Below are 70217 nucleotides of genomic sequence, written 5' to 3' on the forward strand. Positions count from 1 at the left end.
CTGAAAAGATCTAATTCAGAAATGAGTGGAGCCTTTTAGGGACATTTTTGTACCCGTGGGCGGTTAGAGAAGGAAAAGTTCATTTTGGTTAATGTATGGATCAGTATAAGGTAATTTTATTATGAATACAGAAGTTCATGATTAAAAAAAAACCTGGGAAATTGTTGCACAGGAAGTTAAAGCCTTGCAAATTTGTAAGACACCTGCTAATTGAATTCTGATACTTCCCATTCATTTGCCTTTGAATAGAATTCTATATAATTAATAACCAATAAGAAGCCACAAATGTTTTCTAACCAAAGTAACTGAAGGTAAAGGTTTTGTACCATAGACAGTACATGTGTATTTTTGTTTTCTTTGGGTGCAATAAAAGAAAATGCAAGAATATTTTTGGTCCTGTTTTGGGAATAGTCCAAAAACTTGAATGTAAGTGGGCATGTGCAAAGGTCCTCATACTGTCTTTCTTTGATGAGGAAAGCAAAATTCTTTCTTGGTTTTAATTAAAAGATAGATGATGTTAAATGGTTTTCAAAAGCATTTTTCTTTTTACTTTTGTCTTAAATTGTAAAATAACTTATTTCAGACTATAACAAATATAGACAAATAAGTAATTAGTCCTATGACTTTCTGGACATCTTCCTCTTCTAGATAAACCATGCTTTAATAATCAGTGATATTCCCTGTAACTTTAGTAGTTGGAAAGATAATAAATGCATCCAATTTATTAGTTACAAAGATCAAGTAAATACTGATTGTTTTCACCTTATGGCGTCGGTGAATTTTCATGGATTTGGGTGAAATTTTTGTATCAGGTGGTCTAAGAAGATGGTCTGAATGATTCTATTCATATGAAGATAACTCAGGAGTGACTTATTAATAGTAAGTCAAAACGATAAAGCAGTTCCGAGTCTTCTTCATCCTAGGCACTGATCTAACACATAGACCATTGTACACATTCCTGTGATAAACCCTGCAAACATAAAGTGAAAACCATGACCTTGTCCTTGAAGGGCACAGCCTGTTAACGTATCAGCACGTCAGTAAGCTCCGAGCTATTATCCTTTTGGGAATTCAGTAGACTATCATGGGCAATGTTTTGAGATTTCTGACAAGTTGCATTGATCAGTTTTCTTTCAGTCATTGCTTTAAGACATCATTGCCTCCACGAATTCTTTTGGCATCGTCCAGAAGTACAATTGTGACAAGCGGAGAGAGAATTCACATTTTCTGAGTGTCCTTCATTTGTTAACAATGTACATGCCAGTATTCTTTCATTCTCAGGATAAGCCTGAGAGAAGGAAAATCACACGCTTTTCAATATCCTCAGGAGGAAAAAGAGCCTCAAGGCAATTATTTTGGCTTCAAAATTTGGAGAGCATAAGGAAACAAAATCCAGCTCTAACTACGGAGCTCATTTATTTCTGCTCTGCCAAATTGTGAGGCTAGTAATGGAAATATGAGTCATAATGTTAGAGGCCAGGCAGCCTGGGAGCAAATCAGAGTATGCTGCAAATAGTCTGAAATGAGGCCCGCCTTTCAAAGGGTGGGGCAGCCTGAGTCCTGCTGTGGCAGCTACAAGGGTCTGGGGGGAATTCCTCTTCTGCATTCCAATTGTTCTCTCGCGTAGTTGTTTGGATCCATTTTCTCAAAGAAGCAGCCCTTTCCTCCCTCTTTTACTTTATTGATTTTCAGCTTTCAATTGCGTCGATTTCTGTTCTTTATTAGTTCGTTCCTTCGGATCCTTTGCATTTCTTTTCTTTTCCATGTGTTTTTACAAATGTCAATTACCTATTTGAGACCCTTACTCTCGTGTGTGTGTGTGTGTGTGTGTGTGTGTGTGTGTGTGTGTGTGTGTGTGTGTGGCAGGGCCTTTCTAGAAGACAACTTCAGGTGACCATCCGTGCTTTCTACCTTGTTGAGAAAGGTTTCTTTGTTGTTAGCTGTGATGCAAGCCAAGCTAGAGGAAAGCTTTATCAGAGTATTTTTGGTTTGTGCCCATTGGTGTTTCGGGATTATCAACCTCTCTCAAACCTAGTCCAAGATAGCAAAGTAAAAGGAAATACAGGGAACTTGTCACATCATTCCCTGTACCCAAATGTCTATAAACTGTGAAAAGTATAAAGTTTCTGGTGCTGTACTAAGCCATGTGCTTATTCGCTTCATTTCCTCAATGCTTGACAGGATTATTAGGGCTCCCTACAATCTAGCCAATCTTCTTGAAAAGGAGTGTAGGAAGTGGAGAAAGCCCTTGGCGAATGTGTTATATGTTAAGATGAATAGGCCATGTCAGAGATCCCAGAGCCTCAGATCCATGAAAGTATGGTAAAGCCTTCACCCTGGGGTGAGCTTCAGAGGCATGGCAAATCTTTGAACCATTTGGAGACTGGATGCAAGTGTTGACAGTGTGTCCACAAAATGCCAATTACAGCTTTCACTTCCCTGAATGTTTACAGCCTGAAGCCTGCTCCCCTACAGAGACTGCTTCTACCAAGATTAGTGAATCCTGTGTCCTTGCTCCAGTTGTATACTGTAAATCCTGCCTCTTTACTCATCTGTATGCTGTAACCCCACCTCTGTGCTCAAGTCTATATAATAAACATGCTGAGCTTCCAGGCTGCTGTGGTTTCTCCAGCTGAGAGCCCAGACACTTTCTGTTTGTGTATGTATGTACTTCTTTCATTCCCTCTTTAGCCCAGTCAGAGCCTAGATGTCAGTAGTTTGGTTTTCTGGTCACTGTGTTCTGTAAGTCACTTTGCATTCACACAGTTATAATACATTTCACAGCGCAGGGTTTGGAATTCTCCAGCTCCTACTGTAAAACTGCTTCTGGCTCCCTCATTTCTTTCAGCCTTTGCTTTACGTTTTCTAGTGCTGTTATTGCAATATATGTTTTTTTCTATTCATTTTCTATTTTAAAAAGTAATTCTATATTACAAATTGATTTTCTTTTCTTTTCTTTTCTTTTCTTTTTTTCTTATTAACTTGAGTATTTCTTATTTACATTTCGAGTGTTATTCCCTTTCCCAGTTTCCGGGCAAACATCCCCTTCCCTCCCCCCCTTCCTTATGGGTGTTCCCCTCCCCACCCTCCCCCCATTGCTGCCCTCCCCTCAACAATCTAGTTCACTGGGGTTCAGTCTTAGCAGGACCCAGGGCTTCCCTTCCACTGGTGCTCTTATTTAGGATATTCATTGCTACCTCATGAGGTCAGAGCCCAGGGTCAGTCCATGTATAGTCTTTGGGTAGTGGCTTAGTCCCTGGAAGCTCTGGTTGGTTGGCATTGTTGTTCATATGGGGTCTGGAACCCCTTCAAGCTTTTCCAGTCCTTTCTCTGATTCCTTCAACGGGGGGGGGGGGTCCAGTTCTCAGTTCAGTGGTTTACTGCTGGCATTTGCCTATGTATTTGCTGTATTCTGGCTGTGTCTCTCAGGATCGATCTACATCCGGTTCCTGTCGGTCTGCACTTCTTTGCTTCATCCATCTTGTCTAATTGGGTGGCTGTATATGTATGGGCCACATGTGGGGCAGGCTCTGAATGGGTGTTCCTTCAGTCTCTGTTTTAATCTTTTGCCTCTCTATTCCCTGCCAAGGGTATTCTTGTTCCCCTTTTAAAGAAGGGGAAGTATTCACATTTTGATCATCCATCTTGAGTTTCATGTGTTCTATGCATCTAGGTAATTCAAGCATTTGTAATATATGTTAATAACAGCTTGGTCCTTTTATAATTGTAAAATATTCCCCACAATTTCTAACATTTTATGCTTATTGTATACAATAATGGGTTTCATTATGAAATTTTAAGATATGTACATACTGCACTTTGATCATATTTACCCATCACCTTCTCTTCTGTCCTTCCTCCCCAAAGTTCCCATTCTCTTCCCAAATTGTCTTTTACTTTGACATCTTTTTCCAATCTGGATCCCACATATGAAGAAAACGTGATATTTGTCTTTCTGAGCCTGACTTAGCTCATTTCACATGGTGATCTCTAATTTCCTTCACTGCCTTACAAATAATGTAACTTTTCTCTTTAAGCACGTATCCAACCGTATTTTCTTTATCTACTCATTCATTGGTGGGCACCTATGCTGGTTCCATAACTTGTGTCTTATGAATAGTTTTGAGATAAAAATGGATATGCTGGCATCTCTGTATGCTGATTTTGATTCGTTGAAGTATGCACCCATCTAGTAATGACTTTTTAAATATATTTTGTTTGACATTAGTGTAACCAAAGCTTCCTGGTGTTGCTCTCACAGTATGTATCCATTCCTTCACTTTCAAGCTATTTGTATCTTTGAACCTAAAGTATATATTTTGTTTTTGTTTTTGTTGACAACACATAGTTGGACCATGGTTCTTGCTTTTTTTTAAAGACTTTTTAAAATTTATTTATGTATATGAGCACACTGTAGCTGACTTCAGATACACCAGAATAGGGCATCGGATCCCATTACAAATGGCTGTGAGCTACCATGTGGTTTCTGGGAATTGAACTCAGGACCTCTAGAGCAGTCAGTGCTATTAACCGCTGAGCCATCTCTCCAGTCCCGACCATGGTTCTTCCTAGTCTTAACAGTGCTGCCTTTCGATTGGATTCTTGAATTGACTCACATTTCCTGTTGTTATAGATATACTTGGGTTTATGCCTGCCACATTTCTTTGTTTATCAGCACTCATGTCTTCTGCTTTCTTTCTTTACTGCTATCCTTAACTTCAAATGAATAATTTTAATGTAGTATATTAGTTTTACTAATAATTGTACAATATTTTTCTATTTTTAGTGGTTGCTCTAGGGATTGTAATATAGACATGCACATTAACATATCACATTCAAGCTCAGATTTGCTTAATTCCACCAATAGATATCTTAGTAATTCTATTCCTCTTTTCCTTGCCTTACAGTACTATTGTGCTATAGTTTTGACTTGGACTATAACCCAACGTCTCATACCATGAAGGCTAGATCTGTAGTAGTTTGATACTTTGGGGAGGGGATAGAACTTTTATGAGCTAGTAGGAAGTCCTTTGGCCATTTGGAACATGTCTAAAGGAAGTTTGTATTCTGGTATCCTCCTCTAACTTTCTTCTTCATTTTTTATCCACGAGATGGGTAGTTTTGTGCTGCCACAAACTCAAAGCCCAAACTCAGGGCTGATTGATGGTAGACTGAAATCTATAAACCTGAAGTCCCAAATAAGCCTTTTAATTTGTATTAGTTAATTAACTTCAGTTCCTGGTCTACTAACAGAAAGCTAATATATATTGTTATTCACACTACAAACTCAACAACATATTGCTGTTATTGACATTTTACCATTTGCTATAATTTTCTTATCCTTTTATTATTTTTCTCCTTTTTGCTGGTATTGAAAGTCAATGCACGTGTGTGTGTGTGTGTGTGTGTGTGTGTGTGTGTGTGTGTGTAAACATTGCTATATAATATAGGTTCAGCAATAAATACTGATTTTTATTATTTTACCATAGTCTTTTAAGTTCATTAAAAGAAGAAAGTAGAAAAATCCATCAATAATGAGTGCATTATGCTTAATTACCTATGTGTACTATGGATACTCCTTTTTTGTTCTTATGGATTTGAGATATTGTCAGAAGTTTTTGTTTTAAGCTACATGATTTTCATAAGTTTTTCTTATATAATGGTTATAATAGAAATAAATTACTTCAAGTTTTGTTTTTCTGGGAAAGCCTATGTTTTAGCTACTTTTCTCTTACAATGATAACATATTATGACCAATGTAAGTTATAGAAAAATAGTTTTGGTTGTGAGTCTAGCCTTTTTAAGGGCTGAGCCATCTCTCCAGCCCTTAAATGTGTAGTCCAGGCTGGCCTTGAACTTGTGATCCTTCTACCTGTTCCTCCTTGAGCAAGTCCCACTGGCATGTATCACCACAACTGGCTAAGTGGATATTACTCCCAAAGCTCAGAATACCCAAGAAAAAATTCACAGACCATATGAAACTCAAGAAGAAGGAAGACCAAAATGTGGATGCTTCAGTCCTTCTTAGAAAGGGGAACAAAATAATTACAGGAGTTAATACAGGGACAAAGAATGGAGCAGGGACTGAAGAAAAGGTCATCCAGAGACTACCCCACCTGGGGATCCATCCCATATGCAGCCACCAAACCCAGTTACTATTGCTGATGCCACAAAGTGCTTGCTGACAGAAGCCTGATATGGGTGTCTCCTGAGAGGCTCTGCCAGAGCCCTACTGATACAGATGAGGATGCTTGCAGCTAACCATCAGACTGAGCACGGGGACCCCAATGGAGGAGTTAGAGAAAAGGACTGAAGGAGTTGAAGGGGTTTGCAACCCCATAAGAACAGCAGTACCAACCAACCAGATCCCCAGAGCTCCCAGGGACTAAACTACCATCTCAAGAGTACACATGGAGGGAACCCATGGCTCCAGGCACATATGTCATAGAGGATGGCCTAGTCTGGCATCAATAGGAGGAGAAGCCTTTGTTCCTGTGAAAGCTCATTTTTCCAATGTAGGGAATGCCCGGATGTTGAGGTTAGAATGGGTGGGTGGGAGGGCGGGAGGCAGGGGGAGGGGGAGGGTGTAAGGGAGAGGGGACAAAGGGGATAACATTTGAAATGTAAATACATCAAATATCCAATTGTTTATAAAAGAAAAAATAGTTTTGGGGGGATTACAGTTTCAGAGGATGAGTCCATAACAATAACGGCGGGGAGCATGGAAGCAGATAGGCAGGCCTGGTGCTGGATAATTGAGAGCTCATATCTTGAGATATAACCATGAGGTAGAAAGAGGTGAGAACAGTGTGAGCTTTTGAAACCTCAAAAGCCCCAGTAACGCACCTCCTCCAACAAAGCCACACCTCCTAATCCTTCCCAAACAGTTCCACTAACTTAGGACCTAATATTCAAATATATGAGCCTATGGGGACCATTCTCATCCAAGCCACCACAGTATATTAAAATGAATTTGTAAAATCTCAATAGTACTTCAAAAATTCTTTTGATACTTTTTATAATTTATTTTAAAATTATGTGTATAGGTCTTTTGCCTGAATGTTTGTCTGTGTATCACATGTGTGTAGTACCTATGGAGACCATAGGAGAGTGTTAGATCCCTTGGAGTTAAATATGGCTGTGAGCCACCATGTGGGTGCTAGGAATTGAACCCATGTCCTCTGAAATACTGACCTTCTCTCCAGCTTCTAAATCTTAATTTTGAAAACAACATGTATTTAATGTACTTTGAACCTTCCACTTTCCTATCTTGTCTCCATTTTTGCTTTCATTGGTACCCCTTCTTTTTCCAAAATAAGCCTCCTTGTATTTTCAGGTCTTCTATTTTTTTTTAAAGTATAAGTTTCTTTGGATGAGAGTGCACATATTTAATAGTTGTATCTCCAAGTCTGGCTTATTTTGTTTAACATGTTTTCTCCAGTTTCTCATTATCCTTCAAATAATATTCTCTTCAATATGGCTAAATAAAACTCCATTATGTGTGTATGCATGTCATATTTTTATTATTTGTTCTTCTGTTGGTAGGCCCTTAGACTGACTTCAAACTTGGATATTCTGAATAGAGCCACAGTAAAAATGAGTACTCAGGTACGATGATTATTTACTAACAATAGCTTTGTTAAACATAGGGTGATTGGTTGACAGTTTGTTCATAGACAACTATGAATATGGTATTCTTCTATCTTCTGACCTTCATTGTTTCTGCTATAAAGATCTTACAAGTGATATAGATTTTTCTCTTGTCATTTTCATGTTTTCTCCTGGTCTTTGACTTTCATCATTTTTACTGTACTGTAACTGTTTATGGATTATTGGCATTTATCTTACTTGTGTTTTATTGTGCCTCCTGAATGTGCAGGATTTTGTTAATAAAGTTAGGGAATTTTAGCCATAATTTATCTAAATATTTTTCTTGCCCTGTTTCTGTTTTTTATAGCTATTAGATACATTGTGTAATTCATAATTCCCCACATTTCCTTGTGGCTTTGTTTATTTCTTATTTGTTTTTTTCATTCTTTGCTGATCTACAACTCTCGACTCTATCACTTCTATTCCTAAGTACTGGGATTACATACAAATGTTACCAAATTTGAGTTTAATTTCTCTCTCTCTCTCTCTCTCTCTCTCTCTCTCTCTCTCTCTCTCTCTCTCTCCTCTTTCCTTCCTTCCTTCCTTTTTTTTTTTTTAAATTTTGAGACAGTGTTTCTCTGTGTAGCCCTGGCTGTCCTAGAACTCACTCTGTAGACCAGGCTGGCCTCAAACTCAGAGATCTGCCTGCCTCTGCCTCCTGAATGCTGGGGTTAAAGTTGTATGCCATAATTACTAATTTTTCAAGCCCCAAACTTCCTTTATTTCTTTTAAGTAAGTTGTGTTTCTTGAAAGCTTCCATTTGATGCCACAATGACATTTTATCCTTGTTTAATTCTTGAATCAAGCTTTTCTTTAGTTCCATAGATATATTAGATAATAATATTATTATCATGTTAAATACTGTACCTGGTCACTCTTGCAGGCTGATCTGTTTCCAGTCATGCTTTGTTGTTGTTGTTGTTGTTGTTGTTGCTGCTGCTGCTGTTGTTACTGGTAGATACTGGACATTAGTTGATATAGTGCAGCAGCTCAGGGTATTACTTCCCAAATTACACTTATTTGCTTCTAGAGTGGCTGAATTATCGCAATGAAGTTTATCTGTTCTTTCTCTTCATGGTAAGCCACAGTGGTTAGCATCTCATGGTGCTCCTCCCACACATATAGCTTTGGGCATGCCAGATACTTAGGCACAATAGTGCACTGGTACTGTCATTCTCTTTTACTCATTCCCTAACCACATCTAACCATTGAGATCCTATGCTTCCATGATGAGTTTTGGGGCATACGTTCCACTTCAAAGTTGTCTTCCCCTATCTGTAGTCAAGTGCTCAATGGTTTCAGTATTCGGCAATCAGAAAATATCAAATAGAAAGTTCCAGAAACAAAGAATTCTTAATTTAAATTGTATATGTTCTGAGCAGTATGTTGAAATCTCTCTTCAGCTTTCTCAGGACATTAAACATCATTTTGTCTAACATTTCCACACTTTCCACTTGTTAGTAGACATTTTGAAATTGTGAAAAAAATCAGATTAATTGTTGGGTGTTACAGTACTGACTTCCAAGTAGTAGCCCAATACTGTATCACCATTGCCTATATCATGTAGCTCACTTTATTTAATCATATAGGTAGTGTTATCACATCACATCAAGTAAAGAAGAATAGGGTGAATATAGTACAATATCTTGCAAGAAAGAGAAAGACTAAGCACAGCATTTTTTAAATTTAATTTTTTACTTTATATGTATGGGTTTTTTGCCTATCTGTATGTCTGTGTACCTTTTGTCTTTCTGATGCCAATGGAAACTAAAAGAGGGTATTAGATCCTCTGGGCTATAGTTACATATAGTTGTAAAATACCATATGACCATATGGGTGCTGGGAATCCAGTCTGGTCTTCTAGAAGACAGCCAATGAATGCTTTTAACCATTGAACCATCTCTCCAATCCCCCTAACTCAACTTTTTTACCAGTATATTATTATACTTGTTCTGGGTTTTGCTGTTGTTGTTGCTTTTTTATCAATCTATTACTGTTTCTAATTTATAAATTAAGCTTTATCAGAGGGTGAGACAGAACAAAAAGAAAATTAAGGGATACAGTTTGCCTTTCTTCTGGAAGAATCAAGAGACTCCATACTATTGATAAAAACAAAATTACTTGCAGAAAAAAAAAGCATGTTTTCCAAAGGATATTCCAAACAAGGATATAAAGGATAATAGGAGACCCAAGTCTGCTTTGGTTTGGAATGCTTATAACCTTAAGTTTTTACCATCAGTACTCTTCCATTATCCACAAATCTAAACAACACACCACCTAAAACCAACTTACAATTTTGTTTACAAGATGAAATTCTGTAGAAGAAATAAACAAACAAGTCCATATATTCTATTTCGTTTTTTTTTTTTGGTTCTTTTTTCAGAGCTGGGGACTAACCCAGGGCCTTGCGCTTCCTAGGCAAGCGCTCTACCACTGAGCTAAACCCCAACCCTCTATTTCGCTTTTTTAAATTTTACTTTAAAATTTAAGCTTGCCTAACCTTTTTAACCTTGTAAACTATATACAGAGCAATGTTAAAAAAAAAAAAAACACAAGCTCTTTCTGCCTGTCTGTGTCTCTACCTCTGTCTATCTGTCTGCCCCCACACCCCCCAAACACACGGTCACTGTAAGGAAAATGAGATATGACTCTACTTTGAGAAGTATATACCTATGCTGTCAGCCATTCCTTCTTCTTTCCCAGAAAACTTCTCTTTGTCTTGACCCCCTTCTTAAGCTCTTATGTTAAAAGTGTTGTATAGTGGGGGCTGGAGAGGTGGCTCAGTGGTTAAGAGCACTGGCTGCTCTCCAGAGTCCTGAGTTCAATTCCAAGCAACAACATGGTGACTCATAACCATCTGTAATGGGATCCGATGCCTTCTTCTGGTGTGTCTGAAGATAGCCACAGTGTACTTATATAAATAAAATAAATAAATCTTTAAAAACGTGTCTTAAAACTAACTGTACTTCTTACTGGCTTGTTCTGATTTATTGAAGTAGAGGTCCTTAAGAAGGAAGGGATTTCCTTATGCTGCTGTGGGTGGTAGCACAGATCTCTTTCTGTCCCTGCTATCTCTGGAAGGTACATGTGCTGAGGAGAAGCTCTATGTATACTAGAATATGCATATACACATATGTTTACACATGTATAATATACATGTTTATATGTACATGTATACACACACACACACACACACACACACACACACACACACACAGTTTTGGAACTGTCTGCAGTTTTAATAATCTACTGGGTATCCTAGAATGAGTGACTGGTGGCTATCGGAGAACTATTGTAATCTAATTGTATTAATTACTTTTCGGTTGCTATGATAAAACAAAAGTAACTTGAGAAAACAGAGTTTATTTTATCTGACAGTTCCAGAGAGATAAGAGTCCATTATGGTGAGGCAAAAGCACTTGGTCAAGTCACAAACATGGTGGGAGGGGCAGGAAACTGAGAGCTCATGTTTATTATTATTATTATTATTATTATTATTACTCTTATTATTATTACTACTATTATTTAATCTTTTTTACAGTCCAGTTGTTATCCCTCTCCCAGTCTTCCCTCTAACTGTTCCACATCCCATACACCCTCCCCCCACCATCTCCATCAGGGTGTCCCCACCTCCTTACCCCCACCCTACCAAGCCTCCCCACTCCCTGAAGCCTCAAGTCTCTGGAGGGTTAGGTGCATCTTCTCTTACTGAGTCCAGACCAGGCAGTCCTCTCCTGTATATGTGTTGAGGACCTTGGACCAGCTAGTATATGCTGTCTGGTTGGTGGCTCAGTGTCTGAGAGATCTCAGGGGTCTGGGTCAGTTGAGGCTGCTGGTCCTCCTATGGGGTCGCCCTCCTCCTCAGCTTCTTCCAGCTTTTCCCTAATTCTACCACATGGGTCCCTGACTTCAGTCCAATGGTTGGGTGTAAGCATCTGTGTCTGTCTCAGTCAGCTGCTGGTAGGGCCTCTCAGAGGACAGCAATGCTAGGCTCCTATCTGTAAGCATACCACAGCATTAGTAATAGTGTCAGGCCTTGGGGCCTCCCCTTGAGATGGACCCCAAGTTGGGCAGGTCACTGGATCTCCTTTTCCTCAGTCTCTTCTCCATTTTTGTCCCTGCAGTTCTTTCAGACAGGAATAATTCTGGGTCAGAGTTTTTGACTGTGGGATGGCAACCCCATCCCTCCATGTGATGTCCTGTGTTTCTGCTGGAGGTCGACTCTACAAGTTCCCTCTCCCCACTGTTGAGCATTCTATCTAATGTCCCTTTCTTTGAGTCCTGAGAGTCTCTTACTTCCCAGGTCTCTGGTACATTCTAGAGAGTCCTCCCACTTCCTACCTCCAGAGATTGTCTGTTTCCATTCTTTCTGCTGGCTTCAGGGCATCATTCCTGCCCCCTCCCCCAATACCTGATCCAAAGGAATATTTTAGTCAATGTTTGATATTTGTTTTGAACTCTGGCAGGCTTTCAATCTATTTTATTCATTCATTGTCTCCTGCATGTTTGCTGCCAATATTCTAGGCTCTGTTGTCATTAGATCTAGTAATCTCCTCCCAAATCCCTTCATTATAACCTCATTCTGTTGTGAGGGCTCTTAGGGCTAAACAGCTCTAACTTAGTTGCAAATGAATTCAGTTCCTTTAAGAAGAGGTGGAGAACAATCCATTTTATAACCTGGTTATTCCCCAACCCCATCATCACCTCTGGTTCTTCGGAAGAATTTGTTAGCCAAGGCTTTGAGCTGGAGGTGGAGACAATGGCAGGCATCCCACACCCATGTGCGAAGCAAACACTGTGGGAGCTGAGCATTTGTTGTGCAGGGGCTGCAGTGGCCAAAGTTCTTTCCCATTTACTTATCCTGCTATGGAACCAGGATTGCATTAGGTGCTCAAGTTAGAAGTTCTATTTTACAGTGAGCAGGAGAGGAGTTCCACTTAACTCATCATAGTGTCCGGGCTTTAACCTAACACTAGGGTTCTCCTCTTCCTATGAAGAATGTCCTCCGGCTTCTTAGGTCTGAACTAAGTTTGCTTATCATTGAGCTGGGAGCTGGGGGAAGAAAGAATAATATTGGTCGTTCTAGTAGATTTCTTTTTATCTTATATTTGTTTTTATGACCATTCCCAGAGGCTTTCAAGGTTGTGGTTTTGAAATACTAGCTAGCTTATTTCACTAATTATATTGGGATGCAGGTTAGCAGAATTGATTACCCTCTCCTGCCAGAAGTCACTTCCTTAAATAAAGGTCTGTGCTTAAATCTCTTCTTGCTAAATTATCTATACCCATTTCCTTAATCTTATCCTACATCACATGTCTTTATCTATAAAACACACAAATATTTGGCCAGGTCTTAGGCACTATTATCTCTTCATTGGAATAGTGCGATAGCTTTCTGATTGATCTTTTGCCTACCTTCAGCGGACTTCCCTGTGTTGCTTGACAGGCCAGTATCATCTGGTTAAAAGTTAAATTGCACCATTGTACACCTCTTCTTACAACTATCTGATGTCAGAGAAGGCCATGTTCTTACAAATGCCCTCATTGAGTCAGTCCACAATTGCTTTCTTCTTCCTGTTCAGTTCAGCCTCTGACCCCAAGCCATTACGGTAGTCTGTCACCCTCACGCTACACCACCCTATTTACTCCACCCCTTTACTCAGTGCTTTCTCTCAGCACCTCTGCATTTATTTCTTATTCAGTCTGCCAGGGACACTCTTCCTTCACCTGTTTCCGCAAATTGTATTCTTACTTCCTTCATGTCTTTGTTCTTGTTTTTAGCAGCGCAGGGACGGAAAGCAGGGCTTTATACATGTTAAATGCTCAGTGAGATCCAACCTTCCCCCTGCCGTCCCAAGGTCTTTCTTCTTACAGCACCTTTTCAAGGAGGCTTTTATAATCATTCCCATTTAAACCTGATGTCCTCTCTGCCATCACTGTCCATTTTAATTTGGATCAGAAATGTCCCTGCAAGTTTGCAGTTTGAGTGTTTTCTTTCCAGCTGTAGCACGAATTTGAAAGCTGCGTGCCTAGGTGGTGAAAGTAGGTCACTAAGAATATGTCACTGGCTCTGACCTGTACTAACAGATTCTTGGTTTGTGACCCTGCGAGCAGCTTTCCCTTATCCTCCCACAGATACAGATGATGACTTCCTCCTCCCTTCTTGCAACGATAGACCAAAGTTTCTGAAAGTGAAGTCTAAAGAAAATTTTACTTCCCTTAAGTTGGTAAGTATTTGGGTCATAGTGACATGAAAGTAACTAATAACACTTCCCATTTCCCTTCCTGCTTGTCACTCTTTAAAATAATGAATAGTTTACTTAATGCTTCTTTGTGTTCCTGCCAATTGGTTATAGTACTTACAGGAATAAAGACCTTTTGATTTATTACCATCCAACTCTAAGAAGACTTGTGCATAAAGTTGGTTATCAATATTTGCTAAATGGCTGAATTACCAGCTTTTGAGTGAAGCAGGGGAGCTTTTTCCTCATTAAAAATTGGGTTCATAGGGAAATGAGCTTTTGAGTGTCTAATATAGCTCAGCCCCACCATCTAATCTAGTCACTAGGTACTTGATCTAGAAATCATTTGGGCCATGACAGACTTTCCCAATCTCGGAGTATACAAGTCTCCCCTGATCAAGTTGAGATAAACTGGCTGGTTTAAAATTCCCTCTACATTCTATCAACTAGTATAGTCAGAACTTTGAATGCATGCATATGCATGGCCTTCAGGAGAAGAAAGTGAAGGTGGTGTGATTTTTGTTTGGAATATAAATGTTGTGGGCCTGGATGCAGAGTCCAGATCAGTTTCATTCATTCTTTTACTCAGAACATTAGTCTCTCATTATAGAGTCTAATTCCAGACCATTCCATAGATTTTATAGCTAGTGAAGGACCCTAGGGGCTTTTGCCAGCCTTACACCCACCACCTCAGGTCAAGATTAGGCCAAGTACCAGCTTCCTACTTCTGGTCAAGGCTAGGCCAAGTTACATTCACTACCCATAGTTCTCGGGAGGAGCAGGGACATTCTTGAAAAAAATCGCAGAATTTACTGATAGTCACCTGACCCTCTGGTCCCAGAAAGAGTTCGAATGCATGTCATATGGTGCTAGCCAATAGATTCAAAGGTCAATATGCTTAGCCAATAAGTTTAAACTGTAACTTTGCTGATGTAACCTGTACCCCTAAAAAGTGTAAAAACTGCTTGTTATAGCCATTCAGGGTCGCCTTCTGGTCACTCGCCACAAGGGGCTGATTGAGGGTCAACCCTGATGTGCCAGGAAAATAAACCTCTTGCCTTTTCATCAAACTCCATTCTTGTGTCTCACTTGGGGGTCTCCTGGTAGTTAAGACTCACTTCAAGCCTTACAATACCCTAAAAATAGAGTAGTTTGGGCTGGAGGATGGCTCAGTGGTTAAGAGGGCTGACTGGTCTTCCAGAGGTCCTAGTTCAATTCCCAGCCACCACATGGTGGCTCATAACCATCTGTAATGAGATCAGTTGTCTTCTGCTGGTTTATCTGAAGATAGCCACAGTGTACTTATATATAATAAGTAAATAAATCTTTTAAAAAATAGAGTAGTTTGATATCTGAAAGGAACTCTGAACCACCATCTGTACAATTCATGGCTAAAGAACACAAAGCCCACAGAGCAGAAGAAACTTGATTAAATTGCTACATGGAGCAAAATGGAGAAATTGACATCTTTTCTCTTTTCTTTTAGTCTAATGTCTTATGTGGGCTACCCCAACTGAAGAGAACTCCTAAGATAGGCAAACACAATATAATATAAACCAGATGTAGTATGGTGGGTGACTCCTTACTTGCAACATACACACACACAAACACACATACACACACACACACACACACACACAGAGAGAGAGAGAGAGAGAGAGAGAGAGAGAGAGAGAGAGATTTCCATAGACATGAACAACTTGATTTGTAAGTATAAAACACAATAAGAGATCATTGACTCTCTCCAAAGATCTTGTGGCTTATTGGGAGTAAGTGAAATTGAGAAGACTAAAACTGTAACTAAGGCAGAACTACTATATAATACATGATTTCATACTTACGAAGGAGATTTCATCTCAGCATAATTAAGGTATAGGTGTAATCAGGTACGTACTAGTTCATAGTCTTGTAATTCCAGTTTAACAGTCAAAGCTGGAACTCATTTAATTAATGTTGTCAATTCAGATCACTGATCAGTAGGTCTGATACTGCAATTTCCAAAGTAGAAGTTCAATCAACTGCAAGCCTGATCTCTTTTGATTGTCTTTTGACAGCTTGAATCAAGTTCATGCAGGCACTTCGATATGAGGTTACCTGCAATAATGTTTCTTTCTGCCACAGATTACCTGAGAAATAGGCTCAAAAGTAGAGGTTTGAATGAAGGAAATTTATTTGGGGAGTATTCTTAAGAATATTTGCCATGGAATAAAAAAGTATCATTGATACCTGCTTGGTACAGTCCTTTAATCCTAAGCAGTCAGTCTGGAGGCTGGGAGGCAGAGCCAGGAGGCTCTCCAAGTTTGAGGTCAGCTTGGTCCATATAGTGAATTCCAGAACTGCCAGATACAAACAAAACAAAATGAGAAAGAGAGAGAGGAGAGAGAGAGAGAGAGAGAGAGAGAGAGAGAGAGAGAGAGAGAGAGAGAGAGAGAGAATGAAAGCTGCAACAAATGAGAAGTGAAGTTCCGGGAATTGGACTGGACACTTCAAATTAAGTCAGGTAAATTAGTTTCCTTTTTTGTTGCTGCAACTAAATATCTTCCTAGAAGCAATTTCTGAGAACAGAGACTTATTTTGGCTCCTGGTTCGGGGAATATAGCACGTCATGGTGGAGAAGGCATGGCAGCCGAGCAGCTATTGCGTGTGCGCTGGGCCATTGCTTGCTCGCATTTCAGCAGCTCCAGAAGAGGGAAAGGGGCAATGTCAGAAGGCTGACCTCCCTCTTTTCTTTATGTATTCCGTCTGAACCACACCCCTGGGGACAGTACCTTTTCACACTCAGGGTTGGTCTTCACCTCCTCAGTTAATCCTCTCTGGAAAAGCTCTGGTAGACACGCATGTCTCATTAATGCCATGCTCGTTAATCCAACCAGACTGACAACTGAAACTAACCATCATAGAAGGACAGGAGTCTTTATATTCGCACAGGATGCAGTCTGCCCTGTGGAATAAAACAGTGTGCCGTACATTGAACAGAGCAGATCTCTCACACTCAGCCTGGGATAATTCTTAGTGAGCGAATTAGCTGTTGCATATCTTGTAAGGTAGCATTCCAGGTGGCAAAGGGATTAGTGTTAAAGTTCTTCATGGAAGATGGGGATGTCAGTATCCATCCCACTTGTCTCTCTTTGCATCCCACTTCCCCTGCCCCATTTACTTATACCAGCTTCTTCATACTTTTCATATTTCATATTTTTCATTCCATGCCTTACTCCTCACTGTAAAGCCTCTCACAGAGTTCAAAAGAATTATGCTGTCTTTCTCTTTGATTTTTAAAATAAACACTTTATTAATGATTAAGGGGTTAAGAAGTGAGGAAACTAACCAGAAACCAGGAACTTGGAGTGCTAAGACCTCGGTTCTTAGCGTGCCAATTTTGCATACTTTCTTTTATACATTATAATGTGCGCTCTTTTATATGAGATCTGCCTACACTGCGCCACACACTTCCTGGAGACTCTTAGGATCTATCTCTAGGGAAGGCTTTGTACTCAGCAAGCTAACTTCCAAGGATTAAGCAATACATATTTAAAAAGACATTAGAGTTTTTGAAATCCTGTAAAAATCAGCTAGCTTGGAGGATATAAATGAAATGGTGCAGACACAGAAAGACACATACTGGACATATGCTCTGAAATAAAAAAAAAATGAATTAGAGAGTACAAATGGTGATTGCCGGGCCTGGTGGGATGTGGGAATAAGGAACTCTTAGTCAAAGGGTGTGCTGGTTAGTTTTTCCTTTTAATTTTTATTTTTTTTTAACTTGATAAAAGCTAGAATCATCTAGAAAGAGAAAACATCAATTAGCAAAAAGTTTGATGAAGCAGAAAAGCAGACCACTACTCCAGTTAAAGTCTCGGACTAAGGTGAACTTTACTCTTGACCAAAAGGGTGTGTGTGCATGGTAGAGTGAACACAAAGCCAGGAAGTGAACTTGGCTTTTTTTCTGACTTAGGTGGTCATGACTGTGTCTTTTCCCTATTTGCTAGGATCAGACCTCCCGACCTTTCAAGATTAGCTAGCTTTAAGAGTCCACAAAGGAAATGAAGGAAAAGGGAAAGGAATTCCTGCTCAGAGTCATGAGTCCCTGGAATGCAGTAGTACCTCTGTGCAAACAAAGGGTTCACCAACTGCAGTTGGATTAAAACATTTGCATGAAAGTCTAACATGGTGGGAGATTGAAAGATTTGAATTCTTTCTCATAAACACAAGTTTTACAGTGTTTGATAGGAAAGATTAATATTTAGTGTTTCTTAAATGTCTTTGAGGCATTTTCTTGACTAATGATTCATGTGAGATGGCCCAACCCACTCTGGACAGTGCCACCTCTGAGCAGGTAAGGTGACACTGTATTAAAAAACAAGAGGTGGGAGTGGTAGCTAAGGAGATGGCTCAGCCATGAGGTGTTTGTTGCTTTTATAGAAGACCTTGGTTCCATTACCAGCAACTACAAAGTGATTCCCAACCATCCATAACTCCAGTTCCAGGGGATCCAGTGGCTTCTCCTCACCTCCATGGGCACCAAGCACGTACATGTTTCATCTACAAACAGGTAGGCAAAACACTCACACATAAAATAAAATGAAAAAAACCTCCTCCTTTAAAAAAAAAGTGTTTTGTTGTTGTTTTTAAAGCAAGTTTAGCAGAAATAACAAGCTAGGAAGCAGCATTTCTCCATAGTCTGTGCTTCAGTCCCTGAATTCAGGTTCCTTCTGGAGCTTCTGCTTTGACTTCCCTTCATAATGTACTGTGATTAGGATGAGTAAGCCAAATAAACCTTTTCCTTCCTAAATTGCTTTCAGCCGCAGCGTTTAATCACAGCAATAGAACATAAACTAGGACAAGGGTACAAATTTTTAGGTAGAAAATGAATGGTTTCTGGGATCTAGTGTGCAGCATGGTGAACGTTGTTCATATTATACTGTATCCTTGATATAGCCTTGTGACAGAGTACATCCTTTTAGGATGTAGAAGAGTCAAGGCAGGGTCTTGTTACATAGTGCAGGCTAGGCTAGAACTCACTTAGTACCCAGGCTGGTCTCGAACACTCTATCCTCTTGCGCCAACCTCCAGAGGGCTACATGGCAAGACATCGTTACAATAAAATAAAATAAAATAAAATGAAACAGAACAAAACCAAGGTAAGGAATATGCATAAATGACGGCACAGATAGTCATTTGGAGAAAAACATATCACAGTGCCTATTCATTGGCTTTCTACTTAAAATATATATTTTTGTTTATAACAAATTAAAATTATAATGAAAGGGCTTAAATACCACTGAAGTCAATGTAAAGAAATAACCAAAGGGCTCAGGAGAGGATTAAGTATGTATGTATGTATGTATGTATGTATGTATTTATTTATTTATTTATAGACAGCCTGTCATATAACTCAGGCTGGCCTTGAACTCTAGATCCTCTCATCTCTATCCACCAAGTACTAGGACTACAGCTTTGTACCACTATGGTCAGCTAGGCATAAGTAGTAATACAAGATTATATCCAGATCACTTAACTCAGTTACATAATACAAATTTATATATATATATATAAATGTGTGTGTGTGTGTGTGTGTGTGTGTGTGTAGTATTACAGATGAGATACTGTCTTGTAAAATATACAGTGCAGTCCACAGTAGAAAACTATAACCAGGAGTAATATGAGAACACGGTTTGCAGAAACACATTGTTTCTCAAATTTTCTTTTCAATGCTTGCTTCTGCATGAATAGCCTACATGACATTGCCAAGTGACTTAATCTATACCTTCATTTTCTTGGAAAATGAAGATGGACCATATCTTAAGGCATTAGGAAGTTTAGTGAGATACTTAAAGAATAGAAAATAGAGTTTTGATTTCTCCCAACTTTACTATTACTTGGTTGTCACTGTAAAGTAGGCTCCTACGTCTGAATTTTCTTACCTGTAAAACAAGAGTTATACTGGGCCTAACTGCTTTACCATATCAAATGAGATAAGAAAGCGTTCTGAAGAGTCACTCACTATACTGCTGTGTGTGAAGGACTCCTGTTAGTACATATGAATGGTTTTCAGTTTCTCAAAACTTTTACTTTTAAGAATCATTTTAAGTTCAGAGCTTGACCCTCTGCATTTGGTAGTCTAAGTTAGTGCCTGGACTTCAATCCATCACAAGTAAGAATTTACTCTCATATCATTGGCTTTTAAAAATGTCTTATCTCTTTAATATATCCTTGCAACAAACAGAAAATAGACTGATTTAAAACCAAACAACGAACTACCCACAGTGAAACCATATCAATTACTACAGGGAATCTTCCAGTTTTTATTTAATATGGCTTTCTACCTACATTAGAAAGCGATAAACAAGAAAGCCGGGCTGAGATGAGATAATGCTTCTGTTTTCGTCTATGAAAAGGTTTGGGTGCTTAGTAACATTATCCCTGCTTTCCAAGGATCCAGGCTGTCAACCACCATTTGAGAATTTCAAGACATTTCGCTTATTTTACTTTGTGTCTGTTTTGACACCAGGTAACTGCCTGGCAAATAGTAAAGATGAAATCCGTGTTTCATTAACTGAATGACTTCATGGATCTCAAGGTATGGGTAAAGGTTCAATTTAGAGTTTAGACTGCAGTTTCTGTGTTAGCTTTTATTCCTTTTGGGATGTACAATTTATCTTGGACAATTATTTGATTTTGATTTTGTGGGACAGGGTTTTGCGTTCTCTCCTGCCCTTTCCTTGATTTTCCAGCGTGTTGTGTGTGTGTGTGTGTGTGTGTGTGTGTGTGTGTGTGTGCGCGCGCCACGTAGCTGCGAGTGCATGTGTGCATGTGTATTCCAAGCTGACCTTGAATTGGTGATCTTCCTCCACAACACCCTGAGCGATGGGATTATAGGCAAATGCCACCATGCCTGGCTTTTTCCCCCCTTGAGTTTTGACGTAAAAGAATGCATATGAATGCTTTGTAACAACTTTCTTAAATTATAGAGCACAACACTTACTGTGCTGTTATTATTAGCATTAGTAGATTTTTATCTTTCCAGAACCTCAAATATAGACCTGCTAATGCTTATTGGTTAGTATAAGCAAGTGTACGTGTTTGTTTAATATGAAAGTGAAAGCAGAAGACAGACTGACACTTGTACTGTTTTAATTCATTATTCTATGACATTGAAAACAGGGTCACAGGATGATGAAACAATGGACAGACTCTCATGCAGTGTTGGAGCCGGGATGTCTTTGGTCATGATACAATACCAGGCTTCAGTGAAGTCCCAGAGAGTATTCATTGACAAAACAGACATTTGTTCTGACCTTCTTCAGGTTATCAGATGCGGGTTTTAAACCCAGAAACCCTTTCATTTGCATTATGTGCTAGGTGAAAAGACATATAACCTTCCCTAAGTGTGGGGATTGTAATTTTATCATGCGGTGAACTTTAAATTGTCTACATTATAATGATAGGCAGTGATGTGCAGACACACAAATATTGCTTTTGTTTTTAAGACTCGGGCTTGCTTAATAACTCAGGCTAGCTTTGAATCCTTGATCCTTCCTGTCAGCCTTTGAAGTGTAGGGATTACAGATGAGTGTGCCTTCATGTCAGGTCAGAACTCTGCAATAGCTCTACAATTGTTCTGATACACATGGACATTTGAAAATTACTATCCTAGACTTTCTGAGTGGGTACCTATGTGTTTTTAAAAGCCATCCTTCCAACTATTGTTCGGAAGAACAAAGTGGCAGTGTAATGAAAATCATACCATAATCTCCATGGTAACATGAGCAATACAGTGCCCAAGCAATATCAGTAGGAAACATTTTAGTGGTCAAGCATTCTTAAGAAATTGCCTCTTGTAGACCAGTCTAGAAAGGCCAGGTTCTTCAGCTGTCTGCTAGCTGTTCTTACTTCCTTCTTCTGTTACACAGAGAAGCCATTAGCTTGAAGATGCAACCAACTAGCAACAGACGGTTTCTTTGCCACGTCAGAAAGTTGGAAAACATGTGCCTTGCGTGTATAATTCACCCGTATCTTCTCTTGGCTGCACCAAAATTCTGAGTGCCAGAAATCCTAGGGGTTTTTCGAGGACTCAGCAACCAGGAATCTCTGGCTTAGCCACATCTGCCAAGCTACGTGTGAGACTCTCAATCAGGGAAGAATCAAAAGAGTTAACAAACCAGCATGCCGTAGACTGGCAGAGAGATAGGCCAATAAGGTGTCTAAGCCGGCAGTGCGTCTGGTGTGGGCGGGTATGGGCAAAGCGTGCGAAAGGACCGCGGAGGCCTAGGGGTGAGAGGGCAGCCAGGGTTAGAGATTAGGAGGAGGCGGGGGCCACTGGGAAGCACGTGTCCGCATCCCTTTCTTCCTGCCCTTTATCCCTTTATCCCTAGGGTTTGATAGCAGCGGGGATAGCCCGGGGCCCCGTGTATGGCCACGGAGTTACAGCGTCCGGACTCCATGCCCTGTCACAACCGGCAAGTAAACTCTACTTCTAGCCCAAGTCCGGAGCGCCTGTTAGCCGAGGACCCGGTCCTGGATCATGCAGAGGAAAATAACGCTGCTATGGCTAAGCTGACTCTCCTCCCTGGGCACGCCCATTCTAGCGTGCTTTCAGAGAGGGACTCTCCGGCCTGCTGCAGCACTAATCTTCACTGTGAGAACCACAGTGACAGTAGTGACAGTGGCAACTACGAAGCACCTGTCGGCGACTCCCTGCTAGGGGACTGTGAACCCTACCCACAGATTGGGGCTCAGCTTAAGTTGCTGCCTATGAATGATCAGATCCGGGAGCTGCAGACTATCATCCGGGACAAGTAAGCCTAGAGCGGAAGGGGGAAAGGGAGTGGAGGGCTGCAGGGTGAAAGTCAAAAGCCTGCATTTGGATTTGGCACTCTGATGTTTGGGGATTAGAGCCAGGCCTCTGTCTCTGGCCTGTGAGTAGGGAGGGAGTCAGTGAGACTCTTCTGTGACCCTCTCTTAGTTCCTGTGGTTAACACTGCTCTGTGTGTAGGAAGGAAAGCTTTTAGGGCCTTCAGCCTCTTCAAAGCCTCTTTGTCTCTCTCTTAAGCATGACCAATCCTCAACTGTGCCAGGCAGGTACACACCCCTATGCCATCTGTTCAGCTCCTGACCACGTGGTAAATGTATAACCCAGAAATGGTTACTGCCTGTGGTTATTACCACCCGACAGCCCAGGCTCATAGAAGTAAAGCAATTTCAAGGGAAATGATGTGCCCCGCTGGCCCTGTGACTCACAGCACTTGCCCCTGCAGTGGGCCATTTTGTTTATTGTTTGGGAGTTCAGCTTTACCTGGTTGCCAGAGAGTTTCTGATTCCACTCTTGTCGAGACCATTTTACTGAAAACTTACAGAATGTAGTTAACTGCGTTCTGCCTAAGAACAAGTTGGATCCTCATAATCCCACAAATCAGTATAGCAAGAACTTGAAGTGAAAATATTTTGAAATATGAGTTTTCTTGGTTAAACATGTACCACAGTGAAATGCAGCTGCCATTCTTCCCTTTTTTCTTTCTTTTCCTTTTCCTTTCCTTCCCTTCTCTCGTCTCTTCTTTTCTCCTTTTTAGCAGACAGGGAAAATTTCCTAAACTGCTGTTCAAACTCTGGCCTCAAACTCCAAGGCACAAGTCAACCTCCCAAATAGGCGGAACTACTGGACCAGAGGCCGTACTTGGCTCCTACTGACAGCTTTAAATGGGCAGCTACGACCCATTCAAGGTCACTGTCTTTCCAGCATGCTTTGGCATTTAAAAATGCCCTAAGAGAATCAGATTCGGCAAACTTTTCTTCATACTCTTGTGGTAGGCTCCTGTGCGTCCTTCCTGCCGTTTCCTGATCCACATGCGTGCCTCTATAGCTGCCTTTTGAACATAGCAGCTCTGATTTGATAACCGCCACCTCAGCAGCCTTCTTTGGCTTATCAGAACCTATCAAGATTGGGCATGCGTGACCCCGTTCATTCCCTGTTTCTGCTTTCCTTTAGAATTCCCCATATTCCTTTTTATTAATGCTCAACTTCTATTTTTCAAGGCTAAACGCATGCTTCCTGGCCGATTTTCCCTGACCTTTTTTAAATGCAAGGTTTCACTTCTATTTTAACTATTATTACTTGTATATGGGCCTTGCTTATTAGGTTTTATGACAAAAATCTTTTTACATTTTTAATTACAGCTATGCCTTGCAAGTAATCATTGAGGATTTTTTCTACCTTCTGTGGAGATGAGAGTTTTATAGCCCAGTCTGGCTTGAACTGTTTGATCCTCCTGCCTCAGCTTCCTGAATGCTTGAGTTATGGGGGTTGCACTGCTATGCCTGGACCTAGCTCTTTTCTTCTTCTTCTTTTTAAAAAAGATTTATTTATTTCATGTATGTGAGTACACTGTCACTGTCTTCAGACACTAGAAGAGGACATCAGATCCCATTACAGATGGTTGTGAGCCACCATGTGGTTGCTGGGAATTGAACTCAGGACCTCTGGGAGAGCAGTCAGTGCTTTTTTTTTTTTTTTTGTAATAATTTTTTATTCGATATATTTTTTTATTTACATTTCAAATGTTATTCCCTTTCCCGGTTTCCTGTCCATAAGCCCCCTATCCCCTCCCTCTCCCCCATAAGGATGTCCCCGCCCCCATCCAGAAGAAGGATGACCAAAATTCGGATACTTCACTCCTTCTTAAAAGGGGGAACAGTCAGTGCTCTTAAACACTGAGCCATCTCTCTAACCCTGGACCTAGCTCTTAACCATATTTATGAAACTGTACTACTTGTTTATAAAGAATCAGTATTGAAAACTATGATCACAGGATCTAATGGCATAGAGGCCTTAAAAAGATGAGGCATAGTTTTGGTAGTTGTTGAGACAACTGAAGTAAAACATCTGTGGAATGAAATTTTAATAATTCTTGGAATTGACTAACTTTGGTTCTTGGACCCTATTACACTTGCAGATGGAATTTTTGAGGCTCAAGATATTTCCAGTGAATTTTACTTGTCCACTGTAATGGTTATTTAAAAAATATCTTTTTTGAAGGTCTGTAATATCGCTCAGTGATAGAATTCTTGCATTACAGACATAAGACTTTGGATTTGATTCCAAGCACTGCAAATAAAAGAATATCTTTATTGAGATACAAGTTTCATATACAATACAATTGAAACACTTTAAAGTTTACAATTTAGTGGTTTTTCTGTGTGTTCTTCACCTCCCTCAGTCACTTTTAGAACATAGTCATACCCTCAACAAGAGACTTCACAGGTAGTCAGTCCACATTTACCTAGCATCCCCCAAGCCCTAGGCAAAAATTAGTTTACATTTCCGTTGATTTGCCTATTCTGGACATTTTTTTCTTTGTGTGTATGAAATGTGTGTGTTCATGTTTGTGTGGGTGTAAGTATTCATGCCTGTACATATGTGTGTAGAGTGTAGAGAGAAGTAGACATCTGGGATCTTCTTTCATCACTATGTACCATCTTTTTTGAGACAGGATGTCTTACTGAACCTAGAGCAAACCAATTCAGTAAGACTAGTTGGCCAGCGAGCTCCAAGCATCTTTCCATTTTTCTGTCTCCCTAGGTGTAGGATTAAAGCTGTGCATCAACCCAGCCTTTTACATGGGTTCTGGGGGACCTGAACTCAAGCCCTTATGCCTGCATGCAAGCACTTCACTAACTGAGCCATCTCCCTAGCTCTTAAATGTATTTAACTACTAGAAAAACATCAAAACTTTGCACATCAGTGGAGTATCACATATTGATTAAATTGGGTTAAATATATTTCTTTCTCCAAGCACTTGTCAAGTCTTTATGGTAAAGTCTAAATACTTTCTTCTCTCCTTTTGAAATGTGCTGTACATTATTATTATCTGTAGTTAACCTAGTATGCAGTAGTACACCAAAGCTTCTTGCTCCTAACTCTAAGTACTCACTGATCAACCAACCGTTCTACCTCCTTCTCTTCCCGTCTACTCCCCAGCCTAGGGTTAAATCTCTTTTCCTGCCAAACCCTGAGATCAACTTTTCAGGATTTCCCAGATGAATGAGACCAGGCAATTGTTGCTGTTTTGAGATGGTTCAAAGGAGAGGAGGCGAGCATTCCACTATGCGTCTATGGCCAGTTTCTTTTAGTGTGATCGTTTCAGGGTTCACTCCTTTGTGTGGCTGAATGGTATTTGATTGTAGAAATTTGCTCCAGTTTATTATTGCAGCCAATGGCTAATGAACATTTGCGTAGTGTTTTTGCTCTTTGGTTATCATGAATAAGGTCACTGTGAACATTTGCGTATCTGCCTTTGTGCAGGGGTGAAGATCTTCAGTCATCATTAGATTTCATAAAGGATCGTTATGTAAAGGTTAAAAAACACTAATACAGAGTTTGGAGAGACTGTGACATTTAGGATTCATATATGATAGTTGCTGTATGACTTGATTAGATTTCATTATTCAGAAAAGCTAACGTGAGAGTAACTAGAAGCCTTTGTAATTTTTTTTTTCCTGTTTGAAGGAAGGGACGGTAAAATCCCGTGAAGGGATCTTAGACAAGATATTTAACATCTTTGTCTTTCTGCTTTATAATTTATAAAATGAAGATGTTGGTACAGCCTCATGGAGCTCTTTCCTGAGGCTAAAACAAGATTATATCCATGAACACTGTTATAAACTGTGAAGTGCTTTGTATATTTACAGCATTTAAATTCTTCACGTTGGAAATTACGTATGCTTTTTACTGACAGCAGTATCAGGAATTTGCTTGCACGGAGAATTCAAATTCTTAATTTGAAAATCAATACCAAAGCCAGCTCTTGTGGCTCCTGCTGCTAATACAGTATTCAGGAGGCTGAGTGAGAAGGATGGCTGGGAGTTTGAGGTTAGTCTGTGGTGGTTAGTGTGGAAAGAAAGGGCCAGCCAGAACTACCTAGCAAAACCTCTCAAAACAAATAAAAATACTGAGAGAGCCTACATAATTTGTATCCGCTTTGATACAGTCTGAAAAGACCTAGTAATTTTTTTTCCTAATGAAAACGCTTATTCAGGATGGAAATAATCTTTTTGCCTTTTTCTGTTTTTAGTTTTGTTTTCCTTGCATATAGTTTTTTTTTTTTTTTTTTCCCAGTTACTGCAGCACTTTTATTTTTCTCTTTTAATGACGTGTTGTGCAGGGCCTAATGTTCTTCTTTGAACGTAGAAAACCAAAAATTTGTCATTTTTCTTAAAAAGAATTGAGTACAAAAACCTTGTAAAATTAAAAGGATGAATACATATTTACAGGTGTCGATGCAAAACGTTCCTAACTCATGGCAAGCAGCATAGTTTTACTTCAATAGAAGTCCTTCCTTCATCCTTCCTTCCTCCTCCCTCCCTCCCCTCCTCCCTCCTTCCCTTCCTTCCTTCCTTCCTTCTTTCCTTCCTTCACTGTCTTACATTTATGCAAACAAGGCCCGGTTCAGGTACTGTAAGGGCTGACAAGAGGGTCTGTTGTAAGCAGTTACACTCATGTAGGGCTAGTTATGGAGGGTGCAACTTGGTATCATAGTTTGTCCTCTTGCATATGCTTTTCTCTGTTTTGATAGGACAGCATGTACATATATTAAGGAGGTCTCTGATAATAGAAGCGTCTGGAATACATGTTGTTTCTGTTATTGTTCCTGGTTCTTAGAATCTATCTAGTAAAGGGATTGCTTTATGAATTGACTCTGGCATGGAGAAATGGGGTGATCAAACAGGGCTGTAAGTTGCTGTATATCTATAAAGCAAGCAGGATTGAGAACATCGTACTGATTTGAAATGACTTTATTTTTGAAGTGTACAATGTTTGAAACGTAATATGTTGGCTGTATTATTGAATTTCAAGGAAATGATTTTCTCTCTTTGAGAGAGCAGTAATCTAAACACCGAATGGAATGGGTAATTTACTCAGCTACATATACATGGGTCACTGGCAAATGACAAAAAAGAAATGACTCCTTCATTTTCTTGTGCCTTCTTTTTTGTTGCTGTTGAAATGGATTAAACCATACATCCCCCTTTTCCTGAAAATAAATGCAGTAGACTCTGAGTGTAGTGTATATTCCCCTGTGAATATGGTTCATGACCTCATATGTAAAAGGCAATGAAGTGAATTTTTAAAAATCATCATTCGTTCCTAGGTGTGTGTGTGTGTGTGTGTGTGTGTGTGTGTGTGTGTGTGTGTGTGTGTGAGAGAGAGAGAGAGAGAGAGAGAGAGAGAGGGGGTTGTGTGTATGGGGGAGGTCATGCGGACATTTTGTTACTGAAATATTACAGTCAGGCTGTATTAAGAGTAGTTGAATATATCCTGTCCGTATGCTTGTCTTAGGAGAAGCTTTGGCATGGCTTCTGTAGGCTGTTTAGATAGAAGCTGAACAATTATCCTAAGAGTTTTTCAGTCCATAAAATGGTACCAAAGAACTAGCCTTGTGACTAGTTGTGACTCATCTGGAGAGGAGACATTTAACCTCAGGCTGGATGAAAGTCCTGTGTAACCCTAGTATGAGCGTTGCCTAATATGATACTGACTCATCTAGTAATGTAATGTCCTTACCCCAAGCTGTGCATTAGAATGGATAGTGAAGGCTTAAAAAAACCCATCTTCCTGGCTCCCATTCTTAGAGGTTGCTTGGGCAGTGTTGGGTGGAACCTATTTGCAGTACTACAAACACCACACATGGTCACACACTGTGCTCAGGTGAGACCACTGCCTCTGGGAAAATTCCCAGGCTCCCAGTGTGGTAACTGACTTGACTTCCTACTTGGAGGATAGATAGAGGGACTCAGAGAAGCAGAGGACCTTAAAGGTTTGTTCTGGTACCCTAAGTAGAAATCTCAGAAACTAAACTAGGAATCTCATGGGAAAAATAAAATTTGCAAATTGTTTCTAGCGTTTTTTGCTTTTGCACATTTCCCCATAACCGGCTTTTTTCCCCTACAACCGGTTTTGTAGCCCATCCTTGGCACACGCTTTCTGATGAACTATGTTTAGGTCTATCAGGTCTGCTGCCAGTATCCTAATCATGTCTCACCAAGTTACTTTAGGCTCAAGCAGGTGAAATGATACCCTCTTGTTTTTCTACCTGTTTTTTGGCATTTATTTTGAACTCTGCTTGGGATGCAAGTAGACAATGCGTGGAACTCTTTGAGCTTATTAAGAGGTGCTAACAAGCTGTGACTTTGTTGACTTGCACCTGGCAGGTAGAAAAAGCTATTTTTTTAAAATTTCCATTGAGTTAGATTGGTGCTGAGTATGTTGTTAGGGGTTTGCTTTTTGAAGGTAATGGGAAGAGTAAAATGGGTTGTAAATCATCAGTGATACTGTATGAAACCTTGTTTATTCTTGATTTTAGTGATCTGGGTGAAGTGGGGGGCGTTATAGTCTAGTAGTTGCCTAAACTGTAGCTTGAGTGATACCTTTGACTGAACCTGTGGAACTGCAATTAGGGTTCACTTTTCTTACACCATTGGTTTAACAAATGAAATATTAAATCTAGATTCCATACATACCATTTTCACATTTCCTTGTTTTAAAATCATTAAGTTGTTTCTGTTCTTTAGGTAAAACACATGATACAGTTACATTTTGAATTCAAGTAAACAGTGACCTTTTTTATGTATAAGTGTAATTTAAAATATTGCATGGGATTTCTGAAGTTCAAACTTAATTGTATAGCCTGTATTTTTATTTGCTGAATGCTCACCCCAATTTTCCTTCTCTAAATGTCACAAACAATCTGTAAAATCTTCCAGGAAGAAGAGTGACATATTTAAGTTTTGGAAAGAGCATCCAGTTCAGTGTTCTAGGGATGTGATTTTTGTTAAATTTTTTCTGAGTTATGCCTTAGGAGGTTGCTTTTAATTGCTTTTGGAAAGGATCTTTTTCATAAAGGTTATACCTTGTATATTCGCTGGCCTTGAACATTAGGGATATAGAGTTGTCTTTTGAACTTTGTGATCTGCAACCCGTCCCCCTGAGTGCTGGTATCACAGGTTTGCACCACCACACCCAGCAAAGGGAGGGTTGCATGTGGTAACCTTGGTGGCTTACTCTTTATAAGCCATATCATAAAATCATCTGCCTGTTCAGAAGAACATTTTATTGATTTGCTCTTTGGATTTTCTTTTGAGATAGGGTCTTTCTATGTAGCCTGGGCTGGCCTGAAACTCCTGGGTTTAACTGATCCTCTGTGCTGTAACAGTATTCTTGGGTGAACAAACATCTACTTGCCCTAGATAGGGAGCCCAAGAAAATTACCAAAGTCCATCTTGGTGAGTCGATAAGTTTTATTGGCATTACATGGAAGAACCCAGACGACTGGAAGACAGCTGCATCACTAAAACCCACACCAGCATGGGTGACAGGTTACAAAATGGAGCACATTGCACAGCCTGCAGGCAGCTCCATAAAGGTTGGGGGGTGCGCTTTCCGAGTAGTTGAATTTCTCTAAGCCTGTTCTAGGAAGCCAAGCTGGTCCAGCGTGAGTCTTAGCTGTCTTTATAGCTTATATATGCTTGGAGAGGGAGGAGCGAGTTTATCTGAGCAATTTCAGGGATTTCCTGAAGCTATTGAGTTGTTTATTTCTGAGCTTAACCATCTTCTCTGCAGGATGAAAAATTTCATTTCCCTTAATAACATACTGTTGTTTCACTATCCCTTTTACATCTTGTGCTTTAACAAGGTTTCTTCCAAAGTGGAAGGTTTTAATTTCAGAGGAAACTGCTACAACACACCCCCCTTCCTGATTCTTCCCAGTGGTTAGATTTACAGGCATGTGTCACCTTTCTGTGGTGGCTTCAATGAGAATGGCTCTCCTATGTTTATATATTTGAATGGTTCTCAGTTGGTGGACTGTTTAGGAAGGATCGGGAGGTGAGGTGGGGTTGGAGGTGGTTAGGCCTTGTTGGAGGAGGTGGGCTTTAACATTTCTTTTTTTTTCTTTTTTTCTTTTTTTTTTTTTCGGACCTGGGGACCGAACCCAGGGCCTTGCACTTGCTAGGCAAGCGCTCTACCACTGAGCTAAATCCCCAACCCCTCAAAAGCCCATGCCAGGCCCAGAATCACTCTGCCTGCTCCTTTTGGATAAACTCTCAGCCACTTCTCCAACACCATGCTTGCCTGCTTTGCTCTATGTTCCCAGACATTATGGTCATGGGCTCACCCTATGAAATCACAAGCAAGCTTCCAGCTAAACACCTTCTTTTATAAATTACCTTGTTCATGGAGTCTCTTCATTGCAGTAGAACAGTAGCTAAAACAACTGGCAGCCAGATTTTTTTTTTTTGAGATAGGATTTCCTCATGTAGTACAGCCTACCTCAAACTTACTATGTAGCTCAAGATGAACTCAAATTTTTGATCCTCCTGTTTCAGTCTTCTGAGCGCTGGGACTGCAGGTATATACTATGTATGATACCTGGCTCTCTAGAGATTTTAAAATGCTGTCTAGAGAGTCTTACTTAACAAATAGAGAAGATTGGTGTTTAGATACTCCCTGTTAAAATGAAAATTTGGTTTCTGATATGAATGTTGTTTCCATGTGAAAATTGCATTTTTACATGACTGCCTTTGTATTTCATCATCTTGCTACAGTATGTGGCACGTGTATTCGAGGGGACAATGTTTAGACAAGTAAATATTCCTACCCATAGTTATGCCTCCATCCTTGGATTTGTTTGGAGATTGTATAATTTCAAGCATCTCAGCTTAATATTAATTACAGTTCTATTCTCTGGATTCTGATTGCCTTGATGTTGCCGTTTACTTAAATATGTGGTATTTGGTTACTTAAATAGATTTTAGACTATTCTAGGAGGTGGGTATGATTGTGCACACCTTTAATCCCAGCACTTGAAGGCAGACGCAGGTGATCTCTGTGAGTTTGATGCCAGCCTGGCCTAAGTAGGAAGTTCCAGGACAGCCAGAGCTACATACATCCAGGATGAAGAAAAGACAATACTCTAGAGATATGTGATTTTTTTTTTCCTTTATGGTAGTTTTACATCACATTATTTTTGCTTGTTATTAGAAAATAGTTGGTATTTTACAAAACTTGGTTTCTGTGGGACAAAATTTTCTTAATGGTTTTGGAACAATTTGAATAATTATGATTTGAAACAAAGCGTGAGTAATACCTGAAGTCTAGTTTCCATTAAAACACGTTTTAAAACAAATGATTCAGGCCAGTATTGTGCCTAAAGGAAGAATTCAGAAAATTTAGGTGGCATAATCTATCTGATAAGAAAATTCTGTTTTTTTTTTTTTTTTTTTTTTATGAAACTGTTCTCAGCAGGGTTAAGGCAACTGTGGAATTTTAAAAATGGAATCACCTTCTTGTATTCTAGCTTTACTTTAATTTCTAAGTTGATTTAAAGTAAATAGTATGAGTTGAAGTTTGTCTAAAATAACAAAAGGCAAGATAATAATTACTGTTGATCGTGGAGTAACTTGGAACAGTGGATGATTTCATTCGTAGGTCAAATATCTGTCAGGAGAAGACATTTCCTATTATAGTCTCGGTGTATATCTTTTGTGGGATGGAGATAAAGTGCTTATTATGCAAAGGTTATCAGCTAAAGCTGATTTGGGGGAGAGAGAGGGTATGAAAGGTACTGAAAGTAAAAATAACAGAGGGTGATATCTCTCATCACTCTGCCTGATACAATTTCTCTGTGTAATAACTTGATGTGTAACTGGTGAGAGGTGTAAAGAAAAGACATGTTCTCGAAATACATCATAGGATATTTCTTTAAGAAAACTTCAGACTTGATGGCTGCCTCAGTGGTTAAGAGGACTCTGCTCTTGCAGAGGAACCTCCTCTGACCCAGGATCCACATGGCAGCTCACTGTCATCTGTGATTCTAATTCCAGAGCATTGGCTGTTCCTTCTCTTCTCTCCAGGCATCACGCATGTACAGGGGGCATGGATATACATACATGCATATGCGTAAAACAAAAATAAGTATAGAAAATTTAAAAGAATGCATTAAGCTTCTAAAATAACCTGAAAACTCCAGAGGTCTCTTCCCTGATGAAAAGGTGTGTTTTGCTGCTAAGACAAGTTTGCATGGGTCTACCAGTGAGAGGACTATTTTTTTTTTTTTTTGGATAACTCTCCGCTTCTCACTTCCATGATAGGTGTGTTTTGAAAATGAATCGTAGAAATGAAGACACTGGTCTCATTTGGAAACAGCAGTGAACATAACAGAGACTGTTTTAAATGGCTTCTCATGTATATAGGAGCTCACATGTATGTACGAGTGTAGAATTTTTTGAGTCTAGAGAATAGAATATTAAGACCGCAAACACATCGTCTTGCTATTGCCTAATTATGCTCATAGTTTAGGGAGTTAACATCTACAGTGTGATAGAACTGTGGTTACTGTAAGAAACGTAATGCTATTTGTGTCTGGTATATTTTATTGCTTTCTTCTGTTAGAAAAGCGAGTGCCCATGAAAAAAAAAGTGATGAATTATCTGCCGAGCTAATAAGCACTTGCATTTGCCCTTTTGATGCTCTCATGAGGGATATTTTAGTGTATTTTGGATAGGCAGGTAGGGAATTTTAAGTACATAAGCTGTGAACTAATTCATTCTATCAAAATGTTTAACTTACGTGAAAGAAGGAAGGAATAATATTAGAATTTTACATATAGAAAAACCATCAGTCTCTTAACATTTTGCTGTGGGGGTGTGGGTTGACAGCTTGTGGGCATGTGCAAGATCGCATTATTATTACCTGAGTATCTCAGGGTAGGGTGGTATTAACCAGAAGGGAATGCATAAGAAAATGACACCAAAAAAAAAAAAAATCTAGGGAATGAAAAGAATAAGTCAAAAATGGTTTGGGAAAGAGGGCTTAGAAATTAAGTTATACGTTCTTGAAAGCAATGACAAAAGCAGGGAACTTATTTTAACTCTTGTAATTAAAAAAAGGACTAGAGACAAAGTAGATGAATTATTTATCCCTACTGTGTGCTTAGAAAGCAAGGTGAACTGGAGGGAGAGTAGGAGAAGCTAGTTTTCTCACTCTAAAAATTTCTTCTCAATTTGAGCTTGAAACCTTGCTGTCATCTTCCAGAGGAATCTTTTGCTTTTTGACAGCTCAGTGGAACTGCATAATCTTTTTCAAGTCCTGTCTTGAGTGTTGATACAAGTAATCAAATAAGCATTTCCAATAATACTTATGAAATCATCTCATTTTATTGTGTGTCTCCTAGTAAAAACATATTGCCTCAGTAATAGTCTTTACACGTAAGGATTTCAGCTTGCAGTATGTAATAGGTCTTAATATCAGTGTTGCTATATGTATGAAGTATGTACCATGTGGAGCTCGAATGTAGACTAAAACTTGAACTATTTTTTTTTCTTGTAGGACAGCCAGTAGAGGGGACTTCATGTTTTCTGCGGATCGTTTGGTAGGTGGAGGTTTTCCATTTCATGCCGTGATATAATCCTGCTAGGCCTGGGGGCTTTTTCGTTGTAGAGCGTTCTAGGGTTGAGAGAGGTTGTACTGAGTAACCTGTCATCTTGCTGAGATTCTGAAGTGTTCTTTCCACTACAGCATTAAAGCGCTGCCTTCCTCCCTTTTACTCCAAAGCGTTGCCTATGAACCCATTCTTTGTTGTTCTTAGATGGATCTCAGCAGTCTGGTTCTCAGCAACTCATAAAATGTCTTATCTTAGGGCAATGAATTGAAACACATTAGAAGAAAACTACGTATGTTCTGAGACCTAGCATTCAACCTTGTACAAAACTAATACAAAACCCTTGTACAAAAACTAGTGCAGTGTGTGTGTGTGAGTGTGTATGTGTGTGTGTGTGTGAATGTGTGTATGTGTGAGTGTGTGTGTGTGTATGTGTGAGTATGTGTGTGTATGTGTGTGTGAGTGTGTGTGTGTATGTGTGTGTGAGTGTGTGTGTGTGTATGTTTTACCATATGAGTTGCATTTGTTTTGCTTCTATCCTGTGGTATAGTCACAATATTAAATTCTAAGTTGGACTGTCTACCCTTCCTTCAAGGGCATCCTATCAAGTCCTGAGCAAACCCAGTCATTCTATAATAGAGTCAGTGTCGTCTTAGATGCTCTCAGGCTGAATTGCTTTGAAACAGCTTTTCACTCTTGTGTTGATGTGTAAGTGTGCCCCATTCTTGGAATGAAATTGATAAATTGGTTGCTATGACTAATGAAAATAAGCACTGGACATATTTTAGACTCTGTGCTAGACTATTTTGGGAGAAAGGAGTTAAAGTAGCTAGGAATATAGATCTGGTCCTTGATCTTGTGGAATTTACAAACTTAACACTGTTGTCAGTACTTATTTTAAGAAAGAAATGTGGCTTATTAACTTAAATTGATAAATTGGTTGCTATGACTAATGAAAATAAGCACTGGACATATTTTAGACTCTGTGCTAGACTATTTTGGGAGAAAGGAGTTAAAGTAGCTAGGAATATAGATCTGGTCCTTGATCTTGTGGAATTTACAAACTTAACACTGTTGTCAGTACTTATTTTAAGAAAGAAATGTGGCTTATTAACTTAGTAGGCATAATCAGATCATAGAAAATCGTTATAAAAGGAAATATGAAAAGAAGGCACTTTTAATTAATTATGATTTTCCCTGGAGCATATATTCTAAAGGTCTGTAGACAACTCCTCTTCTGCTTTTGGATTTAAATATTCTTGGTTGAGAGACCCAATTCTATTTAAACTTAGTTTGGTTTTCATGGATAGTAATAACTGTTAGTAACAGCAGAAGAAATAGGTTGACATTCCTGAGGCAGTGGCCACACCTTTCATATTTTCTTCTGTGTATGTATGTGTATATGTGTATGTATGTGGAGGTGCATATGTGTGTGCTTGCATGTAGAAACCAGAGGTCAACCTTGAGTGTGGAGGCCAAAGGTCAGTCTTGGTTGCTTCTCAGGAGTCAGCTACCTCCTCTGTTTTTTCTTAAGATAAAGCCTCATCCTGGGATCTGGGGCTCACCAGTGAGGACAGGCTGGCCCTCCAGGGACTGTCCTGTCACTAGGGCTATAAAGCTTATGCTACCATTTGGCTTTTTATGTGGGTTTTAGAGATTCAATTCAGCCTTCTTTATGTTTTCAGCAAAACCTACAAAACAACAGTAACAAGAACAAAACCAAAACAATGTTTGAGGAGTTAGGAACTTTACTTTAACGCAGAGGTCTCTGTTCTCCTGTGTAAAAATGTTCATCTTTGTTTTTCTTCTTTCTTTTCCTTTGGAGACAATCCCTCTCAATCTCTCTCTCTGTCTCTCTCTCTATTTGTCTCACTTTGTCTCTCTCTCTCTCTGTCTCATCTCTCTCTCTGTCTCTCTCTCTCTCTCTCTCTCTCTCTCTCTCTCTCTCTCTCTCTCTCTCTCTCTCTCTCTCTCTCTTCCACAGAATGCCTCCAAAATTTGGGCTCAAGCATTCCTTCTGCCTCAGCTTCCCAAGTAGCTGTGATGACAAGCCTAGTGGCAGATGCTTGTGTTTCTTCTTTTTGTTATAGAAAGTAGGGGTCGGTCAAGTTCATGGATGCTTTAAAATGCGTCTCTGAGATAACAGACATTATATCCTAGCCAAATGAGATGTGTGTACACTTCATGGAAGGATACAGCAATTTGGGCTTCTCCACTCTTTGCAGTTGGCTTTGAAGGACCACTTTTGGGGTGGGGTTTGGGGGTCTGTTGTGAACAACCATTTATATTTTTACTGTTGAAGATCTCTAGTATACCGTCTCCTCAACACAAGGCTCTCACAACTGTGGACAATTGATGTTATCCTGAGCTTGTCAGGAGTTGCTTCCTACAGTTCATTATATTTTAATTAATTTGGGGGAGAAGGGTAAAGATTGCGCAGAGGGCCTTGAGTGTACTGGGCACATGCTTTACCATTGAGCTACACCCAACCCCTTAAAGGGATTTTAGTTATTTTTCTAGTTTTATGCCCTCCTCTAAAAGACACACTAATCTTCTGAGTTTATATATTTTCATTTATTCTTGAAATGTTATATATGCATTTATATATGAACCCCATAACATATTTTATTACATCCACCCTCAGTCCCCCTCCAACTCCTCTCAGACTCTTCCATTCAACTTCATATTCTCTTTTTCCCATAGCCTATTAAATGTAATATATGTTGCCCAGAGGCACCTGGGTGTGAAGCCATCCTCTGAGGCATGGTCAACCTTTCAGAGGGCCACGCCACTAAAGAAAACGAATACCTCTAAGAAACTGGCAATAACTTCTCAAGTAGGGGCAGGGCCTTAAGAGCTCCTCCCACCTGTATGGGGTGTGTTGACTGGCTTGATGCTATGCCTGTCTTGGCCAAGCAAACACAGCTGCTGTGAGCTTGTGACTGCAATATTTCACAGCAGTCCTCTTTAACCTCCCACTCTGCTCTTACAGACATAATTTCTGTCCCGGTTTAGAGGATGGGGCAGGAAAGAAGGCTCTTTTGAGGCATGTCACTAGAGGAAGGAGATACAGGCCTTTGACAAAACAACTCTTCCCTATAATTGTCTCTTAAATAAACATAAATAGCCAAGGAAGGTGGTAGCTAACCGTGAGTGTGTTCTCGCATATGCTATTCAAAAGGTTTCTGGGCCCATTCTCTGATCCTGCAGGCAGACAAAGTGATGGGCCATTTCCGATTGATCCTTCTAATGGCAGCAGGGTGATGTGTTGTGATAACACAGAATGAAGCATCGTACTTCTCCCTGCTGTTCCTGATTCTCAATCATTAATGTACTATTGATTGGAGAAAATGTGCACTACAGGCTCAGCGCGGTCTTTGTCATAAGTGCGCTCTGGCTGCTCAGATCTCACTGTGAGAATCTGGTTCCAGGAGTTTTTTAGTGATGCTTTTCTTTCTACCACATATTATAATTTCTATGAGACTCATAAAACTTCGTTTTTAAATTTTGTAGAAAAATATTTATTTATTTGCTTGCATGTGCATGGATGTGTGTGTGTGCACACACCCGCACATACCATTGTGGATACATGTGAAAGTCATAGTACAACGTTTTGAGAGGCAGTTCTCTTCTTGTATGTGCTTATCTACTTGGTCTTCGGAGTGGTTTTCTATAGCTGAGAAGTGCCAAGATATTCTACTGGTTCCTCCTTCACACCTAGTAAATTGCTTCAGCCGGCCCATCTACTTCTTCATTTTTTTTTCACAAGTGCTTTTAGGTTTTATTTGCATTAAGGTGGACTTTGTTAATGAATCCAAATTCATTTTTAAATTTCAAAGACTTCAAAGGGACTGAGCAAGGTAGAGAAAGCCCAGATGGACACAGTAAACTCTCCACAGGAAGCTATAATTTTATTACCACTAATGGTGTTTTTTACCACAACTCTAGTTGAAGTTATGTACCTTTCATAGTCTTGACTGAATCAGAAGGCACATTGGTGCCCTTTGGTGACAGTCCTGTGTCAAATGGAGGTTGGATACTTAGCAACAAGCAACCTGGCATTTAGATCTGTCCCTGTAAGTCAATGTTGGGGGGGGGCTTTCCTACCTCCCTAACCTAAGCCCTGAGATCCTGAGGCTAACCTGACAGCAGGAGCATCTCTACCAGCTCTGAACTTCTTTCTTTGACCTTCTAGATCAGACTTGTTGTAGAAGAGGGATTGAATCAGCTGCCGTATAAAGAATGCATGGTGACCACTCCGACAGGTAACCAGAGCTTGGACTCTCAAATTTTCCTCATAAAAATTCTCAGCCAGCCTGGAGTTGGGGGAGGAAAATGAAAGGAAGGCATTCTGTGTAAAATTGGTGTGAAAAATGAGGAGTTTATGCATAACTGTTTTTTTTTAAACGTCTTTAAAAACTAAGAGACTTTTAGTTAAGAAATCCATGTAGGTGATTTTTTGTTAATGGCTTGCTTGTCAATTCAAGTTAAAGGTTATTACATCCTCTTCAGCATGCAGGTGTTGCTTCTGATGGCAGCCCATGGGGACCAGAGTTAAGAATTGCTGGCAGCTTATCTTCACCTCCGTGGGGAAGCTGCTGGCGCTAACAAATGCAGGAGGCTGGTTCAGCTTTGAAACTGCAGGTTAAGAAAAAGATGATATGTGAAACAGAAAAGGAGAACTAAAAATGATAAGATTTGGCAAAGGTGCTTTCTTCTAATAAAAATAGAATACAGTCCCCCTTCCAGAGATTTGAAATTCGGATTTGCTTTTTTTTCCCCCCATAAATGATGGAAAACTCTTCTATTCAAAGGGTTGACCATGAACAATTGGGGTTTGGCATTGCGTCCTAATTGGACACACACAATTCAGGATAAGATGAAGTTTTGATAACTATTCCAGCCTTCTGCTTTTAAGGCTGAATGGAGGCTCATAAGAAGGGTTGGAGTGAGGAGACTTTCTGCTGTGGCTCTCAGTGGGACCCCGGTGTGAATTGATGGGGTATCTAGTATTCATGGACTCCAGTGATTCTCCTTTGAATTCAATTTGGAGGATGTGTATGTGAATCTTGTGCTCTAATAAGTCCTATTCCCACTTGACGAAATCCTCCTCTCCCAATTATTCTCACAGGTTCCTTCTGAGGCATTAAGAAATAACTATGAAAAAAATCATGACCCATTACTTTCCCAGGAAACCCAAGGTGTTATAGAATGTGTCTGGACAAGGGTAGCTTTGTACTCATCTGCTCTGAACCCTGCTAGAATATGCACTGCTCCAATGATAAAGCATCTATTTTTTCATTTTAATTCTCAACAGGGCACAAGTATGAAGGAGTGAAATTTGAGAAAGGAAATTGTGGGGTCAGCATAATGAGAAGCGGTAGGTGTGCATGGGTGTGATTTTTGTTTCTTTGCGTGCATGGAAACGGTTGCTGTTTTCTGGGATGGAGGAGGGCTGGCTTGTCATAATTGCAACCTGCCTTCGCTTCAATCTCACCACCTGTGTTGCCTATCCTCATGGTGCCTTGGAGTCATGGCCTATGTGCTGCTAAGTTGGGCTAATTGTAATTGCAGGCATCTTCCCTAGTGGCCTGCTCCCACGAGCAAGCCAGCTTTTTAAAAGACTCAGAGGGAGGTGGGAGGATGGGAGGACAGGATGCTGCTGTCTTGGGGAGAACGGTTTGCAGACTGAAGGAATGTGGCATAAATTAAGTTCTTTCTGAAGAAGAACATTTGGATACCTGGCAGGAGAAAATTTCTCCTCTGTTTTTTAATCTGTGTTGCAGGGAACTCTGCAAAGCTGGACCGAATGACTTATTTAATATTTTACATTTTATATCCTATGAATATGTGACTGCATAGGCAAAAGCACCTAGCTGTCTTTAGTGCTATTTCCACTTCAGCTCGTCTACATTTTGTACTGGTGCTTTGAGTCCAACTGAACATCCTAACTCACATCGTTTGTGCAGCAAAGTGGCATGCCTGTGGTAAGAACGTGTACCCGTTACACAGGAATGTTTTCTCTTCGGCAACTGAACTTTTTTTTTTTATTTTTGCACAAGAGCTGGAAGGCCCACTTGTTTGTGTTGGAAACAGATGGGTTTTTTAAAACATATAAACATTGATTTTTCTCTAGCTCTGGTTGGGTTTGTGAACAATTGAACACTTCAATTACTAAAGGAATTTTAGGCTCTGCTTTAAAGGAAGATGGCTCTTAAGCAATGGCAACATTCTCAGGATAGTGTCGTTCAACATTTGAGGTTATCGAACATATGGGTATGGTCTCTTCTCAGCTCCTTCTCTGAGAGAACCCGCTTGGTTCTTTCACCTCTATTGTGTGCCAGATGATTCAGGGAGGTAAAGGCCAACTTGAGAGGGAATTTTTGTTTTGTCTTTTGATGTTTTGTGTTTTGCTACTATGGTTTGAATCCAGAATCTTGTATACAACATGTGTATAGCACACACACACACCATTACCATCAAACTCCATCCACAGCTTTTACATAGTTGTTTTTACTCTTAAAAGCCACCTGTTTTGTTTTGTTTTTTAGAACTAGTTATATGTTTACACGAATGCTGTACCATTTCCTCATACACTTAAATGAAAAGTTAATTTAAGAAATTATTAAGTAAATATCAGTACTAATAGAATTTCAATGTCATGTAAAATCTTGAAGATTGCAGGAGAACCATTGACTTTTGGAAAATACTTCTTCAAAGGAATTCAGACTCAGAAATAGCCCTGGATTTATGGGCTGGGGAGATGTCTCGGTGGTTAAGCCACCTGTCAAACATGTGTGAAGACTGAAGTTTAGTATGTGTGACAGACTGCCTGTAATTCCAGTACTCAGAAGGCACAGTCGGGGGATCCCTCGAGCAAGGTGGCTAGCCAGATTAGTCACATGAGGAAGCCCTTCGTTTAACTGGGAAATCTTGGCTCAAAGAATCAGATGGAGAGTGGTAGAGGAAGACTTTTGAAGTCAACCTTGAGCTTCCGCTCTCGTGCTCACAGCATGTGCACCTGCATACACATGTGTGCCCATACACATGCAAACATTTCTACACACATCACGCACATAGACACATCCAAAAATGTAGCATGTGTTTAAAAACCAATGGAATGGGGCTCAGCTTGGATCTCAGGGGAAGGGAGAAGAACATGCTACTCTTTCACTATTAGCAGTGAAACTTATGTCAGCGAAGTCATTGTTGAACTGAGTGATGAATCCTGGCGCCACCTTTGTGCAAAGGGAAATAAATCCTTTGGCCTGCAGCCCCCACACTTTCAGGAATTTTTTTTATATTTTTCTCAAATGAAAGTAACAAATTTAGGTGGCTTAAAAATCCTTAAAAATAACAGGGAAAGTATCCCTGATGTCGAAGAAGCTCAAAGAACAACCCAGTCAAGCCTTTATTTCCGTAATCATAGAAGCATGACAGCTCCATAGCTTATAAGCAAGCACGAAGCATAGCGTATTGTGGTTTCATTGAGCAGCCTTTTGTCTGCTTTCATTGAGATCCTACTGAGACTAGGATATGAGCATAGTAGAAGAAAAAGGACGCTTCTGCCTCTATGGTGCTCTTTTTGTATCAATAGCAGTGAAAACCTCTGCTTTGGTCTGTTCTTGCATTTGCACTCTCTCTGCCACAACCCTGTTGTCCTTTTCCTTTCCTTCTTCAAGGTGAGGCAATGGAACAAGGTTTGCGAGATTGCTGTCGATCCATACGGATTGGGAAGATCCTGATTCAGAGTGATGAGGAGACACAAAGGGCCAAAGTATATTATGCCAAGTTCCCCCCGGACATTCATCGCAGAAAAGTCCTTCTGATGTATCCAATTCTCAGTGAGTGGCTTGAGTTGCATTTGTAATTTTTCGTTAGAGTTTAAATTCATTTGGTGCCTACCTCCTACACACCCTTATATAAAAGGCAAAAACTGCTTCTAAATGTGTTTTCTCTGTTGGATTTGGAGTTGCCCTGGGCAGTTCACTGGGAAATTTTTATTATATAACAAGGGAATATACATTAGTCAAACTTTGTTAGCTCCAAAGAACATCTTTCTTGAAACAAACACATTGAAACAAAGGACCTAATGAGGCAAAATATATAGAACATAGAAAACATATTCGATCATGACCTGTTTCTACCTTAATGAGCGTGGCAGTGATTTTCTCAAAGTTTTAACATCTCCACAGGAATATTTTTCTGGTATTCTGTTCTTTTTCCTATCATGGTCTCTGAGGGAGGTAAGCAGGGGTGATGGTGGTTTTAAATTTGGTATCTCAAGCAATAAATGACTTTAAGGCCTGTTGTACATTTGATGCATGTTTATGCTGTGTCCATCATTAAAAATAACATTGACAGCTGCTGGGTGGAGCTTCTCAGACGACAACATGCTCCTGTCTGCAAACATAACAGAGCATCATTAATAGTGTCAGGGATTGGTGCTTGCCCATGGGAGGGGTCTCAAGTTGGGCCGGCTATTAGTTGGCCATTCCCTCAGTCTCTGCCCCATCCCCAGTGCCCGCATTTCTTGTAGACAGGATAAATTTTGGGTTGAAAGTTTTGTGGGTGAGTCGGTGTCTCTGTTGCTCCACTGGGGTTCCTGCCTGGCAATAGGAAGTGGTCTCTTTACCTTCCATATCCCCAATGAAGTGAGTTACAGCTAAGGTCACCGCCATTGAGTCTTGGGTGCCTCCCTTATCCCAGGCCTCTGTCTTGTCCTAGAGATGCCTGCCCCCATCTTCACCCTCATCAGTTATAGATTTTCATTCATTCTCATGGCCATCTAGCCATTTTTCCTGTCCCTCCCCACACCTGATCCTTAACCTCTTATTCCCCTCCCCATCACCCTCCCAGTTCCCTCCCTCCATCTGCCTCTTCTCACTGTTTTATTCCCCCTGCTAAGTGAGATTCAAGCTTCCTTGCTTGTATGTTCCCTCTTGTTTAGCTTCTTTGGGTCTGTGGAAGGTAGCATGGTTATCCTGTATTTTATGACTAATACCCACTGATAAATGAGTACATATCATGTATGTCCTTTTGGGACGGGGTTATCATACTCAGGATAATATTCTCAAGTTCCATCCATTTCCCTGCAAAATTCATGATGTCTTGGTTTTTAAGAGCTGGATAATAAATATTCCATTGTGTAGATGTGCCACGTTTTCTTTATCTATTCTTCAGTTGAGGGACATCTAGGTTGTTTCCAGTTTCTGGAGATTATGAATAAAGGTGCTATGCACATAGTTGAGCAAGCGTCTTTGTGAGATATTAGGAGGAAAGATTGTAACCTCTAAGGGGATAGGACCTCTACAAGAAGACCAACAGAATCCACTAACCTGGACCATTGGTGCTCTCAGAGTCTGAACCATCAAAGAACATATATGGGGTAGACCTAAGCCTCCCCACTCATATGTAGCAGATGTGCAGCTTGACCTTTGTGTGGGTCCCAAACAACTGGGGGGGGGTATCCCTACAGCTGTTGGCTGACCGTAGGATATGTTCTTCCAGCTGGGCTGCCTTGTCTGGTCTCAGTGGGAGAGGAAGTGCTTAACCTCACAGACACTTGAAGTGCCAGGGTTGTGGGGATCCCCAGGGGTCCCCTCCACCTGCTCAGAGGAGAAGGGGAGGGGAGATGGGGAAAGGATTAGGGGAGGGGTAACTGGGATGGAGGGCAGTGAGTGGGATGTAAAGTGAATAAGTAAAAAATTAAATTAAATGCAAAAAAAATATAACACTGACAAAACCAAAACACTTTCAAGTGAGGCTTTCACTAGTCAGATCTTATGTTAAGATTACTGTTTTGTCCTTAATTCAAGAATATTTCAGTATAGCTGTCAACATTGCTAATAGGTTTGGCTACCTTTTTCCTTTAGGTACTGGAAATACTGTAATCGAAGCTGTAAAGGTTCTCATAGAACACGGAGTTCAACCCAGTGTTATTATCCTACTCAGTCTGTTCTCCACCCCGCATGGTGAGTTCAGTTTGTTTGTTTGCTTGCTCATTGAGAAAGGGTTTCTCTGTGTTAACTGTCCTGGCTGTCCTGGAATATGCTCTGTAGATCAGCCTAGCCTGGAAGTCACAGAGCTCCACCTGCCTCTGCCTCCTGAGTGCTGGGATTAAAGGTGTGCACCACCCACCTGGCATCCCATGGTGAGTTTAATCTGTAGTTATAACTTGGGCTCCAGATGGTCATGAGATGGGTCAATGTGTATCTCTCTAGGCTGTCATCCCACGGAAAAATATAGTTGTATGCCCATATTAAATCTAGTTTTGGTACTTAAGACTTGTGTTGGTTATCTCTAAACTTGGTGATAATACTAAAGTCACAGAGGATGTGACAGCATGCGACAGAGATGCAGGCTCAGTCCCAGCAAGGAGGAAAAGAAAGTGGACATGGAGTTCCACCTCCAGGTGAGGAGCTACTGGCATTTAATAGCTGGTAGGAGAGAGTCAGGCTTTGAATGGCTTGACCCCGGAAAGGACAACACACATGAAGTTGGGTGGGTAGAGTGTGGAGAGGAAGTATGAGTAGGATCAAAATCTATTGTATGAAATTATCAATGAACTAATCCAAATATAAAGCAACATTGTGAAATGTTATCAGTAAGTTTAGAGATGACTAATATAAATTATAACACTGACTACCCAAAGCAGACTTGGCTTCAACTTAAAACCAAATGAATTTGACCTCACTGTGAGTGACAAGGAAGATATACAGTGGTATCTCAATTTTGGTTTCAAAATGCACACACAGTATTAATATTGGTTATTTTAGGGCATAATTCTAAATGATTTTCATTTTTAAGCTTTTTGGCGGAACATTTTTAAGCTTTCTTCAATAGATTCATTTTTTTTCATAATTGAAAGAGAAATAGATGGCTTCTTAAATTAGGCTGTTGCCTCATTTCCAATATCCCAGGCTTCAAGCAAAGCCGGAGAAGCCGCAGCATGTGCATGAGAAAGGCTATTCTCAGTAGGCTACTGCACTGTAATTGTGGCCTATTGGGTTACTTTGTTCTTTTGTAACCTAAGTGTACCTGTAATTTAAATACTAGTGGTGACAAAGGGTGATTTGCTTGATTGTCCATTGTATGTAGCACTGGTGACGTGGAAAACATTAAGGTAATCCAGTAATTATCCACCTTTGGCAAAAGAAAAATAATCTCTCTAGTTGAAACTGCATTAATTGGAACAGTGTACCATTGTTTAGCATTCAAACTGAAAAAATCCATATTGTTTAGCAGTTTTTCAAGGCGGCTTTTGGGTTTGGGTCCCAGGCAGTCTAAACTCCCTGCTTGGCCCCATCACCTAAAGCTAGACCCCCTCTGTCTGAACAGCCAGCACTCTCTTACACACCAAAGATGCCTTCATGCTTTTTTCCCATTGCTGTACTTGGGAAACTCTCATTCTCTGTGATTTCCCTGTGAGGAAGTTCCATATTACTTGATTCTAGCTGACGCTGGTATAGCTGAATAATTTGATTTTAAGACCATATTACTGAGTGGGCAGGAGTGTGGTCTGAACTACTAACAAAGCTTTTCAGATTCCACATATTATATAAAGACATTATGCATGCCTAACTCAGTATCCAAGATGATTGTTTCCTGTTTTCTGTCAGTATAAGACAGTGATTATGCAATTTATGAATTCTAACTAGCATTACCAAAATGTTTGCAGTAAGAATAATTATTTTTTTTATTTTTTGAAGGTGCCAAATCAATCATTCAAGAATTTCCAGAGATCACAATTTTAACTACTGAAGTTCATCCCGTCGCACCTACACATTTTGGACAGAAATACTTTGGAACAGACTAAGTTATTCAACGAAAATGAAATACCTTGCATAATAATATGGTTGTAAATGGATTTCATATCTGTTTATACTGATTTGTTTGAGAAATAATGGAGGAAATATGTTAGGAATGCCTTTTTAACATTGGAAGTAGGTGTAGCAACAAGAAATATTGGAAGTTTATTTATTTGATTTGGTTATTTCTTTACATGTGGTACCAAATTCAGTAGTGAAGCACAACCATAGTGCTTAGAAAAGATGGAAACGTTAATTGTATGTTCATAGAAGTCACTGAATCCTTAGTACATGGAAACTGTAGAACTTGTGAAACACCCCCTCCCCCTTTCTTGGTTTGGAAGTTGTAGCTGCAAAGAAAACCCAAATGAGAGTTAGTTCTTTGACACACTGCGGTTTACATTTTCCTTACTGTGCTTTAGCTCTAGAGTGTTTTCCTGTATGTGGGTCTTGTCACCCTCCGGACTCTATATACTTTATATATGCAGGTACCTTGGAGAGGAGAGAACGAGAATATATCCTGGAATTTTATGTTGCCATTTATGTCCTCGCTTCATTTGAAGGCTCAGGATGTCTGCTTAACTTGTCAACTAAGCCGTTGTGTTCCTCATGGCTCATTTCCCCAAGTGGGGATTGAGGGAAGGTGGTTTGCCAAGCGGGAACACAGGGAAAAAGACGCAGGGCCTTTTTAGTAACTGAATCTGTAACAGGAGTCTACAGAGACTAAACCGCGGATGCCTGATATTGACCCAAGAGGGCTCAATCAGCCCTCTGCAAAGAAGTTAGTGGAGATCTTTCTAAGGTGTGAGGGAAGTGGAGGCTTTGCATTTCGTGGCCAATTAAGTAAATCAGCACGGTTCTCGGTTGTTGTTTTTCAAGACAGGGTTTCTCTGTGTTCCTCTGGCTGTTCTGGAACTCACTCTGTAGACAAGGCTGGCCTCTTAACTCATGGCGATCCAGCTGCCTCTGCCTCCCAGGTACTGGGATTAAAGGCAGGCAGCACCACCCAATATGCAATACGGTTCTTTTAATTTAGTTGTTTCTACTAGTTGCCTTTGATTTGGAACTTGGTTATTTTGCATGTTTTATGACTATAACTGTATTAAAGTAGAGAATACGTATGTTCTTTTAAAATATATGATTTGTATCTGTTCATATTTAAGCTTCTGAAAGGGAGAGGAAACAAACTTAGAGTCAGTCTTTGCACTTTTGAAATGAACTTATAAAACCCAGATTCCGATTTGACACTGATACTGTGGTGGCTGGGTGATTACTTGATTCGTTTACATGGCTCATGGCCCAATAGACAGCTGTTGTGAGACTATGTTCGAAAGTATAAGAAAAAGTACAAGGGAGTCTCTTCGACTGAAGCTTCAGGAAGGGAAGCAACCTGGAGTACATGGAATGCATTTTACCTGATGGTTTTAGCCTACTAAGCTCCGCTGTACTTTTACTTTTGTTGTTGTTCTTGTTTCTTTGAGACAGAGCTTCTCTGTGTAGCCCTGGCTATCCTGGAACATGCTCTGAAGACCAGGCTAGCTTCCAACTCAGAGATCCACCAGTCTCTGCTTCCCAAGTGCTGGGATTAAAAGTGTGTGCTACCATGCCCACCTACTTTCTTTTTGGAGACTATTATGTACGAAAAGTAACATCCATCTAGCAGTTCTTCCAGAGCAGAATGCTGCCTTTCAAGTTCTTCCTGAATTCTCCCCCCCCCTCTTTTTTGAGATAGGGTCTTATTGTGTATCTCTGGCTAGCCTGGAACACACAGACATCCTCTTGCCTCTTGAGTGCTGGGATTAAAAGTGTGCTAAAAGTTACATTTATATTTGTTATTAGGTGTTATGTGAGTACAAATTCAGATAGACCAGATCTATTGACATTGTTGCTGCACTGAATCAGTTGGAAAGACAATGTTCACTAACCTGGGTATGCTAGAGGAGATTTCAACTTTGAGACTAGCATAAGGAACTGAGTCAGATCTTGTCTCAAAAAACTCTTGTTTTGCCCACTAACCTAAGAATTGCTGCGACTCAATTGAATTGGTGCTTTTCTTGGTTGCAGTATTTTCTTTGAATATGAGATAATTTCAAACTACTCTGTAGGGATAAAACCATATTTTTCCTTTTTTTCTTTTTTTTCTTTTTTTTTGTTTCGGAGCTGGGGACCGAACCCAGGGCCTTGCGCTTCCTAGGCAAGCGCTCTACTGCTGAGCTAAATCCCCAACCCCGATAAAACCATATTTTAAGCAAATTCTTTTTTTTTAATTTTGAATCATGTCTTTTGGACATAGGCCAGCTTTGAACTTGCTGTGTAGTCAGTTCTGACCTTGAACTCCTGTTCTCACTGCCTCCACTGACTTCTGGGATGAAAGGCTTACCACTCGAATGCCATTTAAAACAAATTCTTTTTCTACGATTAACCATTTAGATTCAAATGTCTGTTGCTTTTCAGCGAGAAACATGATTAAAAGTTAACTACATTTGATTCCCACGTGGAAGCGTGGTATAAACAGTAGGAATTATTCAATAAGGTCATATTCTCCTCTGATGTTTGTGCCCTACACTCCTGCAGATATAACTCTGATCTCTGAATTTTGGAATGTTTTAGCAAACAAATTCGTACTTGCAGGGCTAATCACTTGCAGGACTCTATTTTCTAAAGTCAACAGAAGATTAACAGACTACTAAAAGTAAGATTGACTTTAGTGACGTGAACTTCAGAGCAGTATAAATTGTGCAAGTTCTTTATTGAAAAATACAAGCTCGAGTTAAATGATCTGCAAATAGCACAAAGCTGTTATTCTCAAAGTACAGCGCGCATCATAATTATTTAGAGGGCTACAGATTGCTGGAGCCCACCTCTACAGTTTCTGAGTCAATGCCTTGATTTCCAACATTGCTTCTTTTTATAACATAGGCATTTAATGATATAAAGCTTCTGGTAAAGATTAAGCTGATTTTTCATATGTTTTCATTTTAATTCAGGTAAAAATATTTTCTTTTTTATTTCTTCAACCCAGGGTCATTTAGAAGCATCAACCAGTTGCAAATATATTCATACCATTTTCCATATTTCTCTTCGATATTGTTTCCGGGTTTAATTCCATGGTGGTCAGAGAATATAATTGTTAGGATTTGGATCCTTTCAATTTGTGAGATTGTTTAGACATAGGATTTTGTCCATAAACTATTGTTAGTTGGTAAGTCTACTTCCTACCAACATGATTACTTGGAATGTATGCATATTCTGTGTTGTTTGCTATGAATTTCAGGTTAAATTGGTTGATAAAGCTGTTCAAATATTCCACTTCCCTCATTCTTTCTACCTGTTCTATTGATTATTAGGAGAAGGATGTTGAAAGCTCAGACTAGAAGTGTTGTATTTCTTTCTTCTTTGAATTCTATGAAGGTTTCGCTTTGTGTATTTTGAAGTGCTCTTGTTCGCTGTGTAGACTCTTAGGATGGTTGTAGTCTCTTGATGCTATGACCCTTTAACCACCCTGAAATGTTCCATTTTCTATCTGTTAATACTCTGTGCTGCAATTGCAGATTTTCTTTGACTAGATTTTCTTTAACACGCTTCAGTTTTCATGTGAATTTATGATAGACCTGTTTAGAGATGCATCTTGCTTTGTAAAAATCTATTTTGACAGTGTCTGCCTTTTGTTGCAGTGTTTAGATAATTTTCGTGTCGTGTAATTATTGACATGATTACTTTTAGATCTACCATCTGGCTATTTCCTTCTAACCTTACCTTTTCTTCATTTCTACCTTTTTGATTATTATATATAATTCTATTTTATGTCTTCATGACGTTTGTGTCAGCTTCTCCACTAAGTCTACCCTCCAGGACCTTGGCCCAAACCCATCCCCTTTCTCTATTATGTAGCTCTAGCTGTCCTGAAACTTACTGTGTGGACTAGGCTGTCCTTGAACTCATAGGGTCCGGACTAAAGGCATGTACCACCACTCTTGGCCAGCCTAGTCTCCCTTAAAGGAAGACTGCTGTATTTTTCTGAAGATTTACATTTAATATAGCAGTTGTAAAAGCAAACAATTTATAAAAATAATAGCATGAGTATATCCAACATTTGGAGCATTCTATGCAAAATATAGACTCGAAGCAGTTATTCCATTTATAAAGCCATTATATACATCTCAATATTTTTATATTAATCTGATTATTTTCCCTACCATTATTTGAACATTATGGTAAGCTTATATGAAACTGCTTATCATATTAATTTGTAAATGTCACCTAGCTTCTCATATTAGTCATTTTCCATTGATATCACATCTTGAAGATGCTTAAATTAAGTTGTTCAATACACATAATTATCAGTGCATTCTGTGACCTGTTTAATATACTTGAATTTCACCAGCATTGCTCACCTTCCACCATATCACACCGAGATAGCATAGTTACTTTATTCTACAGGTCACTCAGATAACCATTATACATTATGCTTTCCTCCAAATAATTGGCTCTTGACCAAGCGCCAGATATTGTTAGGGAAAGGTGATGTCATTGTTGAGCAAGATTTGTTTATGTTCCAAATCAATATTTTAGTTTCTTTGAGCTGCTGTAACAAAATACCAGACTTGGTGGGTTTTTTGGGGTTTTTTTTTTGTTTGTTTGTTTTTGTTTTTTTGTTTTTTCATGATAGAGTTTCTCTGTGTAACCGTCCTGGCTGTCCAAGAACTGGTTTTGTAGACCAGGCTGCCCTCGAACTCAGAGAGATCTGCCCACCTCTACCTCCTGGGTGCTGGGATTAAAGGTATGGACCACCACTCCTGGCAGGGCTGGCTTCTTATGGCAAATCTAAGGGTGTAGTTTAGAACTATTTCTACTGCTGTAAAATCAAGTACAACTTCCTATGCTCTGTTCTTGTGGTGAGGGCAGGCAGTGCATATTAATGTAAGCTAGTTTTGCCTTCAGAGAACTTGGAAGTTTATAGGAATTCTGCAAGTACTGCTGTGCCATTGTCTATCATGAAGGGCTGTTGATTCATATCTGGGTCAGGCTCCAAGTGTTTTATACTGATCTAAAGACCCTATTCGTTCATGCTTTTGCCCAACTGTGAGCACTAGCACTGTCCAGCTTTAGTCGAGGAATCTGCCTGTCCCAGGTTGCTAAAGCCTTTCCAGGCTGATTCCTGTCTTCTGGAAGAGTGGTCCTTCTACTGATCCAATCTACTTACCATTTTTTTCTGAATGCCATTCGTTAAACGCAAATTCCTTTTGCTCTAGCAGTCACACTACTGAGTATGTAAGCAGAGAGAATGAAATCACCAGGCTGAGGAGACATCTGCACTCATGCGTTCATTGAAGCAGTATTCTCAATAATTAAAAACGAGAAACAGCCAAAGTGTACATCACATGATAAATGCATAAAGAGTATGGTGCATTTATATGATAGATTACTATTCAGCCATACAAAGGAATGAAATCCTGTCATCTGTGACACAGTCAGATGGAACGGAAGATTTGTTAAGCGAGTGAAACAAGCCAGTCACACATTAACACTGTATGATTTCTGTTCATGTAGAATCCAGTGAAAAATGATCTCATACAAGTTGTTATCAAAATCTTGGGAGAGATACTCGAATGGGGAAAGGTCAAACAAGGGTCACTAAGTTGTAGCTACTTAGAAGAAAGTTCTGTTGTACTATTACCTAGTTGCGTGTCTGTAGATCATCATTAATGTACAATACATGAAAATTAGAAGAAAATATTTTAAGTTTTTATTATGAAGAAGTGATAATGAGGAAAGAAATGCACATGATTTAAATATTATACAGTGTATACATGTACTGAAATATATCTAATTAATATGTACAAATTTTCTTTTTATGGATCACTTAAAATAAATTTAAATAAATGAAAAATAATAGTTGAGTTTATTTTTGCTTTCGTTTCTTTCTTTCTTTTTTGAAAATTAATTTCTTTTTTTGCAAATTTCTGTGTTTCTTTGTTCCTTTATTTGAGGAAAGGTCCTACTCTGGAGCCCAGGCTGTCCTTGTAGTCACTATATAGCCTAGGCTGACAGAGCCACCACACCTGACTCTTTGTCTTTCGATGCCTAAACTGCTACTTATTTCCTACACAGCTCTCTTTTGTCCTGTGGACCAGTGTTTAATTCACCAGGCATGTTGCTGCCATTGTAATTGCTTTGGCACAGTTAGCAAACGTGCTTTGTACCAAAGATATTGGGTCTTTCTTTTTTTTTTTTTTTTTTTTTTTCGAGCTGGGGATCGAACCCAGGGCCTTGGGCTTCCTAGGCAAGCGCTCTACCACTGAGCCAAATCCCCAACCCTATATTGGGTCTTTCTACTAAGACTATGTGGATGTTAGTCATGCTTAGAAATAATGTGTTCTTTCTTTTCCTTTTGATACACCACCCAAGATCTTCTTGTCATCATGGACTACCTGTTCCTAGCCTGTGCTACCAGTATTGTAGGAATAAGCAATACTTAGAGTCTTGCTTCTTGCCAAGCCATCCCTGATGCCAAGATCTGCATCTTTGATTTTGGACAGAGGAAGGCACAAGTGGTTGAAATCTCACTTTGTGTCCACATGGTGTAAGATAAATAGGAGCAACTCTCCTCCGAAGGCCTGGAAGGCCACCTGTACTTATGTCAACAAGTACAGAGTAAAGAGTTGTGGCAAGGGTGGCTTTCATAGCCAAATGAAGTTCTACCCTTTACTTGTCATCTGCAACAACAAGATGTCCTGAGGCTGACAGGCTCCATAGGCTTAGGCCCTAGGAAGCTCCAGGGCACATCGGCCAAGTCATCAGGTCCATCTGCATTAAACTGAAAAATAAGGGAGATAAGATTCAGGCTGTGTGTAGTGTAAGCTCAAGTTCTCTGGATCTAGACGTTCTACATCTCAAAGAAGTGAGCCTCCACTAAACGTAATGCAGATGGGTTTAAAGATATAGCTGAGAAGTGGCTCATTCCTGAGGCTGTGAGGTCAAATATATTCACAGTCCAGGTCCCCTGGACAGGTGGTAGGACCTGCACACCTAGGGACTTCCACAGTGCTCTCCTATATGACACAAATCATGTTCAGTGGTAAGTCTCACAGCCAGTCAAAACAAAAAGAAATCATTATTCTGTATAAGCTGTAAAGACCTCGCCTAACCTTTCTTGTCTCCAGATAGTCATTCCCCATGTGAATTTGAGCTTAAGACCTTTTACTTAGTCCCATCATGAACACATTGTCTCTGTCTTTTTAAGGATTTATTGTATTTCTAATTATGCATATGTGTGGCCTTTTTGTGTGGGTATGTGCACATGAATGTGTGTGCTCATGGAGTACAGAAGAAGGGTCAGAGTTCAGAAGATCTCTGGAGCTGGCAGGAGGCAGATGTGAGCTGTCCAGTGTTGGTTCTGGGTACTGAACTTGGGTCTCCTTCAAGAACAGACCATGCTCTTATTCGCTGAGCCATCTCTTTAGTCCCCAACTTTGTTTCAATAACTTTGCATCTTCAGAAACAACGGTGATTTGCATTTATACACACAATACTTTATCATCACAGGCAGTGACTACATTCATAATAGTTAACCATCTGTCCAAGTGGTGATCAGAGTTGATAGTTGCCCAGTCTTCAGTCTATCCATTGTATATTGCATAGTTTGATGACCAGACGGGGAATAATTCCTGGAAGTTTATTCCCAAATGATAACCATTATACTAGATGAACCCAGGGGAAATAGTGTTGGAGGTGCCCAAGTATAAAGTCTAAAGCTTAGGGCCTCATGACATGGTAGGTTAGTAACCTACTGAGTTAGAGCCCTATCCCTGTAACCTTTATTTTAAGAATAAAAACACACCAGTTTATTTCTAGGGCTCCATCACAGCTGTTATAGTTTGAATTTGAAATGTCTTTTGTAAGGTCAATTTAAAAATTAATTTATTTTTAAAGTTTTCATGCAAGTAAGTGCTATATGTTGAGAATATATACCCACCCATGTCCCTCATCCCTTTGCCCACCATCCACCCATTAGATATCTCCACTTTCCTATCATAAACATGGGTTTACATGCTTGTGTTTTGAAACTTGTTCACAGGTGGTGGTGCCCTTTGATAGGCAACTGAAACTTTAGGAGGGAGTCTACCTAGTGGAAAATAAGAAGTTGCTAGCAGGCCTTTCAATCTGCTTGATGTGAGAGACCTCTATAATACTCCCACGGCCATGAATTCTACCACATATCTTCTTTATCACAGTGGACTCACTGGGACTGAATCAGAGCCTTGCCCACAGAGCTGGAGCAGTGATGAACACTAAGCTGGTGTTTCAGCCCCTGTGGTTGATTATAACCTCTATATCCTTGCCTTAGGAAGGAACATCAATTCATTGCTGACTCTCTGGGGCAGTAGTAGCAGCCAGAGTGTAGCAAGAGGTTTCCTTTTAGTCAATACTCACCTGTGTAAAGTTGCACAGACTCAATGGGCTAACATTTTTGATTAATTCAAACTTTACAAGATAGGCTGAAATTACAACTTATCTCATTAAGCCCTTAAATTCGGGCATAAATTTTTAATGATGTAGGCACAGTAGTTCCTCCTGCATTCCAGAGCGATGAATTGTAAGGCTACTGTGAACTTTGGAAAACTAGGATAATACCAAACCACAAATTCAATTCCTCCTTTCTGTTTTAGCCAAGCACTTGTCATGCAGCTCCCATAGTTTTTGTAGCTTCAGATGTGACAGCAAAACTAACACGAGTTTCTTTTTTCCCTCTTTGCAATTTCCTGGGTAGAGATTCATTCTTAGTACAGCTTTGAAATACTACCTTGTTGTTTTGTTAAGTCCAGAACTCTCACCTTTTCACTTAAAGCACTTTATCACTTTCTTTGGCATATCCAAACTGAAAGTATCACTACTGTAGTACCTGAGGACTGTTAGTAAGTAAAATGAGGGTTAATCATAACTGAACACTACGAAACAGAAATAGTTGATGTGATCATGGGAGCAACACTAAGTGACTAAATGGGTGGATAGTATATGAAGTATGGAAACACTGAACAAAGCAAGGATTCACATCTGGAAAGGGCAAAGCAAAACAGCATGCGTTTTTCACTCTATTCATAACTGTACATTTCAATTCTTCTTTTCTTTGTATCTATGTGCGTGGTGGTAAGTATTGAACACAGTGTCCTGTGCATTCTAGGCAAGCGATTTACTGCTGGCTCATAGTCCAGAACAAAGAAAACGGTTGGTCTATGGACTCTCAATTTTACTTCATTACGCTATGTCTGTCATTATGCTCCTTTTGATTCCCGAGGCTTTGAAGGACATCCTGGTATCAGAAAGTGAATTCTTTGCTATTCTTTTTCTTCATTGTTTGTCTATTTGGAGTCCCTTGTTGTAGGTTATGAATCTTAGGAGTAAAATGAGGCATTGGGATTTTGATAGAGATTACAATGAAGCCATAAGTCGCTTTGGGTAATAGTGACCTCTTACTATGAAGTTTTCTAATTTATGAACATGGAATGTCTTTCCATTTACATGTCTCCTTTACCTTCTTTATAGTAATGTTTCGTGATTTCCAGGCTATAGGCTTTTTATCTCTTTGGTTAAATTTATTTCTAAACATTGCAATCATTTTATGGTACTATAAATGGATTTTTTTCTTAATTTCCTTTTGAGTTTGTTAATTGCTAGAGTGTAAAAATGCCAGTATTGTGTGTTGATCTTATATTCTGCAACTTTGATGAATACATTTACTAATTTTACTTCTTGGTGTCTGTTCATTAGGATCCTTCCGTATATAAGGTCATGCCATCAACACACAGGGACCATTTTCTCTTCCTTTCTGGTTTGAATGATTCTTCTTTCTCCAAGCGGCTGGAACTTCATGCCCATGTTGAATAAAAGTGGCGAAAGCAAGATTATTTATTGGAATAGTCTTAGGGAAAATAATTTTGAATGACCACCATTGGGTATAATTATAAAATTTACCTCTTTATCTCAATTAACACTTATTTTTATTTTTTAAACATATTAATTTTTGCTGGGTTGTAGTGACACACACCTTTAATCCCAGCACTTGGGAAGCAAAGGCAGGTGAATATCTGAGTTTGAGGTCAGCTTGGTCTACAGAGTTCCAGAACAGCCAGGGCTCCACAGATAAACCCTGTCTCGAAAAACCAAACAAATAAAAATATTTTTTTACATGTATGAGTCTTACCTGCATGTGTGTATGTGTACCATGTGCATTCGCAGTGTTCAGGGAGGCCAGAAGAAGGTATCAGATCTTCTAGAACTGGAGTTAGAGATGGTTATGGGCTGCCTTTTGGCTACTGGGAACTAAACCCAATTCCTCTACAAGAGTCCCGAGTGCTCTGAACCACTGAGCCGTATCTCCAGCCCCTCAACGTTTAAAAAATATGTTTCACCCATGGTTTATTTATCTTTTATTTTCAAACTCCTTTCATCTTTAAGTCTATATATAATTTATATAACTGTATTTATAAAGTGTATACATTTTTATATACTCTTATGAACCATAATGCAAAATATCTTAGTTTTCCGATGGTCTTTAAACACCTGTGAAAGAGTCTTTAGACCTTTAAAGGTCACAACCCACAGCTTGAGAACCACTGCCTTAAAGGACCACTATCTAATATTACAGATTAGTTACTTCAATTATTTTTATTACTCTTTTAGTTACTTTCATACGTTTGTGTTCCTTAAGTAATAAAATTCACGATCAGTTGTAAATGTCATAAATTGAAAGTAAATTTAATGTATCTAAGCTACAAACACCGTAGCTTAACAGCACAGTGAACTGCAGAGTGTAGGTTATTCACTTTCATGATCATGTGGTTAAAGGCAGCTGTGGCTCATTGCCACTGCCCAACATAGCGAGGGGATATTATATTGCATATTGCTATCCCAGGAAAAGATAAAAATTGAAGATTCGGTTTCCACTGAATGCATATCACTTTTTCATCATTGTTAATTCAAAAATTCTAAGTCAAGTCATCAGAAGTTGGGAATCATCCACATATTTCCACTTGCCAGAATCTACTTTATACCCTACTTGATAAGGAAAAAAAAACCCAAAGTGTTTTTCCTGCTCACACACTCCCCACAACACTTTTGATATCAGATATGTGGGATTTCTCCTCACACAGCAAGCAACCAATTTTCCAGAGTGTGAGTGCCAGGTGAGTGTCTGATTTGATTCAATTCTGACCTGTTGTACCTGAAAATAGCGTTTGATCCCACAGGTCAAGTGTTTCGTTCTCCATCACTGACCACCATTACCACTTCGCGATGCCAGTTTCAGTCTCCAGACTGTTTTACCCATTTCTGACCAACCAGCTTGAAATTGAGAGCTCCTACGTTCACCTCCTTAGGCTTGATTAAGTTGCCACATAGCTCAGTCCTGGGATAAATGCTTGTTTACTGTTTTATTATAAAGTCAAGGATACAGAGAACAGCCGGATGGGAGAGATGCATGGAGCGTGTGGTTATGAACTGTATAGCTTCTGTGACTTTCTTTCCTAGGCCTTCTTGCTTCAGGGGGCTCACTAGTTCAGCAGCCTTGAAGTGCCCGGATCCTGCCTGTCTGAGAGTTTATAGAGGCTTCAGGACATAGGAACGGCTCATTATATCATCACCTCAACCTTTAGCCATTCTCTCCCAAGAGAGTTCATTGAGGGAGAGAGGGATTGAAATGTTCACTATTCTAATAATGAGGTTGATTTCCCAAGCAATCGGCTCCCGTCATAAGGGAATCCCAGGCTCCCTCAGCCATCAGTCATCTTATTAACATACAAAGGTCACAACTTAAGAGACTTTAAGGGCTTTAGGAGCATTGTGCCAGGAGCCAGGATGAGAGGCCACATTTGTATTTTTTCTTATTAAATCACAGTACCACAAATCTATACCAACTCAATTCCAACAGCGTATAGGAACGCTGCGTCTTCGTTGGGAGCTCTATCTTCCCTTTTCCATGTTTGCATTGGTGTTGTGTCTCTCTCTATTAAACACTAACATATTGTTTGCAACATTTTTTTGAGACATGGTCTCTCTATCTCGGCCTATTTGTCCTGGAATTCACAATGTAGACCAGGCTGACCTTGAACTCACAAAGACCCTCTTGTCTGCTTCCCAATACTGGAATTAAAGAGGGGTATGTGTGTGTGTGTGTGTGTGTGTGTGTGTGTGTGTGTGTGTGTGTGTGCGTGCGCGCTACCACATTTACCCTACAACTATTCTTAATATAACTTTATGTTTCCATTATTACTGTGATTTTTACTGGTGCTGAAGGTTTCAGTATGCTAACCAAGTATTTTGTACAGTCAGCTGAGTTTTATAAATTTCCGATTAAGGAAAGAACACGTATGAATTTGCAGAATTTGTCAGGTTTTCCATTGCTGTGACAAAGTGAGGAAATAAACAGAAGAAAGATTGATTTCAGCTCAGGGTTTCATGGTCATTTGGCCTCATCGTTTTTTGGGGCCTGGTGCGAAGCAGAACATCATGGCAGGAAGTGGAGTGACACAAAGCTGTTTACTTACCGGAAAGGGGGAAAGACTATGAAAAGGAGGAACAGAAGGAGAGGAAGGGGAAGAAGACAGTGAGGAGAGGAGAGGAAACAGAAAGGGAGAAGGAGAGAACAAGTGATGGGGAGAGAGGGAAAGAGGAAGGGGAAGGGGGGAGACAGAGAGAGAGAGAGAGAGAGAGAGAGAGAGAGAGAGAGAGAGAGAGAGAGATCCTTTAAAGGTATGCCTTCAAAAGCCTAATTTCCTCCATTAGGCACTAACTAAAGGGTCTACCACTTATCCACAGTGTCATCAGCTTGGAACCAAGCCTACAACACATGAGCCTTCAAGGGATATTCAAGATCCTACCATATGAATTAGTGCTGGTCCCTCCTACCTTGCACATTGTGTCTCCCTCTGGTACCCCTCCCTTCATTTGTGATTCCAAATATCCTCAGCAGAGCTGAAATGATGGCAAAATTGTGCCCTTGACTCTCTAATACCATGAGTGAAATAAACTTCTTTTTATTAAATATCCAACTTCAAGTATGAATTAGATGAATGTGTCTTCTAAAAGTTTTATGGCTTTATATTTATGATCTTTGATACACTTTGAGTTAGTTTTATATAATGTATAATGTACATGTCTGACTTCATTCTTGTGTATGTAGAAATTCTGTGAATACTTTTCTCTCACTGATAGATTTCCCAACCTTATCTAAAGTCAACAGGCTTATTTGGGGACTTAGCTTTTTGTTGAATTGTCCATGTGGTCTATGAACCTGTAGTATACTGTTTGAGTCCTGTAGTTTGCTAATAAGCTCTACTGTTGAAAACTGGAAATCTTTCACAGATTGGAAACCATAATATACAAGTAGAAGACCAACAAGACAAAAATATGCCCAAACAAAACAATATGAGACAAAAGTCTACAAAGTGAGTTCATTTTGTGTTAGCTATCTGTGGCTGGCCATGGGGCCTACCCTTAAGTGTAGCTAATACAGTCAGACTCCATTGGAAAAACTATGCTTTCTTTTTCAAATGGGTGTCAATTGTAGAGAGGTTGTTGGTTAGGGCTGGGAGCACACGTCCACTTCACCTGCCCCATGATGAGACCCTGTCTGGCTCTGTGAATGCTGCTGTAACATTGAGATTATTTTTAAAGAGACTATAGGTATGACTCAGTGGTAGATTGTATTTTTATTTTTAGCCATATTCAAGGTCCTGGTATAGATTGTCAGACATTCAAACAAAAATGATTATATTGGCCACTTGGTCCCTTTATAATCCCATATGAATCTGAGGATCAGTTTACCAGTAATTGTAGAAAAGGGTGTTGGAATATTTATAGAATCAATTTCATCTGTGGAGTGCTTTGGGGGCTAACACCATCCTAGCAGTGCTAAGTCTCTCTATCTACCAGTACTGGGTATTTGTGTTGATTTCCTTGCATACTACTTTTCTGTGTGTGAGTCACCTCCTTAGATAAATTAATTTCAAGATATTTATTCTTTTAGGTGATATTGCAAACAGAGTTATTTAGTTATTTCCCTTTCAGATTTCTAATTGCTGATTTATAGAAACAAAACTAGTTCCCCCTTGTAATTTTGCTGAAATCATATATTAATCTTTAGCTTTCTTTTGTATTCTTTGGGGTTTTCTATACAGAGACTCTTATCTGTGAATAAAAATTGTTTCACTTCTTCTCTATCATATTTGTCTATTATGGTTAAAATATTATCTAATTTTCCTCATGATTTCTTGTTTGGCCCATTTCTGTTTAATAATATAATGTATAATTCCCAAATAATTAATAAATTTTGGGCTTTTTCTTATTGATTTATGGTGTGTCTTCAATATATTTCCTGGGTTACCATGACAGAATACCATGGAGTGGTTGGGGTTTTTTTTTTTCATCTTTATTAACTTGAGTATTTCTATTTACATTTTTGATTGTTATTCCCTTTCGGTTTCCAGGCCAACATCCCTAACTCCTCCCTCCCTTCTTTATGGGTGTTCCTTCCCCCACCCTCCCCCATTGGCCTCCCCCAACAATCCGTTCACTGGGGTTCAGCCTTTGCAGGACCAAGGCTTCCCCTTCCACTGGTGCTCTTACTAAGCTATTCATTGCTACCTATGAGTTTGGAGCCCAGGGTCAGTCCATGTATAGTCTTTGGGTAGTGGCTTAGTCCCTGGAAGCTCTGGTTGGTTGGCATTATTGTTCATGGGGGTCTCAAGCCACTTCAAGCTCTTTCAGTCCTTTCTCTGATTCTTCAACGGGGGTCCTGTTCTCAGTTCAGTGGTTTGCTGCTGGCATTCGCCTATGTATTTGCTGTATTCTTGCTGTGTCTCTCAGGAGAGATCTACATCTGGTTCCTGTCAGCCTGCACTTCCTTGCTTCATCCATCTTGTCTAATTGGATGGCTGTATATGCATGGGCCACATATGGGGCAGGCTCTGAATGGGTGTTCCTTCTGCCTCTGTTCTAAACTTTGCCTCCCTATTCCTTCCCAAGGGTATTCTTGTTCCCCTTCTAAAGAAGGAGTGAAGCATTCATATTTTGGTCATTCTTCTTGAGTTTCTTGTGTTCTGGAGTGGTTGGTTTTTTGTTGAGGTTTGTCTCCTAATTCCAAACCTCATACCCCACACTAGCAACCCCGCTACTGGGGATTGGAGCCAAGCCTTGCACATGCAAGCAAGTACTCAGCCAGTGAGCTTCCTCCCTAGTCTCCTTTTAAGTTTTTATTTTGAAATTTGTTTTCCATAAATTCCTCAAGATGCCCTTTTAGATACTCAAAGGAGCCCAGCCTGACTTGAACTTGGACCCATTGTTTGCCTCTCAAGTAGTTGGGATTATAGGCCTGCAACAACAGACATATCAATCTTCCATTGTACACAAACACAATTGTTCTATTGGATTAGGACTCCACTCTTCTGACCCTATTTGACCTTAATTATTTTCTTTTTCTTTTACAATTCTAGAGACTAAACACACTGCCTTCTTCATGGTAGGCAAGTGCTGAGTCATGCTTTAGTCCCCTTACTCACTATTTAAAGGGATTATCTCTAAATATAGTGTCATTGAATGTTTAGTTCTTCAGCATATGAATTGGAGAGAACATGTTTCAGTTCATAACATTAGTTTTTCTGTCTTGAGGTAGCCCTTTTGTTTGAATGGTTGCTTGGTTGGTTTTGTTCTTTGGTTTTTCAGGAAGAGCTTCTTTGTGTAGTCCTGGCTGTCCTGGAACTAGCACTGTAGACTAGTTTTTATTTCTATTTCCTATTGATTTTGCTTTCTGATTTCTATTGGTTTATTTTACCATGCTCACTCATTACTTGAAGCATAGTTTTGTTTAATTTTTCAAATATATTTATTACAGATGCCTGGAAGGTCAGACCTCTAGTCCTGTTCACAGACCATTTTTGTTACCTGACCCTACCTGGCCCTGGATTGTTCACACTTTCCTGCATCCTTATCTGCTTAATATTTTTATGTTGAACACTAGACATTTCATATAATATATTATGGCAACTCCCTACATTAGGGAGTTTTTTTTAAAAAACAAACAAACAGAAAACAAACTCATTTTGTAGTTTAAAAACTCAGCTAAAGTATTTTAGTGAAATCTATTTCTAATGCAATTTAAAACACATGATGTCATTCTTCAAAGGATACAGCCTTGGGTATGCACACGGTCCACACTGGATGATATAATTTTAACAGATCTCTTTTTTACTGTCACTTTGCCTCATATCGCTGTTAAGGTCTCTAACTCTGTATTACATCCAGCAGTTTAACCTTTACTAATTGGTGTCTTGATTGCTGAAACCTTATTTATTCAATTTGGTTATTTTGCAATAGGAGTCTTTGGTGCACTTGGTGGCATGGTTGATATTGCTGGAGATTGAACCCTGGGCATCATGCATATGCTCTCCTACTGCGCTATACTTTCAGCCACGGATTCATTTTTTTGGTTTTGTTTTGTTTCTACCTCAGGAAGGGTTTTCTTTACTGTTTCTTTCCCCACTTTTCTCTGGTCTACAGTTCATTTTATTTCTCCCATTCTCAGCATTTCTTAGTTGCCTGTAGTTCTTTGTCTAGAGTTAAATCCTCATGAGCTTCCCCTCTTCCATGTTAAATATGTCTATTGGTGTCCTCCTTGTTCATTTCATGTTTAGGCAGCCATGACGGTGAGACTTTACAGGGAAACAGAGTTTCACAGCAAACTCCCTGCTCCTCTGGCTCTTAGAGTTTTCCAACCCCTCTTCCATAATGTTTTCTGAGCCTTGGGTGTGGGAATTGTTTTGTAGATTTGTCAGTTGGGACTGTGCATTACAGCTTGGCATTTTGATTTGTTGTGATTTTCTTTAATGATCTTGTCTGTTGCAAAGAGAAGTTTTCTTGATGTGGGGTGACTACAATTATCTATGGATTAAAGGGTGAATATTTAGAACATAGTTAGGGGATCATGATGGCTTAGTAAAATGCTAGTTGTATACCCTCCTCCACAATCCATGACTTCATTCATTCTGAGTTCTTGACTAGATATCTAGTACTAGGAAAGAAGGCATTATTTCCTTCTTGTTGAACAGATCTTAAGTCCAATTATAGAGCTGTTGGTTATTACCCAGACATTTGTACCACAATTTCACCTTTGGGGTTATGGTACCATACTAGTTGTTATAGTTAGTTCACAGACATCATCATTGGGTAGGACTGTTGGTTCATTCCCTTCTTGGAAAACTTGCATCGTACCTTTTGGGCCAATTCTAGCTGAGGAGCCTCTGAGCTCTGTGTCTTAAATACATGGTATATTCTAGTAAGGAACTTGAAGATATCACATAGCTAAGTGACTTTTTTTTTTTTTTAACATTGTATGGGTTTATTTTATGTGCATTGGTGTTTGCCTGCCTGTGTGAGGATGTCAGATCCCCTGGAACTGGAGCTACAGACAGTTGTGAGCCACTATGTGCATGCTGGGAACTGAACCTGGGTCCTCTGGAAGAGCAGCCAGTACTCTTAATCCCCGAGCCATCTCTCTAGCCCTCATTGTATGGGTTTAGAACTAGCACTTTCTAGGTAATAAAGGTCACTAAACATCTTTAAGCAACTCTACTCATCTAGCATGGTTTATCTCTGTGATGTTTGAACTCGGGAAGTTCAGTTTTTTTATTTTTCATGTTTCTCCTTAACATGCTTGTATTTTCTTCTTCCATCTACAGCGTATATAATAACATTAATGCTTTTCTACAAACAGATGAATTCTTCTTTATTAGGTGTATTTTTGTGGCTCCTTTGAAGATCTAATAGTTGTTCTTATGTGACAGATGTGAATTCAACTAGGCAAGGTGCTAGTTGTTTTTTATTACCATTAATAATATTGAACTTTGTCCTGGGAGAAAATAAAATTTCTTATGAATAATTGGATCTTGATTTTAAGGTTTGCTGGGCAGATCCAGAGCACCCTTTAGCATATTTCCACCTATTTACTTTATGTGTGTTAGACTTTTTTCCCACTTTAACTGGTGGCGAAATGAACTGTTTCTGGGCCAACACAGATCCAGAGATTATTTTTCCCTGCTTCTTTTTTTTTTTTTTTTTTTCTTTTTTTCGGAGCTGGGGACCGAACCCAGGGCCTTGCGGTTGCTAGGCAAGCGCTCTACCACTGAGCTAAATCCCCAACCCCTTTCCCTGCTTCTTTTGTTTGGGGTTTCTAGTTTGAAAAATCATGATCATGTAGCATTAATCCATGTACTAGTTTAAAAGCCATGAAAATTTCTGGTCTATGACTTCCATAATCCAGTAAGTGACAAGGAGTTGTTGAGTAAAAATGAGTACAATGTCTATGAAGCTTTTTCTTTAAGAAAGCATTTCTGACATTTAAAAACCATTGTCAGTGTCACTAAAAATAACACTGACATGTGCTAAGTATTTCAAGAGCTGTCATCTTAAGATTCCTTTAATTTGATGAGAAACATTTGGTCCCCTGTTGTTGGAAGAGAGGACAGTATATAGTACCTGCTGTGTGCACAGCCCATCTCTCTGATATCCTTAGAAACCACCATGCTGCTACTCATCCAAATGCTTCAGAGCCTCAGGTAATGGGCGTGCAGGATTATGGAAATAGCAAGTTTGGAAAATAGAGTAAAATCAGCATTAGGTTCACACTAATTGGTACCTGGTGGCTCAGTTTGATAGTATAGTCATATTTAAGAACACTTATTTGATTTGATGCTTATGTGAAGATAAAACACAGTTTAATATAGAAATTGTGTGTGTGTGTGTGTGTGTGTGTGTGTGTGTGTGTTGCTGAGATGGAACCCAGGACTTTACTCATGATGATCATGTTTTACTAGTAATCCAAGACCTAAGACGCCCATACCCAAGGTAGGAGTTTAAACTATCATACAAATATACTTCAGAGTCATTTGGAAGCTTATAAAATTGTAAAGTTGTGTGCACTTTCATGTACATATATTTTGTGAAGAGTTTTGGTAGCTTTTCCAGATTCAAAATTGTGTATCACTAAACTAAGAGTTTTTCTCACTTCTTCCCAAATGAAAACCTTCTTCTCAACAAACTCATTCCTACTTTGATCTTTTTTTTTTGAGCCATAAGTTCAATTATGTTTGATTGCATGAATAGAGGGCTCTGTACTGGAATATGGACAACTTGTCAATCACAATACCTTTAAGGAAAATCACACCTCTCCCCAGTGCTCACTAATTGTCCTTAGTTCTTCAGTGCAACCTTAGTTATTGCATTTTGGTTATTTTTATTTCTAAGACCTGTTGTTATATATCCCGGACTCTGTATATTGCCAAAGATGACCTTGAATTCATGCTGTGCACCACAGTGCTAAGGTTTAAAATAATATCATCAATTTGTTAAGATAACCAATGCTAAGGTTTAAAAATAACTGAGCTGAGGAGATAGCTTTATTGATAAACTGCTTGTCGTGTAAGCATGCATACCTGAGTTCTGCCCCCAGAACTCATTCATATGATAAAAAGCCATGTATGGCCACACACACACACACACACACACACACACACACACACACTCATATGATTTCAATCCTTTCACCCTTTTACCTTTCTTTTAGTCTCCTTTTTTATCTTGTCAACAGTTTTAGCCAAAAATGATGACTCTTGGTAGTAAAATTATTCCGAAGACATAGATTCAGTATGTTGGATCACAGTAGAAAGACTCCATGGAATAAATATCTTTTTAAAAGCGTAATCTTTAAAAGGCTCATGAAATGAACTTATTTCAAGATGGTTCAGCTGTCTAAATCTCTTAGGTAAATAAAAGGCAGAAAACTTTACAAGCTTGTGACCAATAAAATATTTAAAAAACAATTGACTAGTATTAAAGGCATGTGCCATATTCAGCTGCGGCATTCTGATATGGGAGGATCTCTTGAGCTCGGGTGTTAGAAAGCAGCTTGGGCAATACAGTGAGACCCCAAGACTCCTTCTGAAAGACAAAATGCAGAAACACAAGAGATAGGTGCGTCTGTTAAGATAATTGCACCGACATGGCATAGAGTTACAGATTGCAAATCCGAAGTTGTCTCCAGGCCACTCTGTTAAAGGTTTATTTATTTACAATTTTTATGTATTTATTCACATACACACATATGCACACACACGCACACATACACACAGTTAAATATGGAGTTCAGAAGACAACTTTAGAAAGTGAGTTTTTTTTTTTCTTCACCGTGTAGGTTCTGGAGATTGAAGTCAGATGGTCAGGCTTGGTGGCAACCTTTTCCTCCCAAAATTCTAAACATGTTTTGACATAGAGTCACCCCAAGTAGCCCAGGCTGGCCTTGAACTGGCAGTTCTCCTGCCTGCCTCAGCCTTTTGAGTGCTCAGAACCACCAAACCAGCAAGAACTGTAGTCAACTGTACTCATCTTCCATTTTGCCCTGCTTCTTTTAACCTTAGGGAGATTAACCTTAGGGCATCTTGGTATTCTACAACTGTACTATATCCCTAGCTCTTTACACACATATTTACTTATATTTATTTTTGAGCTCTTCTGCCTAGATTATGAGCTAGCTTTGAATTTACTCTCTAGTTCAGCCAGGCCTTGTACTTGCACTCGATTGCTTAGCCCGTGAATATAGGCTTGAGCAACCCAAGTTTGCCTTAAAACCGTTATTTATTTTGTTTTCATTTTGGTGACAGAGTTTCTCTATGTAACCCTGGCTATCCTGGACCAGGCTGGCCTCAAACTCAGAGATCCACCTACCTCTGCTTCCCAATTGATGGTATTAAAGGAGTGTTCCACCACCACCACTCAAAAACTGTCATGAATAAAACCATTACTTATTTATTAATACCCCAAATGTTGCTCCCTGGTCCTCCTCACAGAGTTCCTCCCCTGCCTGTCCCTGCACATCTGAGAGGAAGCTCTTCCCGTAACTCCCTACTCTGGTTCATCAAGCCTCCTGAAAAACATATATACCTAGGAAATAGCTTCGAAATAATAGTTGGCAGAAAGGGGTTAAAAATGAAATGGATAGTCACCAAACTTCAGAGGGCTGCACTGTCCATTTCAATGATTTCTGCCTCTTTGGTCCTATTTCATTTTGGCTTATTTGTCTTGTGTTTTATCTGAATAGTTTTATATTTTATTGAATACTCTCCTGTAGCCCCGCTACATGCAGACTATTGGTGATCCAAAAGCAACTTCGGGTTTGCATTTACTGGGTCTCTCTGAAACACATTACTCCAGTAAGTGCTAATTGTTCAAAGCATTTCATGCAAAGTACCACAGTGGATTGTTAAGTATAATTTAATAACATTTTGACTAATTAGTCATCTACATTTTGTGATGTTCTAACAGCAAAACTTGCCTTCCTTGTATATTGAATTGTGTTTTATCATCACAGAAATTTTTATATGCTACAGTTGTTTTTATGTTAGAGGTTGCTAACATTGTCATCGTTTGGGTCTAAGATTGTACTACTTGTTAAAGTTGACTTGAGTATTTCTGTGAAGATTTATGAAAAAAATTCCTTTCCAAACCATAAATCTATTCAAATATTTTCAAAAACGTTTGCTTAAGATATATTGTTGTCATTGTTAAATTTCCGAATCCCCTAGAGTTGGTAATGTAACCACCAAATCATGCTACTGTATAAGAATCAGTATTTTAATATTCGAAGAGAAACCGACTAGTTTTTCAATGTCACTGCATATGGCGAGAAAATTAGATTTGAAAAATTCTGTTGCTTATATCACGAAGAAAATGCATACTGATGTTTACATGTTCCTATATAAAGCATTCTATATATTTACATCTTTATTTATATCTGTAAAGTTTCTTTTTGAATGTCTATGCCTTGAATTTCCTTGGTAACAACCTTAACTCAAATAACATTCTTATATAGAGGCTTCCTTTACATCTTCTTTTGTAATCTACAAAGAAATTTGTTTTCTTTTGTTTCTAGTACATTGTGATGCAAATTAAAGCTGTTGTAGCTGCTGCATTGTAATATATCAAATGGCATTCTCAGCAAAGATATTTAAGGTCTTTACCTAGAACAAAGTAATTACATTTTTAAAGACTAAATCTAAATACAAGACTCATTTTGGGGTTTTCTGTTGAGCCTGACCCGTACAGGTTGGGCCGTTCCCAAGTGGTTCCAGTTCTTTGTTATTATTTAGTCAGAAAGTCACCAAACTTCAGCTGGATGCGCTCTCCATTTCCGTGATCTCTGCCTTCTTTGTTGGCTAATTGGAGGGGAGAGGGCTTCCGAAATTTTTTTCTGTCAAGGACTTTGTGCAAATGATGCATCTATTAATGGAACTCTTATTTAAGTGTGAGTGTGGAAATCAGAGAACATCAGATGTCTTCTCCAGTTCCAGGATCTCTCACTGAAACTGGAGTTCAATGTTTCCCTCAGGCTGGCTGACAGAAAGGCTCTCCTTCCTGAGTGCTGGCATTATAGGCATGCACCACCACTCCACCTGGCTTTCTGTATGGGTGCTGGGCATCTGAACTCGGCTCCTCCTCCTTTGGCCCTGTAGCAAGTGAGCCCTGAAAGAAGCTTTACCTTGTCAGCCCTGAAGGAAAAATTTCTGGACGCTCACTTGATGCTGTTTTCAAATAGTCCTCTAAGTGTACGACATGTGGTTTAGGAGCAAGTGAGCTACTCCATTTTTCTCTCTGGACAATTGCACTCTTTCTTCCGGCGATATACTCCTGGAGACCACTAAACACAGTTCTCAGTATGAGAACGAGCACACCAGACTTGAGTGCATGCTTAGACACATAAAGCAAGACTTTTTTTTTCTTTTTTCTTTTACTTATCATAATGGCAAAGTAAACGACAGAAGGCGTGTGAGGCTAAGCAGAGACTGAACACGATTAAGTGCCATTAGCCTGGTCAGTGTTCTATCAAAAAGCCATTACCATTAATTTCTCAGCTCTACTCAAGTAAAAGAAAAACACTGAACGAGTAGGAGGGGGGTGTTCACAAGATGAGATGTTACACAGGGATCTATATGCCACACCTACCAAGCCAGCCAGGAGTGAGTAAACTCTATTGTTTTCCTGGAAGATGAGATGTGCAGAACCTGCCACCACAGTGGCATGAGGCTCCAGCCTTTACCAGTATTGTTTTTGAAAATTATGATTCAGAAAAGACACAACAAATTTATGCATATAGTTTTAATAAAGAACATAGGAAGATAGAAAGCTGACCGGCATTTTTTTTCAGTATTTCTGCACATCGTTTTAAGAACACTATATTTATCACTGTAAGCAGACTGATGGCAAAAGGGATTTATAGCAAATTGGCAACTTGAGCTTAACTGTTGAAGTCCCCCAGTGTCTTTCCTTTTCTAGCTCTCCAATACATTCCATATATTACCTAGACCCAGACCTCTCTTTCCCGCTGTGTTCCTTTACTGATTTAGACAGCAGGCTGAAAGCAATTATTCTTTGAATGCATTTTATCTTATTGTTCTTTTCTTTTAACCATTCCCTACCAAACCCGAACATCCTAATAGACCGGATTCATTGTGTGCTCTAACTCATTCTGCTGATGGATATTAACCAGGTTTCTCCAAAGAACACATTTAATGATTTTAAATACTGTGCTGGACAAGCCTTAGCCCTTTTGGGGGTAATAAACAAGTTAAGGGTTGCATGCTAGTTAAGAGCCACCCATTTCTTGCTATATTACATAATACTTACATGCAAAGGCTACAGTATAATATGGTATTTTATAGGTATGGTTAAATAAATGCAAATGTAGCACACACTGTCAACCATTTCATCCTGTTTGCACAGAGTGCATGAATTTTCTGTGAACATGGAACTTGCATTAGGGTCTGATGATCTTATTAGATGTCCTCTGTGCCTCTGCACAGAACATGTCTTTCAGCCAAACTGACACTCTGACAGCAGATATTTCAGAACAGATAAATGAAATGTTCTTCAGTTCTTGTGATTTTGGACTTCATTAAAGAACAGAATCATCCCTGTGAAACATTTGTTCTAATGACCTAGCAATCTGCCTTTAAAGAAGGGTGTGCATTCATGTCCATGTGCACACA

General features: G+C 39.5%; 1 protein-coding gene across 1 annotated transcript; it reads left to right on the plus strand.

Moving 5' to 3' along the window:
- The first annotated feature begins 22126 nt into the window (after positions 1 to 22126).
- Uprt (uracil phosphoribosyltransferase homolog) lies at positions 22127 to 48056 on the plus strand. Its single transcript, XM_032889985.1, has 8 exons — positions 22127 to 22166; positions 22268 to 22690; positions 34270 to 34312; positions 38517 to 38586; positions 39639 to 39701; positions 42004 to 42165; positions 44197 to 44295; positions 46033 to 48056. The coding sequence occupies exons 2-8, from the start codon at positions 22305 to 22307 to the stop codon at positions 46137 to 46139; spliced, it is 930 nt and encodes a 309-aa protein (XP_032745876.1). The 5' UTR covers positions 22127 to 22166; positions 22268 to 22304; the 3' UTR covers positions 46140 to 48056.
- The last annotated feature ends 22161 nt before the right edge of the window (positions 48057 to 70217 follow it).

Source organism: Rattus rattus, chromosome X, assembly GCF_011064425.1.
Source record: "Rattus rattus isolate New Zealand chromosome X, Rrattus_CSIRO_v1, whole genome shotgun sequence".
Taxonomy (NCBI): Eukaryota; Metazoa; Chordata; class Mammalia; order Rodentia; family Muridae; genus Rattus; species Rattus rattus.

Excerpts from the sequence above, each read along its gene's own strand:
- Uprt (XM_032889985.1), top strand. The coding sequence starts at position 22,305 with ATGGCCACGGAGTTACAGCGTCCGGACTCCATGCCCTGTCACAACCGG. Across the intron at positions 38,587-39,638 it reads CATGGTGACCACTCCGACAG|GGCACAAGTATGAAGGAGTG; the intron begins GTAACCAGAGCT and ends AATTCTCAACAG. Across the intron at positions 44,296-46,032 it reads TCTGTTCTCCACCCCGCATG|GTGCCAAATCAATCATTCAA; the intron begins GTGAGTTCAGTT and ends TATTTTTTGAAG.